Source organism: Ovis canadensis, chromosome 23 (genome assembly GCF_042477335.2).
Source record: "Ovis canadensis isolate MfBH-ARS-UI-01 breed Bighorn chromosome 23, ARS-UI_OviCan_v2, whole genome shotgun sequence".
In the NCBI taxonomy this organism is placed as follows: Eukaryota; Metazoa; Chordata; class Mammalia; order Artiodactyla; family Bovidae; genus Ovis; species Ovis canadensis.
The window spans coordinates 17,457,104-17,528,805 of NC_091267.1; the positions used below are offsets into that span (position 1 = coordinate 17,457,104).

Genomic DNA, 71,702 nt, shown 5'->3' on the forward strand with positions numbered 1-71,702 from the left:
TCAGGAGTAGAGTTGGTTTTCTAAATGTTTATTAAAATTTCTTTGCTGGAGGGAACATCAGGAAGTTTGTAAATATCTGAATTCCTTTTAATTTCTTAGATTTGTTTCTAAGTTTGCCTAAATTTACTTCACCTTGGTGGAGATGGAAATGATATCCCACTCCAGTTCTTGCCTGGAGAATCCTATGAACAGAGGAGCTGGGGATTGCAGTCCATGGGGTCGCACAGAGTTGGACACGACTGAAGTGACTTGGCACACGCTTCACCTTGGAGCACTTGCCATGTAGGATGTTTCCTTATACCATTGTTTTAAAGTAAGGAAGTCTTGTTTGATAATAGCATTTGCTAAAATCTGTTGATTGCTCTTTTTGTGCCAGACCCTGGCTAAACATTTTATAAGCAATGGCTTAGAGAGTTAACTGATTAGGTCATAGTCATGCATCTGATAGGTTACTAAACCAGGAATAGGATCCAGGTCACTGGCACCAAAGTTTTGTTTTAACCACTTCTGGAGTTATTCAGAACTGGCACTGAAATCTGAAACAGTCTTGACATTGGATTATAGAGGCAGTCGTCACTGACACACTGCTCTGCCAGAGTCATGCGGAGATTCAGCAGACCTGGGAACTGTTAGGGTAATGGTATACATAACCTGATTTACTGTTTTTAAAACATTTGGACAATTATAACACTAAATGCATGTATTTGAAAAGAAGAAAAATCCCAATTCAATAATCTAAACTCCCACCTCAAGAAACTAGGAAAAAAAAGAAACCCAAAGCAAGCAGAAGGAAAGACTCAATAAGGAGCAGAAATTAGTGACCAAAAAAAGAAAAACAGTGGAGAAAATCAGAGGCCAGAAGTGAGCTCTTTGAAACAAATCAGTAAACCAACAACATTGTAAATTAACTATACTTTTTTAAAATTTATTATTTTAAATTATTTATTTTAATTGGAGGCTAATTACTTACAATATATGGTGGGTTTTGCCATACATCGACATGAATCAACCCTGGGTGTCCATGTGTTCCACCATCCTGAACCCTCCTCCACATCCCTCCCCACCCCATCCGTCTGGGTTGTCCCAGAGCACCGGATTTGGGTGCCCTGCACCATGCGTTGAATTTGTACTGGTCATCTATTTTACATACGGTAATATACATGTCTCAATACCATTCTCTCTTATCGTCCCACCTTTGCCTTCTCCTGCATAGTCCAAAAGTCTGTTCTTTACATCTGTGTCTCTCTTGCTGTCTTGCATATAGGGTCATTATTACTGTCTTTCTAAATTCCATATATATGTGTTAATATACTGTATTGCTGTTTCTCTTTCTGACTTACTTCACTCTGTATAATAAGGCTCCAGTTTCATCCACCTCATTAGACCTGACTCAAATGCATTCTTTTTTAATAGATGAGTAATATTCCATTATGTATATGTACCACAACTTCCTTATCCATTTGTCTGCCAATGGACACCTAGGTTGCTTCTGTGTCCTAGCTATTGTAAAGTGCTGCAGTGAACACTGGGGTACATATGTCTCTTTCAATTCTGGTTTCCTTGATGTGTATGCCTAGCAGTGGTACTGCTGGGTCATATGGCAGTTCTATTGTTTTTTTTATTTAAGGAATCTCCACACTGTTCTTCATAATGGCTGTACTAGTTTGCATTCCCACCAACAGTGTAAGAGGGTCCCCTTTTCTCCACACCCTCTCCAGCATTTATTGTTTGTAGACTCTTTGATGGCAGTCATTCTGACTAGCGTGAGATGGTACCTCATTGTGGTTTTGATTTGCATTACTCTGATAACGAATGATGTTGAGCATCTTTTCATGTGTTTGTTAGCCATCTGTATGTCTTCTTTGGAGAAATGTCTGTTTAGTTCTTTGGCCCAATTTTTGATTGGGTCATTTATTTTTCCGGTATTGAGCTGCATGTGTTGCTTGTATATTTTGGAGATTAATTGTCAGTTGCTTTGCTATTATTTTCTCCCATTCTGAAGGCTGCCTTTTCACCTTGCTTGTAGTTTCCTTTGTTGTGCAAAAGCTTGTAAGTTTAATTAAGTTCCATTTATTTATTTTTGTTTTTATTTCCATTATTCTGGGAGGTGGATCATAGAGGATATTGCTGTGATTTATGTCAGAGAGTGTTCTGCCTATGTTTTCCTCTAAGTTTTATAGTTTCTGGTCTTACGTTTAGATCTTTAATCCATTTTGAGTTTATTTTTGTGTGTGGTGTTAGGAAGTGTTCTAGTTTCATTCTTTTACAGGTGGTTGACCAGTTTTCCCAGCACCAGTTGTAAACAGACTGTCTTTTCTCCATTGTATATTTCTGCCTCCTTTATAATTTAAAAAGCACATTGGGAAAAAAAAAAGAATTACATATCATAAGCAAGTAGGGCTTATTCCAGAGATGCAAGGCTGGTGCAGTATTTGAAAACCAAAGCATTCCATCATGTGAAATGGATAAAGAGTATTTGGAATGTTTGGGAACTTGTCTTCTTGGCCTTGCATTCCTACGGAGGAGGTAAGCAAGGGGGTAGGAAACCAACACTAGCAGCAGCGAGTGGAAAGAACTGTGCTGTTTCCTGGAGGATGACCTACATGTGTAATCCATTGTGTCGTTCTTTTTGGAAGTAAATACCATTGCTGAAAAAGGCCTTAGCAAAAATCAGACTACTTTTTTTTTTTTTTTACGTGCTGGAATTCTCTCCCCCGCCTTTTAAAATAGAACATTTGTAAATCTTCCTATGGATGCTCAGCTGGGGAGGTACTGCTCCAGACTCTGTTCCAAGAGCTATCAATCATTTGGAATTTACCTTAAACAATATACTGGTGAGAAAAGACAGAAGACACTAATACAAGTACTCGCCTAGTCAGGGGTGAAGAGAGAGTAACTTCAGAGCCACCGACGTCCTCAGAACCTACACTTGAGGCCGCTTTTGCTTTTTTGGAACAGTTCCCGGGTTTTGTTTTGTTTTTCTCCTGAGAGAATGGGGCAGTTCTGGGACGGGAGGGGATGGGTCAAGCAGTGCTCCGGGCAGCACACTCGTCCGGCGACGTCCACCAGGTTGCTCTGCATGTCTCAGGCCCCTACACTCGCTGCGGAAGGACTCTGTTACAAATTAACGAACGCCCAGGTCTGACCGGATTGGGAAACCGCGGCGATTTTGATGTGGGGTCGCTGCCCTGCACAAGGTGGACTCTGCGCGGGTCACCCCGCCTGGTCCACGCGATCCCGGACGCCCTGACCCCGGCGCCACCGCCTTCGGCGCAGACGCGGGGAAACCCCGCCCCCCGCGCTCTCCTAAGCTGTGATTGTGAAGGGCATCTTCTGCAGCCAATCAACACCCGCTCACTGGGCGGGGCCCACCGGGTTGGTGGAGAGTGTCGGGCGGGGGCGGGGCCCTTGAGCGACAGGAATTCTGGCCAATCGTCGGAGGCCGTACTTCGGCCACTCCCCTCCTCCGTGAGGACAGACCTCCCCAGGAGCCGAGCCCGGCAGCTGGGAATGTCGCAGGGCGAGTTCGCAGAGACGCCCGCTCTTCTCCGTCCCGCTCTTCTGCTGCTTTTAGGGCCTTAAGTTCGCTGCGTTAAGAAATGGCCGAGGAGTCCAGCAAACCCGTTAAGTACTACACCCTGGAAGAGATCCAGAAGCACAACCACAGCAAGAGCACCTGGCTGATCCTGCACTACAAAGTGTACGATTTGACCAAATTTTTGGAGGAGGTGAGTTGATGCAGGCAGGATGCCCACCGGGGCTTGAGGGGCTCCCTGCCGAGACTTACCTTGTGTGGCGGGATTGATCTGCGCACGACTCCGCGTGCACACCTGAGCGTGCTCACCCGCGCGGGAGCACCGGGCTCTGCACACCTGGGAGCACTCCCCTCATCCGCACGCCTGTGTCTCTGCCTCCCTCTGTGTGTGCGCTGCCTGAGTGCACACCTGGGAGCGGACCCCGAGTTTGTACCCCTGAGTCTGTGCGCCCGCGTTGTCACCGGAGGCTGCACCTCCGTGTGCGAACACCTGGGGGCGACCGGAGGTGCATAGGTGCTGCGGCCAGGTGAGCCAGTCTCGCAGCCCGCGGCGCGCCCTCTTGGGGCGGGAGCCGCTTCCCGGGAACCTGCGCGGGCAGGTGGGAGAGCCCCGCTTCGCACTTAGTGGGGAGCAAAGTCGCACGTGGAGTTGAGGGCGCAACTACGGGAGGACTTTTGAAGGTCCTTTTTATCTTGAGTTTGCATAGGCCAGGTCTTCATCTAAGACCAGGGTCGTGCGACTTCTTATTCCTGGAGTGGATTCCTAATTGGAGCCGGTGCCACTCCACCATCCACGCCCAGTCACCCGCTGTTCACCTAGAAGGCGCCCAGTGATATTTAAGGATGAGGCGCAGTATTGGACTCCTGCGAGGGGCTGGGGTAGGGGTCGGGGGTGGGGGTGGGGGGCGAGTGGCAGTGAACAGACAAGTGAAAAGAGCCAGTGCGACTTCACCCTTAGGCAGCTTTGGGAATTGTAAAGTAGCTGGGTAACTTGGAGGAAAACAATCCTTTGCCTTGATTATACTTTTTTGCAATAAATTCTAAGGGGTTTTTGTTTGCTACCTCTGACTGTTTGGTCACTGTGTGGGTGTGTTGGGGGGGGGGTTCAGTCATAAAAATTTTTTTTAAACAATTTTTTACTGGAGTATAATTGCTTTACAATGTTGTGTTAGTCTCTGCTGTACAACCAAGTGAATCAGCTATATGTATACATACATCCCCTCCCTCTTTTCTTAAATTTATTTTTACTTGAAGGATAATTGCTTTACAGAATTTTGTTGTTTTCCGTCAACATGTAACACTCTCCTTTATTCCCCCAGACAATAAACGGGAATGTTTAGTGATGGGAATTCTTTACTTAGTTTGTGAGAAAAATGAAGATAGAGGCTTGATCTGAGCTGGATCACAATTTGTATCAAAATACATTTGTTTGGCAGAGAATGCTTAATTTTTTTAAAGGTTGAAGTTGTCTATTAGTAACATATTTTACTGTTAAATTGTTACCAGGTGATGTACCAGAAGATAAAATAGAGTCTTGATGTGATTAAGAGTGGTTTATAGCAGAGGGTCAGATCTGTTCTATCCCTTCTGCTGAGAAACAGAGCTTATTTGCTATTAGAATTTCTTAACAGTCTTGTATCGTAACATCAGGCCTAATGGATGCCAGATGTCTACTTACAACTGTTCCTTCCCCATTCCCAGGGGATGTATAATCGTGGGATTTTAAAATCCAGTGTGTACGCACTTTATTGGTGTCTAGAAAAAAAATAGTATTTATCAAGTGAAAAAGTGAAAGTGAAGTCGCTCAGTCGTGTCTGACTCTTTGTGACCCCATGGATTGTAGCCCGCCAGGCTCCCCTGTCTATGGAATTTTCCAGGCAAGAGTACTGGAGTGGGATGCCATTTCCTTTTCCAGGGAATCTTCCCAACACAGGGACTGAACCTGGGTCTCCTGAACTGCAGGCGGACTCTTTACCGTCTGAGCCACCAGGATATTTTATTTAATGAAGTGTTTGCCATTTTTTCTTTTTTGTAGAGTCTGTCATGTTCATTACTGTCTCACTTACCAGACGTCAGTATCATCCCCACCCCCTCACCCCCTTCCCCAAGACAACCAAAAATGTCTCCAACTCTTGTCAAATGTCCCCTTGGGGATAACAAAGTCACTCCTAGTCGAGAATCACTGCCCTAAGGTATATCTTGCCTGACTTTTTTTATGGATACATTTCTCAGAAGATAAGAGATTATTAAACTGTACTATAAACCATTTACTTTTATATCATTCTTATGAGGCAGAAAAGGAATTGCACAAAGTTTCTAAACAAAACCAGAAGAGCTACAGACCAGCTTCTCAGTGGGTGAATTAGCTGACAGCAAATTCTGTTTCTTAGTCAGTTTTCAAGACTCTCTTTAAAAGGAGCTTGGGGAGAACATCTCTCAAGAAAAAAATGTGATGAATTGCATTTATCACTAATATTTGATAACTAATACTTGTAGCTAGGTAACTCAAAACTACTGTTTGTAGTGAGATAAATAAAAACAAATTTATAGCGGTTCCTGTATACCAACCTTTCTTAATTGCTACTTGGTAAATGCTCCTTCAGAGCGTATTACCTACCTGTAACACAATTTAGTCAGTTCAGTACACAGAAGAACTGTACAAAAAAGATCTTCATGACCAAGATAATCACGATGGTGTGATCACTCACCTAGAGCCAGACATCCTGGAATGTGAAGTCAAGTGGACCTTAGGAAGCATCACTACGAACAAAGCTAGTGGAGGTGATGGAATTCCAGTTGAGCTATTTCAAATCCTGAAAGATGATGCTGTGAAAGTGCTGCACTCAATATGCCAGCAAACTTGGAAAACTCAGCAGTGGCCACAGGACTGGAAAAGGTCAGTTTTCATTACAATTCCAAAGAAAGGCAATGCCAAAGAATGCTCAAACTACTGCACAATTGCACTCATCTCACACGCTAGTAAAGTAATGCTCAAAATTCTCCAAGCCAGGCTTTAGCAATACATGAACCATGAACTCCCTGATGTTCAAGCTGGTTTTAGAAAAGGCAGAGGAACCAGAGATCAAATTGCCAACATCTGCTGGATCATGGAAAAAGCAAGAGAGTTCCAGAAAAACATCTATTTCTGCTTTCTTGACTATGCCAAAGCCTTTGACTGTGTGGATCACAATCAACTGTGGAAAATTCTGAAAGAGATAGGAATACCAGACCACCTAACCTGCCTCTTGAGAAATCTGTATGCAGGTCAGGAAGCAACAGTTAGAACTGGACATGGAACAACAGACTGGTTCCAAGTAGAAAAAGGAATACGTCAAGGCTGTATATTGTCACCCTGCTTATTTAATTTCTATGCAGAGTACATCATGAGAAACGCTGGACTGGAAGAAGCACAAGCTGGAATCCAGATTGCCGGGAGAAATATCAATAACCTCAGATATGCAGATGATACCACCCTTATGGCAGAAAGTGAAGAGGAGCTAAAAAGCCTCTTGATGAAAGTGAAAGTGGAGAGTGAAAAAGTTGGCCTAAAGCTCAACATTCAGAAAACTAAGATCATGGCATCTGGTCCCATCACTTCTTGGGAAATAGATGGGGAAACAGTGGAAACAGTGTCAGACTTTATCTTTTTGGGCTCCAAAATCACTGCAGATGGTGACTGCAGCCATGAAATTAAAAGACACTCCTTGGAAGAAAAGTTTTGACCAACCTAGATAGCATGTTAAAAAGCAGAGACATTACTTTGTCAACAAAGGTCCATCTAGTCAAGGCTATGGTTTTTCCTGTGGTCATGTATGGATGTGAGAGTTGGACTGTGAAGAAAGCTGAGCACCAAAGAATTGATGCTTTTGAACTGTGGTTTTGGAGAAGACTCTTGAGAGTCCCTTGGACTGCAAGGAGATCCAACCAGTCCGTTCTGAAGGAGATCAGCCCTGAGATTCCTTTGGAAGGAATGATGCTAAAGCTGAAACTCCAGTATTTTGGCCACCTCATGCGAAGAGTTGACTCATTGGAAAAGACTCTGATGCTGGGAGGGATTGGGGGCAGGAGGAGAAGGGGACGACAGAGGATGAGATGGCTGGATGGCAGCACTGACTTGATGGACGAGAGTCTGAGTGAACTCCGGGAGTTGGTGATGGACAGGGAGGCCTGGCGTGCTGAGATTCATGGGGTCGCAAAGAGTCGGACACGACTGAGCGACTGAACTGAACTGAACTGAGTGAGGTGAATGAACCTAGAGCCTATTATACAGAGCAAAGTAAGTCAGAGAGAAAAACAGACATTGATATATTAATGCATATATACTTGATGAACGTGAGTTTGAGTGAACTCCGAGAGATGGTGATGGACAGGGAGGCCTGGTGTGCTGCAGTCGATTCATGGGGTCGCAAAGAGTCGGACGCGACTGAGCCACTGAACTGAACTGATACATGTATATATGGAATCTTGAAAAACGGTATTGATGAACCTGTTTGCAGGGGAGAATCGGAGACACAGACAACGGACTTGTGGACACTTGGGAATGGGAAAGAGTGGGACAGGCTGAGAGAGCCGCTTTGAAACATGCACATCACCATATATAAAACAGATGGCCAGTGGGCATTTGCTCTTTAACACAGGGAGCTCAAACCTGTGCTCTGTGATAACCTAGAGGATGAGGTGGGAGGTGGTAGGGAGGTTCGAGAGTGGGGGGACATATGTATACCTATGACTGATTCACATCTCTGTATGGCAGAAACCAACACAACATCAAAAAGCAGTTTCCTCCATTAAAAAAAAAAAATAGCCTACCTTGACTTGAGTTTGGAACACCACGACCCTCTGGTACTAACATCATTCCTTTTGATCAGTGGTCCAGAATCTGCTGAGTTCTTATTGTGGAGACTGTGGAACTTGAAAGAGATACCATTTCTATTCTCAAAAGCTTCCGTTTGAGGAAGCAGCAATAACACAGTAAACAATGCAGTGAGCAGGGATTTAAGCACAGAAAGCTGTGCTCTATCGGCCAGAGTCTAGTTCAGTGATGGGGAGTGGACCCAGGGTGGCTGTGTGAGGCGTCAGGCTTGGGCTCTGGTGAGTAGGGCCTAATGTCAGCGGTAACAGATGGGCTCCCAGAGCTGGTCTGGGTTAAGGTAAGAACCAGGCCAATGGCTGTGCAGCGGGACCTCTCAGAAGGGTGAAGGCGTGCGGTGAGGAGAGAGGCTCGCCAGCCCGTTGAGCTGATCATCGGCAGTGCCGACCTTCCCAGAACTTTGGAGGGGCCAGCTGTTCTATCTGCTGTTATCACTGTTTTCCCTTCTGTGTCCATCTCTGATTAATGCCGTGTCATAGTCTCTGGCTTCCTGCCCCCTAGCCCAGCCATCCTAAGATTCCCGTGACTTCCTGCATCTTAAACACACATCTCATTCAGAAACCTGCAGGGTGCCCTGCTGGTGTTTCACTTCTTCCTCCTCCTCCTGTTCCATCACTTTATTATTCCAGTGCTGTTTAATTCCATCCCTTCTGAAACAAAGAGCCCGGAAGATCTGTTTCTCCCTGCTTGCTCTGCTCCCTTTCTTTGTCATTTAAAACTCCAGAAATTCATTAAAGTTTTGCATGTTAACTAGAGAATATTCTCTGTGTGTGTGTGTTCAGTTGCTAAGTCTCTCAGTCCAACTGTTTTGTAACCCCATGGACCTTAGCCCGCCAGGCTCTTCTCTCCATGGAATTGTCTAGGCAGGAATACTGGAGTGGGTTGCCATTTCCTCTTCCAGGGGATCTTCCCAATCCAGGGATTAAAACTGCAACTCTTGCGTCTCCTGCGCTGGCAGGTGGATTCTTTACCACTTAGCTACATCAAAGAATATTTTGCTTTCCCTAATTTACCCAAATATGAAGGAAGTTTGTTTTTTGCCTTCCTACCTCTAAAGGGGACTTTCAGGCTTTATGGGCTAGATCTCCTTATATATCATAGCTTTATGTGCACGTGTGCATTCAAGTTGAGAAAGTACGTACTGCGATGCATGGAAGGGAGTCCTAGTCTGTGCCTGCGCTCTCTGTCCCTCATGTGCCTTATTTAACATAAAACAGCAGGATCGCGATGGTACCAACTTCTAAGGGTTAAGATGAGAATTAAAAAACATAATGCTGGTTAAACAAACAGCACGACGCAAGCATGTGGTCTGCACAGGAAATGCAAACCCCTGTACCCGCACAAGTCATGGATGGGCATGGCTTCTGTAGCATCGTATGTAGCTGAGTGAGAATGTGAGATTGTAGGTGAAGGTGTAAATTTGGCACGTGATGTTGAATTGAAACAAGAGAGTGTTATGAAAGTTATACCCTCTGGTCAAGAATACCAGTGAAGCTTCTAAGTTGTGCATTGAGCTCCATCTCCTGGAATAATAGTCTTATAAAGCTGTTTTGTTTTCCAGAGAAGAGGAGACGCCTGAGAGGGCGAACTGGCTCGCGTTTGCTGGCAATCTGAATAGCAGCAGGCGTTTAGTTACTATCTGATACTGGCTACCACATTATGAGCCTCGTTGCCCATGTATTTTGAAAAAGGTGGTTTGTGTTTTTTCAATTCTGATTTCTAGTTTTTGAATTTATATTTGTGAAGTTGAGTCTTGTCATTTCTGATTGTGTTGTTGGCGAGGTTAATGATTATAGAACTTTGGGGCCAAGGACAGAAATGATTTGCTTTTCCCTTTCTGCAACTGAGGCAATAGCATTTATCCAGGTTTTACCAGTACTGTAGAATAGGAGAAGAAAATATGACTTAATAGATGGCAGTAATATTGCTTTCAGTTCAAGTCATTACATGTTTCATTTATAAAACAGACATCTTGAAAAATATTAAGAAGCATAATACTTAGTGTCAAGTTGCCCCCCTTCCTTTACATGATCAAAATGGAAATGTTTCTACAGAATGTTTCCTGGTGAGCTTGGGGCTCTGGTGCTCTGTTTCTGCACCTTAGATGTTCTTTCACAGCTTTCTGCCTCACGGAGCTATCGGCCCCTGACTCACTTCTGCTTTTGGAGTCTTAGGCAGTGTTCTTTATAGCAGGTTTTGTTTTAGGGACTTACTTTCTGTGGTTTTCCTCGAATACGGCTACCCACTTTGCAGAGACAAATGGTTCCAAGCCTGGGGGTGTCCAGGAACAGAGTGTGGATGTGGGTGCTTACAATTCAGTGTCTTTAATTTTGAAAAACACAAAAGACCCTACATCTTTACCCTTGGTAGGACTGTCATATTTAATACTAAAATCCTTTGCCTTTTTTCAAGGAAGTTTGATAATACTCTGAATCTTAGACTATTAAAAAGCTGCAGTTGCAAATATGTCTTTGAGTATGAAACAGAAAGGTTATTATTATCCAACATATGTAGTTTAGTAAATAGAACTCAGAAAATGTGAAATCCGTAGGAGGGAAATATAAAGGGAGCCCTGGTGGTAAGGGTAGTGTAGGCTTCTTGGTAAACGGGCATCAGAGCCTCAGCTCACATGGTGGTGTGAGCCTGAGGGCAGGGCCTCCTGTATAGTTTCTGCTTGTGTCTGTGGAACTTTCTGGTTCCTCTGAGAAGAGGACCCAAGAGTGCTTGTGAGGCTACTTTGTTTTGAAACAGTTAAAAAAAAAAAAAAAGGAAACACTTAACATTGTTGACTTCTGGTTTTTGTTTATCTTTAAGATGGATGGAAGTTCTGACTAAGAGAGAACAGATTATGCCAGCCAGTTTAGATAAGTCAAAGAATAAATAATGCTCATTTCTACTTAGTACAGATGTCTATTAAAAGTCCTTGAAAGCCACAGAAGACAGCCAGTAAGTGCCAGTTATTATCATGGAGTCAAAACAGCCCATCGCATTAGACATTCATGGGAAGGTATTTCGAGGGGTTGCAGGTGAGGAAAGCCAGATCTAGTCCTGGTATTATTTTTGAGGTGACCTCAGGCAAGGCAGGTGAATACTTTAAATCATTTTCTGCATTCCTCCGTGGGGAATATCCTGCACCTGCCTGTACTTCAGATTTGTGAACACTGGAAGAAGAATGTGCGTGAAAACACTTGGAAAAGTATGTTAATATTTCACTTAAAGTTTTCTTATGAAATAAGTGTCATAATTACTTTTTGTTCTGCAGTAGGACCAATATTTACTTAGTAGGAACACATCTCAGAATTTACAATGATGTGCTCGCTTCAGCAGCACATATACAGAAATTACAGTGTTCGCTAATAAGTAGAAATGGTTCAAAATGCAAATATTCACTAGGAGTATGTCTTTCAGCGACTCAGTCATGTCCGACTCTTAGGGACGCCATGGACTGCAGCACACCAACCTTCCCTGTTATTCACCATCTCCCAGAGTTTTCCCAAACTCATGTCCGTTGAATCAGTGATGCCATCTAACCATCTCATCCTCTGTCGCCCCCTTTTCCTTGTGCCTTTAGTCTTCCCCAGCACCAGGGTCTTTTCCAGTGAGTCAGCTCTTCACATCAGGTGGCCAAAGTATTGGAGCAAAGTATAGGCCTGAGGTAACAGCAGACTAGCTCAGGATTTAAGAAGCAGCGGCTCAAAGCCACAGTTTTGAAGTCGGTTTTCTTGGAAACATTTGCTTCCCTGTGTTTATTTGCGGGCTGCTTGCGTCTTGCATGGAGTCGTGAGCAGGGATCAGGAGGGTGAGTTGGAGAGGTGGGGCTCAGTCCATGCTGGGCAGGGAGCAGGTGGCCTGTGCTGACGCTGGGAGGATCTGGAAGCTGTGTGGTTCAGGGAGTGGGTGGCCTAACCACCTAAGGCGTCAGGCGTCCCTGTGCCTGGTGTGCAGGCCGGCAGCCGGTGGCCCTTCTGTGGTGAAGGCCCTGGCTTGTCAGTGTCAACCTGCTTCTGCGAGGGCCTGCTCTTGCTAACCATGGGCAGGCTGTTCACTGAGCTTCATGCAACTCTATCACATGGCCAGGACACCAAACAGATCCAGCCTGCTTTCAGAAAGTGTTAAGTCATGCTAGTCCTCAGTGGGTTGATAGTGGCAGAGGGGACACTTCCAAACGTTGGCCGACCCTCAGTGTGTGCTTGATAGAACTCTAAATGCTCCTTGTGTGTACACCTCTCCTTCACACTGATACTTTTACTCCTTGAAACCTTCCTTTCAGGTTGGTGGTGGTGGTCGTGGCATTCACGTTTTTAAAGCAGGTTGGTGGTGGCGGTGGTCGTGGTATTTACCTTTTTAAAGGATAGAAAAATGTGGCTTGGAATGTTCAGTAACCTGCTCAAGACATTCCACCAGTGACGATCCAGCCAGGGTTTAAATCTGGGACTAGGACTCCAGTGATTTTGCTAATTCTGTGATTAGGGTGTGAGGACTAAGGTAACTAGTACAGCTTTAAAGGAAAGCAGCCATCCAGTTGGTACACAGCCACTGTTATTTGCTTGAGATTTCCTCCGCAGCAACTGCTATCCCAGTGTTCTCCGTAGGAAGCATGGAGAAAGTGAAGGAGAGTTGTGAAAGAATAAAAAGAAAAGCTTTGTAAGTCAAAAGGCAAAAATGTGCTTTTCTCTCCATCCCTGCTGTCATTTTACCATGTCGCCTTCTAGAAGGTGGCGAAACCAGCCATTCCAGGTTTCCTCAGAGGAGTTTTTTAGTAGATTCTGGGAGAGTCTTCAAGGATGACTCCTCGTGTTAGGATTTGCTCCTAACAGATGACTTCAGGATGATCTTAAGAAGCCGTATTATCTCAGTTAGGAAGGAGATTGTTGGGCACGGGTGCAGAGGCTTATTGTTGTTCTCTGGAGGCCCTCTTAAGTAACTGGCCTGGAAGGGCTTGTCCTGCATGGAAATCGGATGCGGCTTCTGCTCTGATAAAGCCCTTCTGTGGGTTCAGTGAACACCCTGCCCGCCCCTCCCACCCCCTTGCTGATCTTCTGCGCTCTGGGTGGTGCCGTGTTTCCTTGACCGCCAGCGCCCCCCCAACACACACGTGGCTCCTGGGGGCCTTGGGCAGGCTTCTCCCTCCTTCCTTCACCATTTCCTGTCTTCATCCTCCTTTCTTAGGACTCTATTCTTAGACTGTCTTCCCTTTCGGAGCACGTGTCCTGCGACCCTGGTGGCTCAGTCGGTAAAGAATCTGCCTGCAGTGCGGGAGACCCAGGTTCAATCCCTGGGTCAGGAAGATCCCCTGGAGGAGGGACTGGCCGCCCACGCCAGTATTCTTGCCTGCAGAATTCCATGGACCGAGGAGCCTGGCGAGCTGCAGTCCATACGGTCGCAAAGAGTCAGACACGACTGAGTGACTAACGCTTTCACACTTTCACTTTCATCACATCAGTTGTTGCTTTATGAGTTTTCAGTTCAGGTAATTATTAGGTTGTTATTATATGAAAGGATGTAATTTCTGGAAGGACATAAAGAGCTTCATTTTCTGGAAGCAGACTGCCGTTTCTCTCCCCGGTGCATGTAGAATAAGGTGCCACCCCTCTCCTGGTGCAGGGACCTCAGCTGTTGCATTACCACCGCGTCGCCCTCCGCGCCTTTCTGTGTCCCTAACAAGCGGGGCTTGTTTCTGCCCAGAGACTTTGCATGGCTTCCCTCTGCCTGGTGCGCCCTCCTTCATCACGCACTGTAGGTCGCCGCCCAGTGTCTCTTCCAGGCATGGGGATTTCCTGCCTCAGCCTGCAGCGTCAGAGAGTCCCGGGCTCTGTGTTTTCCACTTTGCCTCAGCTGACTCAGCCAGGGTCATGACTTCAGCTGTGCTGACAGCTCCTGGATTTCTACCTCCAAGTTACAGAGACCTCCCTCCCTCCTACACTCTGGATTCTTGCCTCCGAAACCCACTTCACGTCTGCACTCGGATCTCTGCCACGCTTCTCAGACCCAGCGTGTTAAAGACTGAGCTGACCTTCCGTCTCACGGTGTGCTCCGCTGCCGCCTTCAGTGATGACAGGCCCATCTGTTTGCGTCCTGTCTGATCCTTTTGTCTCTCTCACACCCACACCGTTTCCCCGGAACATTCTGTGAGCTCTGCTTTTATAATGAAGTCAGATCTCACTGGTCTGTCTTCTCCCCTGTGCTGTCTTCCTGCTCTGAGCGCCATCACCTCCTGCTTGGCGGCCTTCACCTCTGACTTTTACTGTCTTATAGTCGAGTGCTATTTAAAGACATCAGATCATGTCCCTTTCCTGTTTAAACATCTTCAGGGGCTAATTACACCACTCAGTTTACAACTTTGGATATAGCTGCAATAATCAAAAAAGTGTGGTGCTGGCCAGAGAGACATGTACACAGATGAGTGGAACAGAGTAGAGAAACCAGAAATAGATGCGCACAGATGCTTCTGACTTTTGACAGAAATGCAAAAGCAATCTGATGCAGGAAGGACAGCCTTTTTAACAAATGGTGCTGGAACAATTGGACATCAGTAGTCAAGAATATAAATCTTGACCCAAACATCACACTTTGTACAAGGTAGATCATAGATCTAAATATAAAATTTTTAAAACGTTCAAGAGACTTAACGATTAGGCAAAGAGTTCTTAGACATAACAAGGAAAGCATGATCCATAAAAGAAAAAGTGGATAAATTGGACTTCATAAAAATGAAAAACTTCTGTTCTTTAAAAGACACTGTTAAGAGAATGAAATGGCAGAGGCATTGACCAGGAGAAATCTTTTTCTAATCTCATATCTGACAGAAGATATATTTAGAATATATAAAGAATTTTCTAACTTCAACAGTAAGGAAACAAATAATCCAAATAGAAGAATGGCGAAAAAGACTTGAACAGACATTTCCTCCAATAAGACATATGAATGGCAAATGTGAACGTGAAAAGATGTCCAACATCACTGGCTGCTGTTGCTGCTGCTGCTAAGTCGCTTCAGTTGTGTCCAACTCTGTGCGACCCCATAGATGGCTGCCCACCAGGCTCTGCCATCCCTGGGATTCTCCAGGCAAGAACACTGGAGTGGGTTGCCATTTCCTTCTCCAGTGCATGAAAGTGAAAAGTGAAAGTGAAGTCATTCAGTCGTGTCCGACTCTTACGACCCCATGGACCGCAGCCTACCAGGCTCCGCCGTCCGTGGGATTTTCCAGGCAAGAGTACTGGAGTGGGGTGCCATCACCTTCTCCGTCAGTGGCTGTTAGGGAAATGCAAATTAAAACCACAGCTACTACAGCATACCTGTTGGATTGGCTACAGTAAACAAAAAAACTCCAGGTAACCCAGATGCTGGTGAGGGCGTGGAACTCCTAAACTCGTCTTGCATTGCTGGTGAGAATACAGAGTGGTACAGACACATTGGAATCAGTGTACACATTTTAAAATCTATGCCAAATGTAGACTTACTATGTGACCCAGCAGTAGCCCTCCTTGACCTTAGTCCTAGAGAAAGGAAAACTTACATCCACATAGAAGCCTATATGCAGATCCCAGCAACTAGAACAATGCTGGCACAGAAAGAGGACTCGACACTGATTAATTGAACGAATAATTAAAAGTCGATCAGTATAAATAGATGCAGAATGGCTGTTGGGCTGGCAGCTTTACTTGTAAAGCCCCAAACTGGAAACAGCTCACAGGTTCCTCATTGGATTCCTGGTTAGACTGGTAGATTGTGGAGGGAATACCCCAAACTGGAAACAGCTCACATGTTCCTCAGTGGGTTCCTGGTTAGACCGGTAGATTGTGGAGGGAATACCCCAAACTGGAAACAGCTCACGTTACTCGGTGGGTTCCTGGTTAGACTGGTTGACACGTGGAGGGAATACCACTCAGCAATAAAAAGGGAACAAAGCACCCAGTGGCTCAGTGCTGTAGAATCTACCTGCTGCTGCAGGAGACGCAAGAGATGCAGGTTCGATCCCTGGGTTGGGAGGGTCCCCTGGAGAAGGAAATGGCAATGCACTCCAGGATTCTTGCCTGGGAAATCCCATGCACAGAGGAGCCTGGTGGGGTACAGTCCACGGAGTCACGACGAGTCAGACACGACTGAGTGAATAAACCACCACCACCAAGGCGTCTCCAAGGCCCTGCGTCACTTGGCTCCCAGTTGCACCTGGTTCTGCCTCTGGCGTCTCACCTTCTCTGGCTGCCGGCCCATCCTGCATCACACATGCTGATGCCTTTGCTCTTCTGTGAACTTGTCGGCACCCCTCCCCCATACGGAAGGTTATCCCCCAGATCCCAGCAGGCTTCCTCCTTCACCTACTCCGCGAGGCCTCTCCTGATCCCCGTTTCCCACCAGCCATCTCCCCAGCCCCCTGCGTTCCTGACTCCACCACCCTGCTCTGGTTTCTCTGTTTCCCTATCACCTTCTAACATGTCTAATTTACCTATCGTGTGTGGCTTATCTGTCTCCCTCCACTGGAATGTATACTCGTGAGGGCGGGAGTTTCTTTCTGCTTTATTCCCTGGTTATATCCTAGCAACTGGAACAATGCTGGCACAATAAATATTTATTGACTGAATAAGTACAAGTTTATAAGTGTAAAATATTAGAAAATCAGTGCAGAATGGCTGTTGTTCTAGCTTGCATAATTGCCTGACAGCTTGTTTTATTTCTTTCTTACCTCGAGTTGCCTGCAGTAGCCATTTAAAAAAAATTTTTATGAAAAAAAAATTTTTTTTACGCTAGATGTAAAAGCTAAGTCCGGCCTGAGGGTCTGGAGTTGAGGAGGACTGGTTCCGCCCTCAGGCCCCCTCTCGGTCCACCTTGGGTCTCACCTGTCGCCTGTGCCGTCCTCTCATCTTCTGGCCGTGGATGGATTCCGTGGATTCCGTGGATTCCAGGTGGATCCCAGAGGAGACAGAGGAACAGCCCCTTCTAGATCGTGACCCATCTGCCGCTGGGCTCTCAGCCTCAGTGGCTTTGCTTGTTCTTACGAGGAACGCTGGGTTGAGTCAGCTCACCCAGCATGTGGTGTGTGTTTCAGTTCCTCTCCGGGTCTCAGTGTCCCCTGCTCTTGTCCCTCAGAGGCAGACGTGTCCCTGCCCCATCCTCTACTCCAAGATCATGACCTCTCCATCAGGGACTTTACGTTCCCTTCAGGGGCCAAAGGAGTTGCTGTGTCTCCAGTGAACTCACTTAAATTACCGACTGAGACATGTTTAGTGATGGTAGAGTTAAAAATATCGGTCCAGGCACACTGACTATATGCCAAGTCACCTCTGATTCATGGTAAACCTGGGGCCACACATTTGCTGTCTCAATGCTAAAAGTAACCATGAATGATTTTGCTTTCTTTTCATTTTTTCAAAGAGAGAAACTAATAGCATTATATTCCCAGCTCACAGCTGGTTGCTTATCTCTCTTCATCCTGATGACCTTTAAGAATTGTTTCATGCAGAAAATGTTCTTTGTCCTTAAGATACATAGTTTCTGTGAACTCTTGTCATTGGTTCTGTGGCTCAGTTGGATTAAGTCAGTTAATTATTCTGTGGAAATCTCTTGAAGGGCAGGATGGAAAGAAGGGGCCTCTTGGGGTTTGGGGTTTGTTGCTGGACTTGAGTTTGCAGGGTCTGGGTGCTGTGTGAGGTCTGTGCAAGGCTCTTTCTGGTAGCATTGAATGGCGTGGTGAGGAAACGGAACTAAGCTGATGTTACTGGGACGCCAGGCGTTCTGCTGGTTACGTCGTTTAATCTCTGAAGTTTAAGTGGGAGAGGCATTTCGTAATGGAGAAAAGGCAGCTCAGGAAGAGCTGGTACTTTCCTGGGTCGCTCTGCCGAGATGTGGCGGGGCTGGACCTTGAATCTGGCTTCCTCTGCTTCCAGCCCAGGCGTCCTTCCGTAGCACGTACTGCCTGCCTGGGCTTAGGGGCTGAGACAGCTAAAGACCAAACCACAGCCACAGTGCCGGGGCTTGTGGACAAACGGGACCGCGGGAGGGTCTGACTTAACGTTTTGACGAGGGACTTGGGAAAGTGTTACTTATAAAGTGATTGGCAGGTGACGTGCTTGAGTTCCTTTCTAATTGCCTGCACCCCCCCATCCAATAACAAAAACAAATGAGAAGGTTCTCATGCAGGGTGTCTTTATTCAGAATCCAGTTACTTACAGTACCTGCAGTTCCTCCAAGTGCCGCTGTGTCTCTCTCTGGGCCTTTGTGTTCTCCGTTTTCTTTGCATGGACCATCCCCCACCCATTTCCCCTTGCAAAAAACCACCAGAGAACCGTCCACTCCAGAGTGCAGGCGGCCCCCGGGGGCCCGCTTCTCGCCTCAGGGCTAGGAGCGCTCAGCCCTCCCTCCTTGTGTCCTGGCTTGGCACCTGGCGCTTATGCTGTTTAGCTCTCGCTTGTCTGCAGGTCACTGCAGTGTGACTCCCTGAGGGCAGGGGCCGTGACTTACCCACCTTGGAAACGACAGAGCCTGGCATGGCGCTTGGCAGATATTTGAGTGAGCAGGCACGTCTCATAAGCCAGCCGGGTGAATGCAAAGATGGATTTGTATTACATTTCATCTCTCATCTTCAGAGTGAAATGAGGAGAATTACTCCTTGGAAGAAAAGCTATGACCAACCTAGACAGTGTATTAAAAAGCAGAGACATTACTTTGCTAACAAAGGTCTGTCTAGTCAAGGCTATGGTTTTTCCAGTAGTCATGTATGTATGTGAGAGTTGGACCATAACGAAAGCTGAGCGCCAAAGAATTGAAGCTTTTGAACTGTGGTGTTGGAGAAGACTCTTGAGAGTACCTTGGACTGCAAGGAGGTCCAACCAGTCCATCCTAAAGGAGATCAGTCCTGAATATTCACTGGAAGGACTGATGCTGAAGTTGAAACTCCAATACTTTGGCCACCTGATGTGAAGAGCTGACTCATTTGAAAAGCCCCTGATGCTGGGAAAGATTGAAGACAGGAGGAGAAGGGGACGACAGAGGATGGCATGGTTGAATGGTATCACCGACTCGATGGACATGGGTTTGGGTAAACTCTGGGAGTTGGTGATGGACAGAGAGGCCTGGCGTGCTGCAATTCATGGGGTCACAGAGACTCAGACATGATTGAGCGACTGAACTGAACTGACTGAATTCAAATGATGTCTGTGAACCTCTGGCCTGGGGCTTTGCAGTGAGAAGCTGCACAGAGGACCGGGGCAGTGCGAACCTGAGGGCCGGCTCCCTCCCCAGTCCCCAGGGAGCAGAGCCGCACAGAGGTCTGAGGGTCCCACCAGCTTGAAGGCCATCGCCCTCTACCTTCTCAGAAAAACAACGTCTAGAATTGATAGGGAACATTCAGCTATCTTGTTATTTATTTTCTAAATCTTATATAAATTGATTGCACTCCAAATGATTGTTTTCATTTTTGGCTTAACTGTTGAAGATAATCTCTTTAAATAATTTTTTTTTTTTTTTGCCTAGTCACTGTTTATAGATGGTCTGTTTGTGCCACCTTTTCTGGCAGTGTTAAGTGTTTGGATTGAAAGGTCCTGTTTAAACTCCAGAACTGGTGGATCCACATAACATTTACATGGAAAGGGTTTTGCTGCTGTTGTGTGTGTTTGTGCTCGGTTAAGCAAGTCCTGAAATGGAAAGACTTTGACCCAACTGGTATTGCAGTGTGAGTCTACATACCCCGTGGGGCTTTTTTTTTTTTTACTGAGAAAACCTCGCAGCCAGATGGAGCCCTGAGATAGAGGCAGGTCTGTCTTTGTAGACTTCCTTAGTTGGTGAGGCCGAGGATGGTGGGTTCCCTGATGGCTCAGTGGGTAAAGAACCCACCTGCCAATGCAGGAGACACAGGAGATGTGGGTTTGATGCCTGGGTAAGGAAGAAAGAAAATAGTTACCCACTCTAGTATTCTTGCCTGGGAAATCCCATGGGGAGAGGAGCCTGATGGGCTACAGTGGGCTGTACTGCCTGTGGGCAAAGCACACACGACTGATCACATACTCGGGATAAGGCATGGAGTTCCGCAGCTAAACCAGGCCACGTGTCTTCTTGGTGAGATTCTTGGAACTTTGGTTGTGAATGAAGCTGGTCGTGTAATTTCTGTCAGTGTGGAGTTAACCCTGATAACCTTGCTATCTCTCCTAAGAGAAGCAGTCCCATGAACACTTCAGCTCCGCCTGCACTGAGTACTTTTTTCAGATCAAACAAATTCTTACCAGTGGAAGTATTTGGAAAGAGGTAGGGTGCATGGGATCATGGCTAGCCTGGCTTTGTAAGTGAAGGGTAACATGCTGGTCATCTGGTTTAAGTGTTTGGGTAACTCAGTGCTATTTACCTGAAAACACTGGTGTGGCACTGTTAATTAAAGGTGAAGTGAGACTCTAAAGTAGCACAACATTGTAAATCAACTATATTTAAATTTTTTAAAAAGTGAGAATCTGAGCTTGTTTCTGTTGGCATTGTGCAAAGGACTATAAATAAGGCTTAATTCATCATGGATATTTGGAGCCCAGTGAAGAAAAGTTTACCAAGTTTATAGTATTTTCTTCCTTTTTGAGTTCATTCTTTAGAAATCAAGGGATACCCCTTTTAGATCATTGAGTACTATACAGACTCTGCCAGGGTCATTAATTCGGGTGACCAGGTCATGGGGAAGGGTGACCTCTCCTTTCCGTTGGCCATCTGTCATATTAACATATTGAGGGTTCCTTTGTCACCTGTCCTCCAACTGGAATGAACTGTCGGTTCCTTGATATTCATTTAACACTTTGTTTTCTGCCTTATTTGCATTCCTCTCATTTTTGTACATTTGGCAAACCCTTGACTTTGATACATCCTCAAATTCAAAAGTACAGTTACAACTATATTATTAGGTAAAGTGTAACTGAAAAGCCTAAGAGACCACTTCCGACCTTTAGTGATTACAAATGGGAGGCTAAAGCCATAAAACATTTGTTAAATTAATGCAAACCAAAGTTCTGTATGAGATGGCAGTTTGTATTACACTGTCATCATAGAGATAAGAACTTCCTACTCTGACCCTGTAATGCCCAAGGTTGGTACAATGGTCAAACAGGTCATTCTTGATCCTGAAACCTGCCACAGAGAACAAGAGTGGTTTGGTCCGTGGTTGTCTTCAGCTGTTGCGGTGGCCTCTCCTTGAACGAGTCCGTTGGCAGAAGCTTTTTCTTCCAAGACAGTTTGGTTTGTGTTGAGCTCCTCCTCTATCCAGCGACCCTTAACTATGGGCCTCCCCACCTTGAAACCAGGCACTGCCATGGCTGTGGGCGCCCCTTATGCCATTGCTTCTTTTATCATCACCATGCAGAGAGGCACCCTTCTTCACAGACGGAGCTCATCTTCACTCTCTGTCACACACACACACCACACACACACACGATGAGTAAGTGCTCATGTCCTACTGCAAATGAAATCCTTTTCAGTTTCCACCTAGGCTGTCCCTGTCTCTTGAAAAATATTTGCATTGTCCGCAGCTACACTTTCTGGTATGATAGCTAATAGACAAAAAGTGTCTACTTAAGTTTGCGCTTAGTCACTCAGTCATGTCTGACTCTTTGTGACCCCATGGACTGTAGCCCACCAGGCACCTCTGTCCATGGGGTTCTCCAGGCAAGAGGACTGGAGTGGGTTGCCATGCCCCCCCCCCCCTCCAGGGGCTCTTCCTAACCCAGGGATCAAACCCTGGTCTCCCACATTGCAGGCAGATTGTTTACCGTCTGAGCCACCAGAGAAGCCCTGGTTGGTTTAGTCGCTAAGTCGTATCTGATCCTTGTGACCCCATGGACTATAGCCCGCCAGGCTCCTCTGTCCATGGGATTCTCCAGGCAAGAACACTGGAGTAGGTACCAGTTCCCCTCTCCAGAGGATCTTCCCGGCCCAGGGGTCGAACCCGGGTCCCCTGCACTGCAGGCAGATTCTTTACCACTGAGCCACCAGGGAAGCCCTGCTGTACTGTACTTCCTGATTTTTTCTTCCCCAAATGTGACTTTAAAAAGCCATCTGTCACTCACACGAAAACGGAGCTTTTACCACAGTTGTAACAAAAGACGCGGCATCAGAAGTCAGTTGAGAATTAGCATGCTGCTCTGTGACGTGAATGAAGGGAGCTGGGGGAGCGCTGGCGGTAGCGAGGTGCCCATTCACTCCCACCTCTCGGGGAAAGGGGTTAACCTCCTGCTTCAGCAGTGATGCTTGCTGCTGCGTGCTTAGGCCCTGTCGGGTCGCTCGGGTCACTCAGGAATAGTCAAAACTCTGAGGCTTTATCAGTGAAGGCCAAGGTCTTTCCTGTTTTTTTTCCTTCAGCCTCAAATTCATTGTATGCTTTTTCAGAATCCAATCATGTCGATTTTTCGTGTACTTTTGGGTGTCCCACACAATGCTTTGCACATGGTAGTCATAAATATTTTGATTAAATGGATGAACCTATTGGAAGGGCAAGAATAGAGACACAAATAAAGAGAGCAGACCTGTGGACACAGCGGGGGAAGGAGAGGGTGGACACGTTGAGAGGGTCACCTGGGTGTGTGTGAACTAGACAGCTGGTGTGAAGTTGCTGTGCAACACAGGGCTCAGCCTGCTGCCCTGGGGTGATCTGGAGGGGTGGGATGGGATGGGGCAAGGGTGGGGTGGGATGGGGCCTGGAGCGGAGGTTCGAGAGGGAGGGGACAATGTTGTTGTATGGCAGAGACCAGCACAGCATTGTAAAGCAATTATCCTCCAAATAAACATTTTAAAAGTGAATTAAACAGTAACTGAATATGAAATTACGTGTTTTCTGAGTGGTATGAACTATTGTATAGTTCAGGAAAAGGAAAGGGGTGTGAACGAGAAGAGCTGCAGTGGGAAAGCTGTCACTTAACCAAGTTGTATGTACTGGTTCTAAGACCAGTGTGTACTCAGCTGTGCATATTGCCTTCCTTTAAAATTACAGGCATTTCTGTGTATCTGTCAGGTGTCAGGCACTGAACTAGGTACGGGCAACAGTGATGAGTGAGGCAGACAAAAGCCTCCATCCTCCTGGATCCTGCAAGTGATTGATAAAATAGAACATGAGGATTATGAAGTGCTGTGCAGAAAAGTGCAGGCGGGGGCTCGGGACCACGGTGTGGGGGGGACAGGGAGGGGCTGGGGCCAGGGTGTGGGGGGACAGGGAGGGGCTGGGGCCACGTGTGGGGGGACAGGGAGCGGCTGGGGCCATGATGTCGGGGGGACAGGGAGAGGCTGGGGCCATGGTGTCGGGGGGACCGGGAGAGGCTGGGGCCACGTGTGGGGGGACAGGGAGGGGCTGGGGCCATGATGTCGGGGGACAGGGAGAGGCTGGGGCCACGTGTGGGGGGACAGGGAGAGGCTGGGGCCATGATGTCGGGGGGACAGGGAGAGGCTGGGGCCATGGTGTCGGGGGGACAGGGAGAGGCTGGGGCCACGTGTGGGGGGACAGGGAGGGGCTGGGGCCATGATGTCGGGGGGACAGGGAGAGGCTGGGGCCACGTGTGGGGGGACAGGGAGAGGCTGGGGCCATGATGTGGGGGGACAGGGAGAGGCTGGGGCCATGATGTGGGGGGACAGGGAGAGGCTGGGGCCATGATGTGGGGGGACAGGGAGGGGCTGGGGCCACGTGTGGGGGGACAGGGAGAGGCTGGGGCCATGATGTCGGGGGGACAGGGAGGGGCTGGGGCCACGTGTGGGGGGACAGGGAGAGGCTGGGGCCACGTGTGGGGGGACAGGGAGGGGCTGGGGCCATGATGTCGGGGGGACAGGGAGAGGCTGGGGCCATGGTGTCGGGGGGACAGGGAGAGGCTGGGGCCACGTGTGGGGGGACAGGGAGGGGCTGGGGCCATGTGTGGGGGGACAGGGAGAGGCTGGGGCCACGTGTGGGGGGACAGGGAGAGGCTGGGGCCATGATGTGGGGGGACAGGGAGGGGCTGGGGCCATGATGTCGGGGGGACAGGGAGAGGCTGGGGCCATGGTGTCGGGGGACAGGGAGAGGCTGGGGCCACGTGTGGGGGGACAGGGAGAGGCTGGGGCCATGATGTCGGGGGGACAGGGAGGGGCTGGGGCCACGTGTGGGGGGACAGGGAGAGGCTGGGGCCACGTGTGGGGGGACAGGGAGAGGCTGGGGCCATGATGTCGGGGGGACAGGGAGAGGCTGGGGCCATGATGTCGGGGGGACAGGGAGAGGCTGGGGCCATGATGTGGGGGGACAGGGAGAGGCTGGGGCCATGATGTCGGGGGGACAGGGAGAGGCTGGGGCCATGGTGTCGGGGGGACAGGGAGGGGCTGGGGCCACGTGTGGGGGGACAGGGAGAGGCTGGGGCCATGATGTCGGGGGGACAGGGAGAGGCTGGGGCCACGTGTGGGGGGACAGGGAGAGGCTGGGGCCACGTGTGGGGGGACAGGGAGAGGCTGGGGCCACGTGTGGGGGGACAGGGAGGGGCTGGGGCCACGTGTGGGGGGTATAGGGCAGACTCTCTGGACGGGCAGCTTGGTGAAGGTCTGTGGAAGGCTGACGTGAGCAGAGATAAAGGAATCTCATCAAAGTCTGGAAGACGAGCATTCCACAGGAGGTGGCTTTGAGTTTCTGAGACGGGGAACCGTCTTAGCAAGTCTGAGAGCCAGTCCTCAGGCCGTGCGGCTAGGACTTAGGCACGGCCCTTGGAGGGTGTGGGAAGACGTGGCTCTGTGCAGTGGTGGGGGTGTCACCCTCAGGCCGTCACTACAGTGTCTGTGTGGCTTTTCTCCTTTCCCTGTTACCTCCTGTGCTTCCACTCTGACCAGCTCCCCTGCACTTGGCTAACATCCGAGCATCCTCATGGCGTGAGGGCGTCAGGAGAGTGGACTGTGGGAAGAATCGAGGCACAGCAGCAGCGCAGGCAGGGGACGGTTGTGGTCGTCTGTGCAGGAGGTGCTGGTGCTTTGATCGGCAGTGGTAGCGGTGGAAGTAGGGAGCAGAGGTTAGATTCTCAGTATGCTTTGAAGGTGGCCAACCGAATTTGCTGACAACGGGAATGAGAAGGAAAGAGGAATGAAGTTTGATTTCTAGTTTTTGGCTGCAGCAATCAAATACAAGGGCTTCCCAAGTGGCTCAAAGATAAAGAACCCGCCTGCCGATGCAAGAGACCTGGGTTTGATCCCTGAGTCAGGAAGATCCCCTGGAGGAGGAAATGGCAACCCACGCCACTTCTTGCCTGGGAAATCCCATGGACAAAGGAGCCTGGTGGGCTACAATCCATGGGGTCGCAAAGAGTCAGACACGACTGAGAAACTGAGCTCACACACACAACTGGATGCATGGTGGTAGTGTTCACGGAGAATAAAGACGGAGAAGGAGTGTGTCTGGGGGCAAAGGACAACATTAAGCTTGGGTTATGTTATGTTCAGGGTGGTCCCTGATGTTGCGTGCATGGGCAAGTAGGCTGTTGCAGGTGGGAGGAGTCTGGGATCAGGAGCAGCCTGATGAACTGCATGTACTGGAGAACAGGTGATGTTCTGGCTGGGAGACCAGGTATGATCACCAGGGGAGCGCATCCAGATACGAAGGGAAAGCGCCAAGGACTGAGTGCTGGGGCTGAGATTCCAAGAAGGTCAGGAGTGGCCAGCAGAGTTCAAGGGGAACTGGGAGAGCCTGTTGTACTGGATGCCACGTTAAGAAAACATTTCAAGGAGCAGAGATCCCCTGTTGGCGTCCCCAGAAGTACTGATGCTGTGAGTGATAGGAAGCCGATGGTGATTTCAGTTCCGGTAGCCACCATCCTGTTTATCCCACAAGAATTCACCACGTTTTTGTGAAAGTGTCCTTAGGAATGGGTAAAGGTTGTGATAATTGATGTCTTCTGAATTATGGACTATGCCGGTCTTTCATCTTTTAAAGGCTATTTTGTATTTATTTCCCTGCAAATAACTCTTAAAGACAAAAAGGGTGCAAAAAAAACGAAGGCTGTTCTGGTTACTTTATTGATATTCCCTGGTTTGTATCTGGAGATTCTCTTGTGTTATCGGTGCATGGTGGTACCTGGTGACCTGATAATAAGTAGTGATTTTATAGAAGGAGATATGGAGTTACTGGCTCCCCAGATGTGTGGACACAGTGAGTGCGGGGCCAGGGGGAGGTGCTTCAGGAAACAGTCCACCCCCTAAACCTGGTCTCCTTCACTCACCATGATGTCTGGCACACCGTGGTGTCTGGCACATGGGGACACTCGGGATGTGTGTGTGGAGTCAGTTAACCTTGCTTGCGTGTGCTCAGTCATGTCCAACTCTTTGTGACCCCACGGACTATAGCCTGTCAGTCTCCTCTTGGGATTTCCAAGGCAAGAAAACTGAAGTGGGCTGTCATTTCCTTCTCCAGGGGATCGTCCCAACCTAGGGATTAAACCCATGTCTCTTACATTGGCAGACAGATTCTTTACCACTGCACCACCTGAATGAACTTTTGTTTGTTCAGTCATTAAGTTGTGTCCAGCTCTTTGCAGCCCCATGGACTGCAGCATGCCAGGCTTCCCTGTCCTTCACTATCTCCCAGGACTTGCTCAAACTCATGTCCATCAAGTTGGTGATGCCATCCAACTATCTCATCCTCTCTCGTCCCCTTGTCCTCCTGCCCTCAATCTTTCCCAGCATCAGGGCCTTTCCCAAAGAGTCAGCTCTTTGCATCATATGGACAAAGGATTGGAGCTTCAGCTTCAACATCAGTCCTTCCAGTGAATATTCAGGGTTTATTTCCTTTAGGATAGACTGGTTTGATTTTCTTGCTGTCCAAGGGACTCTCAAGAGTCTTCTCCAGCACCACAGTTTGAAAGCATCGATTCTTCCCATATCCTTAATAGGACCCAAAAGTTAAGGAACTCGTGAGTGAAGCCAGCCACACAGAAGAAACAGCAGTCTGTGAATTTGCATAATTTCTGGGTGTAGTCATTTTGTGTCTCCCACATCGTTGCTTCTATACCTCTCAGGCTGTTCAGTCCAGTTCAGTTCAGTCGCTCAGTCGTGTCTGACTTTTTGCGACCCCATGAATGGCAGCACGCCAGGCTTCCCTGTCCATCACTAACTCCCGGAGTTCACTCAGACTCACGTCCGTCGAGTCCGTGATGCCATCCAGCCATCTCATCCTCTGTTGTCCCCTTCTCCTCCTGCCCCCAATCACTCCCAGCATCAGAGTCTTTTCCAATGAGTCAACTCTCATGAGGTGTTGACTCGCATGAGGTGGCCAAAGTACTGGAGTTTCAGCTTTGGCATCATTCCCTCCAAAGAAATCCCAAGGCTGATCTCCTTCAGAATGGACTGGTTGGATCTCCTTGCAGTCCAAAGGGACTCTCAAGAGTCTTCTTCAACACCACAGTTCAAAACCATCCATTCTTCGGTGCTCAGCTTTCTTCACAGTCCAACTCTCATATCCATACATGACCACTGGAAAAACCATAGCAGATGGACCTTTGTTGGCAAAGTAATGTCTCTGCTTTTTAATATGCTATCTAGGTTGGTCATAACTTTCCTTCCAAGGAGTAAGTGTCTTTTAATTTCATGGCTGCAATCACTATCTGCAGTGATTTTGGAGCCCAAAAAAATAAAGTCTGACACTGTTCTACTGTTTCCCCATCTATTTCCCATGAAGTGATGGGACCAGATGCCATGATCTTAGTTTTCTGAATGTTGAGCTTTAGGCCAACTTTTTCACTCTCCACTTTCACTTTCATCAAGAGGCTTTTTAGTTCCTCTTCACTTTCTGCCATAAGGGTGGTGTCATCTGCATATCTGAGGTTATTGATATTTCTCCTGGCAATCTGGATTCCAGCCTGTGTTTCTTCCAGTCCAGCGTTTCTCATGATGTACTCTGCATAGAAATTAAATAAGCAGGGTGACAATATACACCCTTGATGTACGCCTTTTCCTATTTGGAACCGGTCTGTTGTTCCATGTCCAGTTCTAACTGTTGCTTCCTGACCTGCATATAGATTTCTCAAGAGGCAGGTCAGGTGGTCTGGTATTCCCATCTCTTTCAGAATTTTCCACAGTTGATTGTGATCCACACAGTCAGAGGCTTTGGCATAGTCAATAAAGCAGAAATAGATGTTTTTCTGGAACTTTCTTGCTTTTTCGATGATCCAGCGGATGTTGGCAATTTGATCTCTGGTTCCTCTGCCTTTTCTAAAACCAGCTTGAACATCTGGAAGTTCACGGTTCACGAGTTCACGGTTCACGTATTTTGAAGCCTGGCTTGGAGAATTTTGAGCATTACTTCACTAGCATGTGAGATGAGGGCAATTGCTGTGCCCAAGACTAAAAAGACTGTTTGCGGATGAACAAACAGTGTTTGTTACTGTCACAACCTTGGATTTGCATGAGGAAGCTTCGGGTTGGCTTTCAGACTGAACTAGCTTGTACCTCCAGGGCAGCTTCCCACATCTGAATAGATTCCTGTGTCCCAGTGGAAGACTTAAATAAGTGTGGAAATGCACACAAGATGTAATGTTGTCGTTTAAAAAGTCATATTAAGGAAAGATAGTCAATGACATTGCAAAGTATTGAACAAAAACGCTGGATAATATTTATTGGTTATATTAACACATACATTAACACTTATTTTTCAAAAATTATATGAGATAAGTACACTATTTTCCCAAGTTCACATAGTAACGCTAGGCAGTACTGTCTCTGTATATGTTATAGTCTCCTTTTTTAATCTAACAAAACTGTATGCCTTAGGTATGATCATGACCTTCTTTTAAAAATTATTCATACATATGTGTATATATCTGGAGGAGGGCATGGCCACCCACTCCAGTATCTTGCCTGGAGAATCCCATGGACAGAGGAACCTGGCGGGCTACAGTCCATGGCATTGCACAGAGTTGGACACGACTGAATCGGCTTAGCCTGTGTGCATGCACGTGTATATGTATATCCAGTCTTCTCTAGATTCTGAGAGTATGGGTGATTTAGGTGATTATTATTTTCTTTCTTGTGCTTTCCAATATTTCTATACTGTAGATGGATAGGTTTTACGAGTAGTAGAGAAAAAATTAAGTAAATTTCTTTAGCACTAGATACGTCTAAATGGTAGGAGACATAGATTTCACAGTAATTGTCCACCTTCTGCAGTCTTTGTGCTTCTGTGCCTTCCGTTAGTGGGAGAGATGAACAGCCTGTAGTCAGTCAGGTACGGGAGAACCCTCTTGTTCTGTAACTGGGCACTTGTGGGTGATTGGCTCAGGGCAGGGTGAATTTGATCTAAGTTTTTCCCCCTGCAGAAGTGTTTAGGATGATGTGAGCAAGCACCTCCTTTTCTTTGTCTGGGAGCCCTCTTCCCCAGCCCGAGAGTCTCTGGACGTCTCCAGCTGTGTCCGTGACCAGCTGCCCCTGCCAGTCCTGGGTCCCTGCATGGCGGCTGTCCTGGGTTGCACCAGTTAAAGCAGCTAGGCTGCTGAGATTCCGCAGGAGGCTCTTTCCACCCTGTGCCCTATAGAACTGGGCTCTCTCTTCTTTGCCTCTGTTGTTCCCTGTCAGTCACATGTCCCTATGGCACCTCCTTGAGTAGGTCTCTCCTACACATGTTTGCATTGCCTTTTCTTCCTTCTAGAAAATGAGTTTGTCCAGAGGCAGGGGATCTGCTTGACTGGACGTTGCTGTACTTGCCAGGCATACAGAGCACTTTTCAGAGATGAATTGTCTTGGATGTAGTAAGTCCATGATTAGATGAAATAAGTCAAAGTTGAAGGTATATGAATAAATTGAAAACAGATTGGCTAAATATTGAGAGTCTGCCTGCAATACAGGAGACCTGGGTTCGATTCCTGGGTTGGGAAGATACCCAGAAGTAGGAAATGGCTACCCACGCCAGTATTCTTGCCTGTAGAAAGCTGTGGACAGAAGAACCTGGCGGGCTACAGTCCACAGGGTCACAAAGAGTCAGACACAACTGAGCAACTAAAACGTTCACTTTTGAAGATTGAGAAGAGTTTTATGGCAAAGCAAAGGGGACATTCTCGAAGGATACAAATGTGTACATAATGCTTTGGTTGCCATATGAATAACTGCGAAATGAACATCTTACTGTTGGAGAAAGTTTTTCTGTACTTTCAAGTAGGAAATTGAATGCAAAGGAATTGTTTGATTTAGGAACAAGTTACACCCCCACACTGTCACCTATGGTGGCCAGAATAGCCTTTTTGGTTAAGTAAACCAGCCACTTCCTTTTAACTCATTTGCCTGGAGGAAAATATTCATTTTTCTCTCTCTTCTTCAAACAGCATCCTGGTGGGGAGGAAGTCTTAAGGGAACAAGCTGGAGGTGATGCTACTGAAAACTTTGAGGACGTTGGACACTCTACAGATGCTCGAGAATTGTCCAAAACATTTATCATTGGGGAGCTGCACCCGGTAAGTACCTTTTGGTGGGGGGCGGGGCTTGTTTCTCTTTCAGGCTATGGTTTGACCTTATTCAAACCTTTAGATTTGCATATTACAAAATACAACAAGGAATAAAGCAAAAAGCAATTCCTCCTGACTTTAGAACACCATTTCATCAAAAAGTAAACTGACCAGAAATTTCTTTGCACTCCCTGGTTGCATTTTTCTTGAGCACTCAGAACCCTCTCATCCAGGGTCATGTCCTGGTGACAATGCATCCCAGACTCTGAAGTCCCCTGAGTAGCAGATTTTAGAAAGTGGGGTGTTGGCCCAGAGTAGTGTCATTTTTATTTTTTTCTTTTTTGACCAAAATACCTTTCTTAAGAAGCCCGCTTCTTTTTTTCTTTCTTTATATCTATTTAAACAAAAATTTTAATAAATAAAAGTTTTAAAAATAAAATAATGAAAAATTAAAATTAAATTTTGAAAAATAAATATATAAAAAGAAACTCCTTTCTACTTTTGTTAGTTTGAGGATATTTTAATTGTAAAATGTGATTTAGAAATTTTTTAAAAGATCAGCTGTTAAATGAATAAACCCTGGCCTTCTGTAAAGCCCACACACAGTCCTCATCCTTCTCACTCTACCTGAGACCTTTGAGAACATCTCCCTTGGTGCTAGTCCATGGACTGACTTTGGGAAAACAGAGGCTTATTTCAGCTTTTCTATAAACCCAGGGGTGTAATAGAAGTTGAGGCCCTTGTGCAGCATTTTGAAAGGTGCACGTGTGACTGCGCTCATCCGTCAACCAGCGTTGCCAGGAACCTTGGAGATGTGCAGACCTGGAGTGTGGAGCAGGCAGGCGGGGACCCCACACCTCCGAGAGGGCGTGGATCTCCCCTCTGAGCCTGCCTGTCTCCTCCCCCGTCTCTGGACACGGTACCAGTGGCCCACCTGAAGGGGTGGAGATGCTGCTAGAAGTAGGCCCCAACTAGGAAATAACATAGGAAAAAGCCTCGACCCCAGTGAGCACACCAAGAAACCCTATAAAAAACACCCCGTGAGAATGTGTGTTGTGTCTGATTGCAGCTTCTCGTAATGGCCGCTGTTGAAGGAGGGTTGAAGCAGGCTCTCTGGGGAGGGCCTGGAGCTGTCTTAGAGAGGTTTCCATTGAGTGGGGAGGTGGGGTTTTGGGTGGTAGGAGATGGTGCTTTGAGAAAGGCAGCTTCATTTCCTAGGAAAGTTTATTTACCCACATGTTTTCATCTTTATCTTCATATTTTCCTGAAGTGATGTAGTTTTATGGTAATCGGAGAGGCCTGCCCTTTAAATGCTCCCTCCTGTCCTTATTCTTTCCCTTCCAAAGCTCCAGGGGTTGGAGTAGGTGAGTTTTCAGTCTCCCTTTTGGACTGCTGAAATTCTGTGGTGCTTGACGTCCCACCTGCGTGTTTGCCTCACCTGTGATCAGCCTTTGTCATTGAGTTGCTAAGTGATGTCCAACCCTTTGCGACCCTGTGGACTTGCAGCCCGCCAGGCTCCTCTGTCCATAGGATTTCCAGGCAGGAATACTGGAGCGGACTGTAATTTCCTTCCCAGGGCGTCTTCCCCACCCAGGGATCAAATCTTTGTCTCCTGCGTTGGCAGGTGGGTTCTTTACCACTGAGCCAATCACCCTTTTAATGCACTTTATTTTAGATGGAAGTCTGAGTAGATTTCGACCCTACAGTTGAGAGATCAGGAATTCACTGAGTATACCTCACAGATTGCACACCCATACACGTATATACACACACCTGGGAGGGAGTTTCAGAGGACAGAAAGGAAATGTCTAATTAAATCTCAGCTGCTCCCTGAATTACAGATCAGAATCTGAGTCTAATAAATGTATATACAGGTCAGCATATAAATATGACTACCACAAACGCTGTTTTAAATTTTGGAACTCTAGATCACAGTATGTCTCAGCACTTTAAATTGTTGCAGTAGGATGGATCAAACCTGGTATTTAATAACTTAGGTTCAACCTAAAATGCTAATTATTGAATAGCAGTTTTTAAAATGTCAGTAAAAGTGAACACTTCAGAAATGGTTTTGTAGATGTTTTTCCTTTCATAATGGGCTTTATTTTTTTATTGCAGGATGACAGATCAAAGATAACCAAGCCTTCGGTACGTGTGACCTTCTCTAATATCTCGGTGGCTACGTTATCTTCGCTGTATTTCATACCTGTCAAACTGGAGGGCAAAGGTCATTTACTTACCTGAGACCAGCACAGGTCTTTCTAAGTTAGATGAATATGTATCCTGTTGGCTCAGCAAAATTTTTGTCTGTTTAGATCCATCAGTATATTTTATTAGGATAGCTTTATGTTCTCCTCATAAGATTGTCAATACTTAAAATAACATTTCCATCATCATTATCAGCAGATGACTTTTGAAGGGCTACTTCTACTTTTTATTTACATAAGTAGCATTGTGCTTCTGAACTGAAACATTTGACAAAAGTCTTCTTTTCAGAGAACTTAAAATCTCAGTAGAGTCTTCATACTTAAACCTATAAGGTGTCTATCAATGTCTTCTTCATCTCCACATCTCTGGGACATAGTAGGTGTTCAATAAATATTTATTGGTTGAATTTAATGCTAATTAAGTAACTTTTTGATGCATTTTTCCTTAGGAAAGGAAAATAATTCCAGTAATGTTCATTTTATGCCCAGGTTCACCCGCCCTTCTCTCTGAGCTGATCAGCTCATTTGTATGACTTAGTACCTTCTTTGAGGCTCCCTTTTGGACTGCTGAAGTTCTGTGGTGCCTGAAGTCTTTTGCTTTTTCTTCAAAGTCTGGCAGGGAAGAAGTGTAATTTCTCCTGTTAGGTGTTCAGTATATTATCTTGGCACATATTATTCAGCTATAGTAAAATGAGGATTTGGTAATGCTCATCACCTGAACTTGAACTGATATAGATCCAGCCATATCCTGAACCACGATTCCTGCCAGCAGAAAGCACCAGTCCGAGCTAAGGTCTCCCACGCGATTGCTTTACTCCCGAGAGACACGCTCTTTGCTCCTCTCGAACAGACATGGCTTTGCTTACTGCAGAGCAGACCTGGGGGAGTGCGGGGCTGGAACCTGCTGGTTTTCGAGGCCAGAAGCAAACACATGGACACTTTCCTAGATTGACCCTTCTTGTGCTTATAGCTTACTGGAAGAAGAGAGCTCTTTGTTGTGTCTGTATAACTATCCATCTGTTTCCAGGTTGATAAACATACACTGTGGTCTGAGTTTTTGTAATGCTGCCTGCTTAAACTGTTTGAATTGTGAAATAAGATGCACCAAAGAGTATTAGCTTGAACCCACGAGAGGGAAACCGATTGAGTTGCCAAGTTAAGGTATTTGTGTTAATAAATACAGAGACAATGCAGTTTTAAGTGAGCAAATCCAGATCTATCAATTTGACATGGAGGATATCAGTAATGGCAATACCTACTGATAGGTTTCTGTGGTTGCCATCTTAAAAGCTTTGCTACATAACTGAGTTGATTGATTCTCAGGGTATCACAGGGGAGCTCCTGGACCTACCAGAGAAAGTGTAAATAATGAAACTCAACCTTGTTCCAAGCTTTGACTTTGTTCAAGGTCACACACTGTGGAACCACTGCTAGCACCCGTTTAAGGCGTGGTGCTTGTGAGTCTCTCAAGCCTCTGTAGGCTCCGATCTTTGCATAAAAGGCATCATTCCATCAGCAGTATTTTTAGGGGAGCCTTCCAATGAAGGAATGGGTTTAGTCAAATGAACTTATAAATGATTTACATGAGCTTTGCATGAGAGCTTATCACGTGTTGATTTCATTGCTCACCTTTTCCTACCTGAAGCTGAACCCCTCAAGTTCACTGTGGGGACAGGAGGAACAGCCTGTAATAAAGACTGCAGTCTTTCCCCCGTCTTCTGACACATCTGTCAGTTCAATACCAAAACCCAACTGGGGCCCAATGCTAAGTGGTGATTCAAACTTGTCAACGCTGAAGCATCCCTGGGTTATTATCTAACAGATAATAAGCAATCAAAAAATGCGTATTGTCTTTTACAGTGCAGCTCTTTAGAGGATCTTCGTTGTTGCTGGTGGTGACCACACCCTAGTAGTGCATTCCACCCGTGGTAGCAATGAAGGTGGAGGAAGGCAGGCCAGCGAGTTTCCATGCAGGGTTGTTAGCACGTTTGGTGCAATGCATGTGCTGGGCGTGACAAAATAACCTCTGTTCACTGTTTCAGGCTTAGCTTTCTAGTGTGCCAATAACACTTCACCTTAAATGGACTATTGCATTTGTTTCAGGACTGGTTATGTCTTTGTACGTCTCTAATAGCTAAATATTTTCACATTGTCCAGTTACCTCTTGTAATCCTTGTTCATTTTATTTCCCTATACAAAATGTGAAAACTAATCTTGCAGTAGTTATGAATACTTTTGTAGTGTCTGAGATTTAATGTTGCTTCAAAAGATAATGACTGTGAAGTTTTCTATTTGAATGACTGTGTTTTTCCCTCCTCCTGTGTCAGGAATCTTAAAGGCCATGTCTCCAGGTTGGTGGGTGTCATAACTGCTTTGCCTGATTTTCCCCTGAAAGGTTTCTGCCTTTTTACTGGAATGTCTTTAATGCGCTTTGCTGTATATAGCATTGCCTTGCTGCAGATCACTGAACATTTGCTAATGCTTTTTTATCTTGTGCCTTGGGAAACTACAGCTGCATAATTTCCGTCTACCTTCCTGTGAGGCACTAATGCTTTGCTGGTGTGGAGCTTCAAGAGTGCTTCTTAACAACTTTTCAAGCCCGATAAAGCTTGCATCCTACTTGGCCTTGGTTACCCCATTGTTTGGGGCAGACTGTGTCTTCCCAGAGCCATCTGCAGCTCATTTTCATGGTATTGATAAGAAGAACCTCTCTCAGAAGGTGTTGGAAGGTAAACCAGGAGGCAGCTGTGAATGCCCCTGGCGTCTGAGGATTTCTTGGTGGGTGACGGTGTGATGTCAGCCTGCGAGGCCGCCAGTTTTTGGTTTTTTCTAAAAAAAAAAAAAAAAAACCTGCCAGAGTTAAAGAAGACTAGGAAAGGTGGTCCAGACTATTACAATTTAAATGCCACTTCTTTTGTTTTTGTTTTTTTTTTTTTTGGTTGACACTTTTTAAAATAAAATCTGGGTACACTTACTTCTATGAGATTTGATGAAATAACTGATGTTTTATTGAACATTTCATTACTGCTTTTGAAGGATGAAGCTGGTCTCCTTAAAGATGATGATACATTTTTTGTATGTATAAATGATACCTGTGTTCAGTTTCTACATTAAGCATTTAAATGTCTGTCACGTACCGAATTAGGTAGCCTATTAATTTTTAACATTTTCTTGCAAATTTTCGAGGTTATATTCGTAAGTAATTTAAATAGAGACCCCTTCTTAAAATTTTTTTCTTCGGAAAAAATGGTGAGTTTGGGTATATTAGTGAAGATTATGATGTCATTTTCCCTTCAGACTTTTTTTTGGAAGAATGCATTGAATAAGACTAATGAATTGAATAAACTGTTGTGATCTTGTTTTAAAGCAGGTTATAGTTAATTGAATGAATGTTCAGATGTTCCCTTTAACTTACCTTTTCTTGTGTTTCAGGAAAGTATTATTACTACCATTGATTCTAATTCCAGGTATGTGGTAGTTTTCTTTAAAAGTATGACTGATCAGAAGGCTCCTAGAATCAGAGCTGGGCTAGAGGGTCTCTCCCCACACCCAAGGCATCTCTGTTGCTCGAGCTCCCGCCATGCTCCTCTCTGTGGACAGGTCGGGGTCCTCTCCACTTAGCATCCAGACTACCCAGGGCCTTCCTTCCTAAACTGTCAGATGGCTCAGACATTTCAGACAACCCCGCATCTCACCCTGCTGACGCATCTACCTGGAGGAACAGAGCAAACGGTTCTCCCCACTGTGAGCTGGACAACCTTTCTCTCTTGAGGCAAACATTCCATTTCCTTCCTCACTTGATATGTGGCCAGTTTCTTAAATTGTCGTGATTGCATCTCCCTAAGCATGGTTCGGTTTTCCCCTTGTCCCTTTTCTAGTCTGTCCTGAAGTTGAACCCAGTGATCCAAGTATAGCTTGAGTCACTTGTTCTAGGCACTTGATTTCTTCATATAGTTTAAGATCGTATTGATAGCTCCCAGGTGGCTCAGTGGTAAAGAATCTGCCTCCCAGAGCAGGAGATTCAGGTTCGATCCCTGGGTCGGTAAGATCCCCTGGAGGAGGAAATGGTAACCCACTGCAGTATTCTTGCCTGGGAAATCCCATGGACACAGGAGTCTGGTGGGCTGCAGTCCACGGGGTTGCAGAGTCAGATGCGACCTAGCACGCACAAGATCATCCTGACGTTTTTGGCAGTTCTACCACCCTGACTGATGGACTGCCATCAGATACACTTTTTTGGACCCAAGCTCGAAGCCACACACTTCTGCCTGTTATATTCTGCCCTAAGTTTGCTGCCCCCAGGCTGCTCATATTCTGGTACATTACCCGCAGTACTTCCTCTTGCTTTACCTTGAAATGTCCGTCTCTGCCTAAATGGAAACTGAAAACCTACCAAATTACACTCGTAATCCTTTTGCAATTTAAATCTTGATTTCGAACTTGCTGTTTGTGAAGAGTATTAAAGGACAGGAAGTTTATGACAGAAACCGTCACGTGTGTGTCAGCTGTTACCTGCTCTTTCTCCGGATTCTAAAACCCGTACATTGATTTCTGTTTTCTAAGAAATTATAAGTTCACATCTGTATTAATGATCTTTCCAGCCCTGCCCCTGATTAATCTGTCGTTTATAGTCGATCAGTGTATTGGGACTGAACAGTATATAAATTAGGGATTTTTGTGAATTCACAGCTATGGACTGCAGATGCAGTCATTTGGGTATGCTGTTTCTTAACACGTTAAACCTCCTGCGCACAAGTAGCGATTAGATTTTCTAACCAGAATCACAGAATGTTGAGCTGTGGTGCTGGTAGCAACCTTAGTAACCCTGTGCTTCACATCCCTCAGCTTTGCAGCTCGGGGCACGTGATTTGCCCTTGGCTGTGGGGCCTGCTGATGGCTTTCTTCAAATGAGAAACCTGCTCTTCTGCTTGACAGTTCAGTGCCATTGTTAACTTACGGACGTGCCTAGATCAATACCTGTTTCCTTTTCTGAGCTTGTGATATGAAACCCAGAACTGATGTCCTTTGATAAGTCACTAGTCCTTGGTGGCATCTGTTGAGGGAGTGATTGATAGCTGTTTGTATAAATTCATAGAAATAGATCTAAGTGGGACTGGGAGGGCATTCCGTTTCTTATAAGGCTGGAAGGGTGGAGCAGTTGTCCTGGTATACCAGGACATGTGTTATACCAGGACTGTGTCGGACTCACTTCCCTTTTAGCGATTTAGAGTGAGCTTTTCATCCAGAAAGGTTAGAGGGGTAACAGAACACTCCACGGTGACTGTCATGGTAAGGAGACGGAGCAGAGTTTCGAGTCTCCTGCGTGGAATATCACGCAAGCGTCATTGTTCTTTCTTTCCAGCTGGTGGACCAACTGGCTGATCCCAGCCATCTCAGCGCTGGTTGTAGCCCTGATGTATCACCTCTACACTTCGGAAAACTAAATACATTCTCAGAAGCCAATGGAAGAAAAGACTGCGTTGGTCCAGGGAGAAAGAAGCCACCACTCTTAACTTCGACTGACAAACCCTTCACCTGAAAATAATCTGAATACACCTATTTTCCTTTCCTCCTACATCCGACACAAAACAAACCAAAACTGTTCCATTCTTTCGACTACTGAACTTCTAGAGTGTGCCTTCTTATTCACCAACTTTGTTTTGCTGTTCCGTCACTACATCATTTGCTTATTGTGGACATGATCTTTTAAAACATACCACCATGCTGAGCTGTCTGTTGGGTATATAATTGTCTTTAGTGTTTAGAATCTGATTACTTGGCGGTTGTTTAATGCGCTCATCTTTCAGACCCAAGTTGTCCGAGGTAAGGAGGGGTGTCCTTGGCTCGTTTCTTGTGCTGCTTCATCTAATTGAATGATCAGATTTTGCATGTTTCTAGTGTAGGGTTTTTTTTTTTTTAGGAAGGCCCGGAAATAGTAGCTTAAAGATTTCTAATAACTGTTCTACAAAAAAACAATCAAATAGATGATAAAAAGAGAAAGTGGCCTACAAGACCTAGAAAAGATAATCTATCTCGTCTTTGATTAAAAACACCAGCAATGCCAACAAGAAGCCTAAGAACCATGAGAGAACATTGCCCCGCTGTCCCATCTCTGAGCTTAAACAGTTTGCACAAAGATTCTGATTGCACAGAGATTCTCAGCTAAGTTTCTCAGGTTTTACAGACTCTCCTTCAGAAGTGAAAACTGCTTTTCTGCCCCCATAAGGAAATCTTGATTCCCTAATCTGGGGTTTTTTTTGGGGGGTGGGGGGCGGAATCTAATCAGCATTTATAGAATATTTTCTTCTACTACATCAAAATACACATTTTTAAGCTCAGACGGAAGTTTGAGGTAGACAACATTGTGGGTCACAATTCAAAGAGAAGAAATCCTACAAAGCATTTTCTCAGACTGCAAATCAATGAAGCTAGGCAGTAATGAGAAAAAAAAAAGCTGGAAATATTTGCAGGTGGAACAACACACTGCCAAATAACATGTGGGTCAAAGAGGGCCCAGATAATTTTTAAAATGTCTTAAACTAGTGATTCACTAATTTGTACAAACACACACTTGAGATTATGGGACATTCGGAGTCTTGATTTTTGAAGAAATTTAGCTCTAGTGACAGGCCCCGGGGAACTCTGGTGTGACTCTGACTCAACCATCCCATTCTCGTTTATTCTCTACCCTGTGCTTTTTTTTCCCCCTCTCAAAAAACTTGAGAGATGAATTTATAGACTCGAAGTATATCATAGTTAGCGATGATTGTCCATTGGCATGCTAGCTGACTGACGAGCCATGGCACTCATCAGAAATATCTCAAGCACATTACAGCAGTTGTTTAAATTTCAGAGCATACACAGATTTTTATAATCAATGACATGTACCACCCTCTGCCTCTTTTGTGATTGAAAGTTAGAGTGAATGTTGGAGGGCGGTGGGCGAGGTGTCTGTATCACGTGGGAAAATGCCTGGCAGAGGACTCCTTTGTTCAGATTTTAATAAACATATTCCTGGAACAAAACTCATGCCTCTCGTGATGGACTTGAAGCGCCCGCCATCCCTCTGCGTGTTGGTACATCCACAGACAAGTCAGCAGGCTCTGCTGTAACGTGCCATCCTGACTGTCACGAATAGGTCAGCCAAGTGAAAATAACCATGGACCTTCACCCTGCTTTTTGATGCTACCTATCAAGGGTTTCCACGTCGAGTTCCCCAGTTCTTCCTCTGGGGTAGCGGAGCAGTTGGTTCACAGCTCTGGATGTGGTTTTGAGCATCATCATGAACGGTGTGTGTGGAAATAAACAGTATAACCAAAGCGATTGAGGCAGGACCCTCACCCTCACCCCCAGCCCCATAGCTGGTTCCTGTGAAGCTTGAAATGACCACCAAACTCACACTCCAGTGAATTATTTGTATGTCCTTCATCTGGATCTCTTAGAGAGAAGCTTGTTTTAAATTAGGATGAGGATGAAATGCTTGGCATGGGAAATTTGGGCAGAGTGACTGTGATTGCAGTATTTACAGTTAAAAGCTGTGTCCTGTCCATGTGCAGAATCTGAAGCTGGGTTGCCCCTGCCTCCCGACGCCTCTTTCTGCTCTGCCCTGGCTGCTGGGTCTTTACTGTCACCGTATCTGGAAGCACAGTTTGGTTTGGCTCCGTATCCGGGTGGGGAGCTCTGGGACTGGGGGTAGTCCACAGTCGCCCTTAGAGATCAGGGTCCACTCCTGTGCCACCAGCGTTAGCAAAGACAAGCTTTCATATCACCTCTGCCCTCTGTGAGCCTGATCACAGCCCTGGGAGGCATGGGCATGGAAGAGCAGATGTGATGGCAGGCATCGGGCTGGACTTAGCCGTCTGCTGTGTCCAGCTGCTGGAAGGGTGGGCAGACTCGGGGGAGGGCAACCGGAGAGAAAGCTGTTTTATGCAAAAATCCTGGCCTCAATCTCTAGAAATGAAAGCGATTCAAGGGATTCCCATGGTGACTGGAGGAGGGGCAGGGGGCTCACCTGGAGGCATGGTTTGTAATCAACAGTTGTTTGAGAATCTGAAAGATCTTGCGGTCATTCTCTAAATTCTAAAACATAAATCAGAGTCTTAATTTGTCTTTTTGAAAGTCAAACATGAACCTCCATCAAGACAGAAAATGAATCCCAAGTTGTGGGTGGGAATGATGCATCTCTCAAGGAAAGTCCTAAAAAGTGGAGAAATAGGTAACCTTGCATTTTGCTTCTGTCCGCTGTTGCCTCATGCCAAGTATCTTCCTAGTTATTCCACTTTCCTAGTGAGGTTGATGATGCAAAGAACCCTTAAGTCATGATAATCACCCCTGTGAACTTTGGAGGCAGAATTTCTTAAATAGAGGTTAGCTGTTAAGGAGGGTGAATGGGCAGCAGGTCTTTCCGATCCCATGGTCAGTCTCTGCACCTGGTGGTATTTGGCTTTTCCAACTAAATTTGGCTCAAGTTTTCAGGTTGTCGGTGAAACAGGTATACTTCTGGGGTAGGGCTGTGAGTGGACTGCACCATTCCCTTAAAGAAGAAAGAAGTGAGACAAAAAAAAAATTTTTTTTTACAGTTTCATTTGTTTTTTATTTCTATTACTACAAAAATGCTAAAATTAATGGTGAATGCATGCTTGCATTTATCTATAGGTTCAATATGTAGACAATAAAAATTTTCAGTCAAGGGGAAGTACAATTAATTTTTTTTTTAACTTTACAATATTGTATTGGTTTTGCCATACATCAACATGAATCTGCCACGGGTGTACACGTGTTCCCCATCCTGAACCCACCTCCCACCTCCCTCCCCATACCGTCCCTCTGGGTCATCCCAGTGCACCAACCCCAAGGATGCTTGGAGACAAAATTTTAAAACACTTATTTATATTTATTTATTTGGCTACAACACATCTTAGTTGGAGTTTGTGGGATATAGTTCCCTGACCAGGGATTAAACCCAGGCCCCCTGTACTGGGAGCTCAGGGTCCTAGCCAGTGGACCGCCAGAGAAGTCCCAAGTGAAACAAACTTGCTTATATCTGCAGCTAACATCCTCCAAAAAGAGGATACAAAAGGCACAACTGCAAAAATTGTTTACCTTCAATCCAAATAATTTAAGAAACCATTAAAATGACATTTTAGATAAGAAAATTCTATTTGTTTTGATACTCTTAGAGCCATGGAGGAATTCTGATAATAACAATTAGAAAAGTTCTGGTAGAAAGAATTTAAAATTCACATGATATGTCTAAGTAACATTGATCCTGTGGCGAACATTCAGTCACTTTGTAAACTCTTGTTTCATTGTCCTTATATTTTATTCCTAACAATTTATTTCACCTTTATGATTATGCTTGTCAAGTGATAGCTCTTCACGAAGAAGTCATCTGAGAATTGTCAGATGGACATATTTAAAACAAGTCATAGCATTGCTCTCACATTCACTTTCTCAGTTAGCCAGTTCAACAACACAGTAGAAGCTTCATAATCACCTTGGAAGAAAACACGGGCATAGTTCTTGATGATGTTGGAGTAGGTGATCATTTCTTAGATAGTGATGCCAAAAGCACAAACTACAAAAGAAGAAATAAACTGGATCTCTTCAGGATTAACAACTCTGTGTTTTAAAGGACCCCATCAAGCAAGTGAAAAGACTACACACAGAATGGGGGAGAATATTTGCATATCATATATTTAATAAGGGACTTCTAAAGAATTCTTACAATGCAATAAAAGATAATAACTCAGTTGAAAAATAAGCAAAGGATCTGACTATACATTTCTCCAGAGAAGATGTACAAAGCCATGAGCACATAAATGAGTTGATTTCAACCAGCATTAGTCATTAGGAAATGGGAGTCAAAGCCGCAATGAGATACCACTTCACACTCACTAGGAAGGCCATAATAAAAAAAAAATCTGATGGTGGCAAGTGTTGACAAAGATATGGAGAGATTGGAACCCTTGTGCATTGCTGGTGGGAATGTAAAATGGTGCGGCCACTGATGAAAACAAGACGGCAGTTCCTTAAAAAGTTAAAACAGTCCTATGATAATTGGAAAAGAATATTAAAAAGGGAATTATATATAACTGAGTCACTTTGCTATACAATAGAAATTAACACATCGTAAATCAATTATGTGGGTGTGTGCTCAGTCATGCCTGACTCTTTGGGACTCCATGGATTGTGGCCCGCCAGGCTCCTCTGTCCAGGGAATTTTCCAGGCAAGAATAGGGGGTGGGTTGCCATTTGCTACTCCAGAGGATCTTCCTGACTGAGGGACTGAAGATATATCTCCTGCATCTCTTACACTGGCAGGCAAACTCTTTACCACTGTACCACCCTATACTTCAGTTTAAAAGAAATTAAACATAGAATTACCTGTGACCCCAAAATTCAATATGTTCAATAAAATTGAAAACAGGTACTCATACAAAGGGACTTTCCAAGTGGCACCGTGGTAAGGAATCCACCTACTAAACAGGAGACATGAGTTTGATCTCTAGGTCAGGAAGATTCCCTGGAGAAGGAAATGGCATCCCACTCCAGTACTCTTGCCTGGAAAATCCCATGGACAGAGGAGCCTGGTGGGCTACAGTCCACGGGGACACAAGAGAGTTGGACACAGCTTAGCGACTAAAACAACAGAAGACTCATACAAAAGCTTGTACATAAATGTTCATAGCAGCGTTATTCATAATAGCCAAAAAGTTGAAACAACCCAAGTATTTGTTCATCAACAGATGAATGGATAAAAGAGGTTTTATATCCATGCAATGGAGGATTATTGGATGATAAAAAGTGCTATGTGTGTTACAACATGGCTGAATCCTGGAAACAGCACGCCGAGTGAAAGTGGTCACAAAAGGCCATACTGTGTATGACTCCATTTCTATGAAGTGCTCAGAACAGGCACATCTATAGAGACAGAAGGGGGTTGCTTAGGGTTGTGAAGTAGGGAGTGACTGATAATGCACATGGGGTTTCTTTTGGGGCTGATGAAAATGTTCTAAAATTGATTAGAGTGATAGCTACACATATCTGTGAATGTATCAGTACTAAAAAACATTGAATTATGCAGTTTATAGTGGGTGAATTGTATGGTGTGGGATTATAATATAGGTCAATAAAGCAGTTATAGAAAATTCAGCGCGGGGCCTCCCTGGTGGCTCCATGGGAAGGAATCCCATGGACATGGGTAATGCAGGAGACATGGATTTGATCCCTGATTCGGGAAGATCCCACATGCCGTGGAGCAACTAAGACCGTGAGCCACACCTGTTGAGCCCGTGCTGCGCAAGAAAAGCCACTGCGACGGGAAGTCCGTGTGCCGCAACTAGAGAAGGCCCGCACAGCAGCGAAGACCCCGGACAGCCACAAATAAAAAAAATTATATAAAAAAATTCAGCACAAACAGCCCTTGTTGCTCAGTCACTAAGTCCTGTCCAACTCTTTACTAACTCAGGGACTGCAGCCCACCAGGCTCCTCTGTCCATGGGATTCTCCAGGCAAGAACACTGGAGTGGAGTACCACTTCCTCCTCCAGAGACTCTTCTCCACCCAGGGATCGAACCCACATCTACCTGCATCTCCTACAGTGGCAGGTGGATTCATTACTGCTGGGCCACCAGGGAAGCTCAACCACCTTCTGCCTCCAAGACATTGGTCCCTTCACGTGTCTGTCGTCTTGGAAGCATCCATCTGCTCATGCCAGCTTTGGGAGTCACTCGCGTTGCGCTCACACACTGCATCACTTCCTGAAATCAGCACTCTGGAAGAAGTGGCCTCTTGAAAGATGTGGGGTGTGAAGACAGAGAAAGGACTCTTTCTTTTTACTTACTATTTTGTTCTCTTATGTTTTTTGAATGAAAATGTTTAACTTGTGCAGTTAAAAATAAGAAACAGCTCTATTGGTCTGTCTGTTCTCTACTCAAAGCCACCTCCCTTCTCTTCCTGCAGCGTCCCCACCTTAGTGTAGACCTTCAGCTCTGCTCTTCTGAATGTCTGCTGCAAAAGCTCCCTGTCTTTTCCCGCTACTAGTTCTGTTCCATGGTGTATCCTTTAAGCCTTGTCCAATTCATGGGACACAGGAGGTATTTGTTTAACTAAACTGATTAACTGACTGACTGATTAACTAAACTAATAAATGACTGAAGTCCCTTAGCTGGTCTCCACCTCACATCTCTGTTTCTAATCTTTTGTTTGCTTTATTATGTTATTCTAAAATACCACTTTGATGTCACTCTTGCACGAAAGCTTTAGTGATGGCGCTAAGTCTAAGGCAGTGCTGAAGGCACCTGGTAGGGCTGCTCCTCAGCCTGTAAGGATGTTAACTTTAAGAACTGCAGCCAGAAGGCTCCCAGTTTTGTATACTGGAGCCCAGGTGCGTTTTTGCTCAGATGTGCAGTCGTGACTCCAGGGACCTGTAGCCTGCCAGGCTCCTCTGTCCAAGGGATTTCCCAGGCAAGAATACTGGTATGGGTTGCCATTTCCTCCTCCAGGGCATCTTCCTGACCCAGGGATTGAACCTGCATCTCCTGCGTTGGTAGGCAGATTCTTTACCACTGAGCCACCAGGGAAGCCCGGGTATGTTCAGGCCCTAGCAATTTTTCAGCAATGACAAGATGTGGAGAAAGGTGTTATCTGACAAAGCACTGATATTCTTAGCATGTCGGAACCAGTTGGTCAGTGAGGCTAGGTTAGTACCTAGCCCTGGAGCCTGTCCCAAAGATGGAGGGTGAGGGAGGCTGGGAGGTTATCAGGTGCAAACAGGAGGGCAAGGCTGCTTACACACCCAGAGGTCAGGGAAGTTCTGTGCTCTTGGAGCTGAGTTTGATTAACTTCTGCTAGTTACTCTTTATCTATGCCGAGCTGCAGTATCTCATGACTTCAGCAAAGTCACCCCAGACCTAAGCCTGTAGACTCTTCCAAGCTGGTAAAGTTTACTTGGCAGTAAGCCCTCCCTAAAAGCCTCCCTTTTAACATAAAGCTGTAGGTTTTAAGGGCCCCGAGTGACACTCTCCTTCTGGGAAAACCGTGATTATTTCAGTATTCAAGACTTACCACTGAGGTAACTAGAGAAAGCATATTTCTCTTTCCTCTTGGTGTGAGATTGGTCACTCATCTACCCCTAGACACTGAAACACTGGCTATCTCATAGGAGAATTCCCAACAGATACAACTGGGAACAGCTCAATGTTTTTGGCTAAAGTCTCTGGCGGTTCAGACAGTAAAGAATCTGCCTGCAATGCAGGAGACCCAGGTTTGATCCCTGGGTCAGGAAGATCCCCTGGAGAGGGGGAGAAGGGAATGTCTACCTACTCCAGTATTCTTGCCTGGAGAATCCCATAGACAGAGGAGCCTGGTGGGTTACAGTCCATGAGGTCACAAAGATTTGGACGCAACTAACACTTTCACTTTTCACAAATTAGAACAAAACGCTTTAAGGGAAATCATTGCCTTTATCTCCAATGCTGTGACTGCTTATTATGTTTCAGAATAATCTCTCTGCTCATTATGCCCATTCTTGATTGCTTCTTTACTTTTCAAGTTCAAACTGGATTCCATAACACTTTCATCTCTCTCCTCATGAACCTGCTCCCACCAGAGTCAGTGTGTGCAGCCCTCTTCACTTACATCCCTCTTCTTTTTAAAGCTGAGTCGTGTCCGACTCTCTGTGACCCCATGGACTGTGGCACCGTCTCCCAGAGTTTGCTCAGACTCACGTCCATTGAGTTGGTGATGCCATCCAACCATCTTATCCTCTGTCATCCCCTTCTCCTCCTGCCCTCAGTCTTTCTCAGCATCAGGGTCTTTTCCAGTGAGTTGGTTCTTCGCATCAGGTGGCCAAAGGACTGGAGTTTCAGCTCCAGCATCAGTGCTTCCAGTGAATATTCAGGACCGATTTCCTTTAGGATTGAGTGGTTTGATCTCCTTGCTGTCCAGGGGACTCTCAAGAGTCTTCTCCAGCACCACAGTTAGAAAGCATAATTTCTTGGACATTCAGCCTTCTTGATGGTCCAACTCTCACATTTGTACATGACGGCTGGAAAAACCATAGCTTTGACTATTCAGACCTTTGTCGCAAAGTGACATCTCTGCTTTTTAATACACTGCCTAGGTTTGTCATAGCTTTTCTTCCAAGAAGCAAGTGTCTTTTAATAGGCTTTTAACTATAGCCCCGGGAAACACAATTCAAGTGCTTCCAGTAACACAACCCAGATCTGTCTCTTAGGAGACCAGCCTCATCCTTCTCCACAATGTGATACGGGTAGGATTGACACAATTCCTAAATCCAGGATGATTAATTTTCTTGAGCTAAAACAAACAAACAAAAAATCCCATCTCTTGGCCACAGTGGGAGAATATTTTGCACTATCAGAACCAAAGAGGCAGGAGAGCTGTTTGCCAGTGATAATGGGAAAGGGAAACTCCTTCCCTCCTCTGTGTGTGTTGTCAGAAGAGACTATTTCTCTTCTCCTGAATGACGGATGCAAAAGTAGATGTCATGGGCTGCTGTAGCCATTTTGGCATCGTGAGGTATCTTGGGTCCTACTAGGGTGGAGACTCATGAGGTCTGGAGCTGAGCCTGTCGCCATGGAAGAGAGATTTAAAGGACTGAGAAAATCTGCATTCTTAGAGACACTGGCTGAGCTGCTGGATCGTGCCTCTCTTTCAGATCTATCATGGGCCTTTTCTTGAGGTCGGAAGCCTATGATACTGCTGATAAATTGATAGATGTTGACCTATAAGAATGGCAGTTTCTTTTGGTTCATCCTGAGAGTTGACATTCATAAATCCCTTTGAATGTCTAAGTCAGTCTGAGGTGAGCTGTAGCTAAGACAGGCTGGAACTTAGAGCCTCACACCGAGGAGAAGCCGGGCGCTGACCACCCCAGGACGCCTCTGTGGCGCTGTTGCTGCTACTGGGCCCCCTGCTGCTGACACCCAGGTGACACAGAGGTGCACCAGTTAGCTCTGTAGCAGCGATGGCCACAGGCTGCTTGGCGCACGCCCAGGTGGGCAGACGAGGGGCAGGCTCGGATTAACCGACCCCAGGTTTCTGAGAGTCCCTGCCCAGGAGAATTTGATTCAGAGCAGATCTCAGCCCAGCTCAGCGACTTGGAGCAAATTCACTGGCAGGAGTCCTCCTCCATTTGGGGAACGTCCTCAGACTCAGAGGGAGAGGGGGACGACAGCTATCTTTGAGGAGAGTCGTGTCTGCCATGAATGTTACCTCCTCTTAAGCACCTACGTGGCTAAAAACAAGCATGCATGCGTGCTAAGTCACTTCAGTCGTGTCCAACTCTATGACCCCATGGACTGTAGCCCACCAGGCTCCTCTGTCCATGAGATTCTCTAGGCAAGAACACTGGAGTGGGGAGCCATGACCGCCTCCAGGGGATCTTCCTGACCCAGGGATCGAACTTGCGTCTCCTGCGTTGGCAGGCTGGTTCTTTACCATTAACACCACCTGGGAAGCCCAGTTGAAAACAAGTGCCTTCTGGAAATGTATTAGGATGGATGGCTGGGCTTCCAGGTGCCCGCAGCCGTTTGAATTTTTCGACTCTAAGTGAATATTTGGGAAAAGCCAGATGGGATTTGGGTGCAGTGAGGTAAGTCAGACCAACGCCAAGCTTGCTGGCTGAAGGAAGATTTTGTGGGTTAGACCGTGCAAGCTTCAGACAGCTGATCATTCCTCCTCATATTGCTCAATAACATGAGACCATAGTTAATTAGTATTATTAGCCCATGGTGTTTCCTCGGGGAACAAGCATTTGCTCAAGTGGGGGAAGAGGAACTGGTAAGTCAGTCTGCACACCTGCTGCTCTCCCTTCTCGTGTGTCTGTTTCACTCATTCCTCCTGACAGCGCCTCCTCCATTCCTGGCCAAGCTGTAGGGGCCCCGGGCAGGTGGGGTACCCTGCGGGGCGCGGCACTCTGGGCCTCTTCCCCCTGCCCTCGCTGGGGTAGGAGCTGATGTCCAGGCGGGACGACGCCTGCTCCATAAGCCAAAGAAGCGAAGTCCTGTGCTTTTCTTGGTCCAGCCGAGGTCTGTGGAGGCTCTAGTGCTTCTTGCTCGTCCAGTCTTCAGAGGGTGGCTTGAACCCAGCCACAGGGTGAAACGCATTGTTGACAAAGCCTCCGAGCCCAGACGTTTCATATCAAGGGTTCTTTGGATTCGCAATTTCATGGTTCTTTCCCTCAAGGCAGGGAGATTGAATTAAACTCGCGTATTAGTCGAAGATGGTCCCCTTGCCCTCAGTGACCTCAGGCTGTCTGTTTCTACACGCTGTCTCAAAAAAAAAATTGCCTATGCTCCTTACTGAGACAAAGCACACAGGAGACAGCCCAGCTTGCTGGTGCACTTCCTGCTAGGCAATCTCTTCATTGCCAGGGCTGACGACCAGGGGGCTATTAAAGTCTTTAACTACCTTATTCCTGTGCATCGTACTAAGTCGCTCAGTCGTGTCTGACTCTTTGTGACCCCATGGACTGTAGCCTGCCAGGCTCCTCTGTCCATGGGATTCGCCAGGCAAGAGTACTTGAATGGGTTGCCATTTCCTTCTCCAGGGGATCTTCATAACGCAAGGATCGAACCTGTGTCTCCTATGTCTCCTGCACTGGCAAGCAAGGTTTTTTGTTTTGTTTTGTTTTTTACCACTAGCGCCACCTGGAAAACCCAGTTTATTCCTAAGGAGTCAAAACAAAGAATCACACAGAATTATACTATTTAAGTGAGAGTCAGATTCCAAGCATCTCTCAGTGTTCCCCTTCCCGAAGCAGAGACAGGTTCCCAGAATTCAGCAGTGTTTGATAGTCATATGAGATGAGTCTTCTCATTGTAACTTTTTCTCCTTAAAGGCGGAACCAGCTCCTTCCCTTGCATGGCTTAAACTGCCTTTGATTCTTGTGTGGGCAGAAGAGAAGAAAATGATGTATTTAATACCCAGTGCGCCTGATTTAACAGTTGGCCTTAATTATAACTAAATGAGAAAATAATAAAGCGACCCTGCAAACTGTAGCCCGCCAGGATCCTCTGTCCACAGAATTCTCCAGGCAAGAGTACTTGGGTGGGTTGCCATTTCCATCTCCATGGGATCTCCCCGATCCAGGGATCAAACCCAGGTCTCTTGCATTGCAGGCAGATTCTTTACCAACTAAGCCACCAGGAAAGATCCCATATATATATATATGTAGATAAACATATATTAATGTTATGTATGTACGTGTGTGTGCGTGTGTGTGTGTGCGCGTGTGTGTGCGTGTCTTTCTCCCAGCTGCCGGGGGCTCGCTGGCTCTGACGGCCTTGGTCCGCAGAATCATCACCCGTCTCTGCCCCCATCTTCACACTGCTTTCCATGGGTGTGTCCTCCCAGGCCATCTGGAGAGGACACCAGCCACACTGGATGCGGGGCCAGCCTGCTCCAGCTTGACCTTGCCTTGACTAGTTGCTTCATTTCCAAACAAGTTCACACTGGGGGTTAGGGCTTCAATATATGCAGCTGGGGAGAAATTACCGCACCCCGAGCCGCTGGTAAAGTTAACATTGGGCCAGAATTTCAGGGAAAATGTGACCCACGGCCCACGTTTTTAACTTTTTAGAGCAGAAAAGTAATGTCCCAGAAATTGGTTTTACCTCTCGTTGGTGGAAGAAAAGCAATGAAAATGAAATGGCTACTGGATCCAGACGGGCTCGTCTGTCCTGGGAAAGCGGCACCGGGGCAGCGTCCAGAACCAGCTTGTGCAGGGACACGGCCGGAGGCAGCCGGTCCGGACATCATCTGGAGAGGGGGCTTTATAAAGCTCTTTAATGTGGGGAGTTAGGAGGTCATCCGACTCCTTGGGCTCTGTCTGCTCCTACATGTCCTCATGAAAGGCAGGGGAGTGGAGAGCAAGGCCAGGAGAAGCACAGGACCCTGACGTGAGCTGCAATGGAGAAACGGCTCCCAGGCAAGCAGGGGCACTGTGTGTTTTGCACGTGGTGAAGCACAAGGACCCGGCAGTGATGACAAAGTGAAATTATACCACAGTTATCGCAGCTCAAGCATGCAAAAATGGAGTCAGACTGCCCCTGAGTATCTGGACTCAGACACATCTCTGCACCACTGAAAGCCTCAGCCGTCTTCTATGAACTGTACCAAGGACACCACCAGTCACACCTGCCGGCTGCAATCTGACAGTCTCCAAGTCCCCTCTTGTAACTCTGCAGCCATTGCAGCCCCCCACAAACCCTGGCTTAACAAGCACCCTCACTTCTTGCCAGATCCTATGATAATTCTTGGTAAATAACTCTTGTAACTGAAATCTTGTGGGTTTTGCCTTTATAGACTTTCCCTGCTTTTTTTATTCTGGCAGAATGCGATCCAGGTGCTTCTTGAACTTGTGTGTCCATGGCTGCAGTCCTAACAAACTCTGAAAGCAAACACCTTTTCATTTCAATCAGGTCTCAGTTTCTGAAATGTTGGTTAACAGTAGATGGGAGCCCAGAACGAAGCCCTGTGACCATCATGGATAGTTTGGGCCTCGCGTGGTTTCATCAGGGTCTGCTGTTCCTTCTCAGTTGAAAACCTCTTCCCTGCTTGGCAGTGCCCTTCCTTGCCTTCCCAGGGCACATGACTCAGCACCTTCTGGAAGGAGAGCTTGGCCAAAGGTGCTGCGAGGCTTGTGGGCAGAGCCAGGCAGGGCTGTGGGCACACCCGCTCTGTGCAAGCGTGGTACAGGTTTGTGTCAGCTCCAATCCCAAGGTCACTAGTCAAGTGATCTAATTTTCAGTCTTTACCTGGGAAGAAGGGGCATTTGCAATGGATGCGACGCTGTATAAATAGAGCCTCAAGCTCTCTGCTGAGTCTGTGATGAACAAAGATTTAGAAGTCACACTTCCTCACAGCTGGAGCTCCCCTGGCACTGTCGCTGCCAGCACTGGAGCAGACTCAAACAATCAGGCCTCATCCAAACTTCCTTTCCACTCCAGGCTGACTCTGCAGGGCAGGAGCTGAGTCAGGGCGTGTCAAAGAGAAGGCGGGGGAGTGAGTGCATGCGATGGGACAGGGGCTGAGAGCCTGGGGCAGGATCAGAGATGACTCTAGGGGACCGTGGCTCCCTGTTTATTTCTGACCATTGCCTCCTTTTGTGCTGTTATTTGCCCAGTGAGTTTGTCCCCAGCCCTTGTCTTGACTTCTGGACGGTCTGCTTTACGTTCCCCACTACAGATGCTGGGAGGACCTGTGTGCCTCTGCTAACTGTCGGCTACCGACTCTGCAGATCATGGATGCGCCCTCCCGGGTCGGGGATCTCTGTGTCCAAACTGTGGTCCTGGTTGCAGAGCATAGCCCTAGTGCTTCTTGGCAGCAGTACACTGCCGCCTTGGGGGTACTTTGGACATGTGCGTGGGCCCTTTCTGTCTTCTGGCAAAACTGTCCTCAAGCATTTAATGTATTGAAATAAATGTTACTATTTAATTATGAACTGCTTCCATTTTATTTTCCCTTCATATTAGATTGAGGTTGTTATGAGAGTGTGTTAAGTGCTATCATCTAGGAATTACTTCAGACTAAGATAGCATCACAAAATCTTAGTTTTAAAAGGGTACATATGGGGTCTGATTGGAGAGGGAAATAGTGACCCACTCCAGTATCCTTGCCTGGGAAATCCCATGGACAGAGGAGCCTGGCGGCTACAGTCTGTGGAGTTGCAAAGAGTTGGACACGATGTAGCAAAGAAAACAACAACTTGGGGTCTGATAGCATTGAGAAACTGTAACTCCCGTGTCTCCTAACATATAAATATAAATCATTTCATTCCAAAGAACGATTGCATCTTTCCTCACATTTCCGATGTTGACCCTAACTTTGAGACGCCTGTCAGGTTTTGGGGAGACTCTCCCACCAGAATTGACATGGAAGTGGTGAGCCCGTGTTCATGCACAGTGGATGCAGATGAAAGGTGCAGGTGTGGGATGTGAGACGAGCTCCTTGCAGCCACTCTGCTGAGCTCAAGTGGGGAAGAGTGCACCCGGGGAGCCGGGTGAGCCAAGAGCCTTTGGCAGAGACTGCATGCCCGTTTGATTTTATCTTATCAGCCAGGTGTTTATTTGCTCTGGATTTCTGCTCCGTCATCTAGACCTTGGATAGAACCCTTGGTCACGCATTATCATGACCTCTGGTTCAGAGTGGGTGTGATTTGCTGGACTGGGGAAGAGCCGTGGACAGATCTGGTGCAGAGCTCCGTCCCTCTGCTACACGGCATTCTCACATTTGCATTCCCAGAGCCTTCTTGCTCGTTTCTGCGTGTTTGGGGCAGTGATTCTGTGGAGCAGCATGTGTCAGTCCCTGAACTGAGCGCCCCCTCCCCTTTGTGACGATCCCGTCCGTGCGTCCCCGTGGACACCTACACCCCCGGTTCTCAGCCGCTTGAGGACAGTGCTTGCTTCCTCCCCTCCTTGCCCCAGCGACAAGACTCTTGGCTGGCAGGAATATCACTGCTGGTCATCTCGCCTCCCCGGGAATGCCACAGGCGCACCCTTGGGTCACCTTTCCTTTCTCCACATCTCTCCACAGAGCAGAGTTTGTGTCAAAGTTTACCGCGTGCACACGAGGTCGAGGTGCTGCTTCCGTGAACCACAAGCTTCCTTCCTGTTGGTCTGAGGTTCAAACCACCCATGACGGTTCTCTTAGCCCCAGGCGTCCCTGATGGGGCAGCCCTGCGGGGTGGCCCCTCTACCGCCGCCGCAGAGCCTGCCTCTGAAGTGCACGATTCACCCTGACAAGCCTGTGAGGAGGCGGGAGCCCAGGCAGTCCCCGGGTGGGCGTGCAAGTCCTTGGGGTGGGTTCCAGCATTTCCTCCGTGCCGTCTGCGCCTGGCGGAAGCAGGTGGCCATACCTGCCGTTTCCTGACCACTGCCTGCTGAGCATCACGCCTCCGTCTTTTCACTCCAGCCTCACAGCAACCCTGCCAGCCCACTTAGCATCTCACCAAGAAGGAAACGGAGACTCAGCAAAGCTCAGGGACTTGCAGGAGGTCGCTCAGCTCGGAGGACCCACGCATGTGTGTCTGACGCCGTCGCTCTGGCTGCGCGCAGGCTTCCGGGCCCGGCTCTGCTCTCGGCATCCTGCCCCCTCCGGTTCCCAGCATCTCTGTGCTCCTTCCACCCTAGCCTGGCTCATAGGAGCGCGTACATTTATCCTTTACTGGTAAAGGAACCGTGATGAGCTGCTTTCTAGAATAGTGGCACCGTAATGACCGCCAGATCTACAGTCCAAGGAGACACGAAAGAGTCGGACATGGCTTAGCGACTAAACGACAACAAAAGACCTCCAGACACTGGCGGCCTGGAGAATTTCATACGTCGGTCTGGATGGGGCAGATGTATGATTTTAAGTTGTGGGGGGCTTGATAATCTGTACTTTGTTGTAGCGACACCTGTGTGCTTATTTATATTGCAATTATATGTGAGAGAAGAATGTGATGGGTTAAAAGCTATGTCCTCCAGAAAAGACATGTTGGAGCCCAAAGCCCCAGCACCTGAGGATGTGACTTTATTTAGAAATAGGATGGTTGCAGATGCCGTTGCTGAGATGTGGTCTACTGGAGCAGGGTGGGCCCTAATCCAGTACGATCAGTGTCCCTCTAAGATGCTCTCAGGGAAACAGACCGAGGGAGAACGCCTTGTGCTGGTGAAGGGAGAGAGAAAGCGATGCAACCGTAAACCAAGGAAGACAAACGCTGCCGCAGTCTCCCGGGCTGGGAGCGGGCCCCTGCCCTGCAGGGCTCCGACGGGGCACAGCCCTGCCCACACCTCAGGTTTGGACTTTCGGCCCCCAGTGCTGCCCCGCAGTCCGTGTCTGTTGTTTTCAGCCCCCTTGGCGTGTGGCCTCTTGTGACGAACATCTCCAGGAAACTAGATCATGGGAGAAGTGGGGCGGTGCCCGTTGTGAGACGCCGGGTTAAGAGAGGCCGACCTGCCCTGGTTCTCCCACAGGGTAACCGGTCATGTGTGTCTGTGTGCCCGCGGACCTTGGCCTCATAGCATACCCAGATATTTAAACAGTAAGAAAGATTCAAGTAAGCCTGTTAATTAAATAAGAATGCACATTGAAAGGCAGTCGAAAGAGCATTCGGGTTTGTTTGAAAGGCTGTAAAATGAACTGAGGTGTGTTTTTGTTTGTTGGCGATAAGAATGGTGGTAATGTGATGCTTTCTGTAATATGAACCAGCAGAGAGAGGGCAGAGGATCAGAAATGCAGGCTGGCAGCCACATGGTGGACGCCCATGGAAAGGCCCTCCCTGCATAGCTTTGGAAAAGAGGACTTGGGCTTTCCTGTGACCAGTGTGCACCAGTTCCTTGGTGCCCACCTGTCAACTACCCGCGGGGACTGCCTTCTCTCAGCTGAACCCACGTCAAATTCCTAGAGGCATTTTCCTGAGTTAGGAATGCCTCCTTCTTCCTGCTCTTTGTCTAGGCTTTTCTCACCTGCTGAATGGCCCCCACAGGCCCTTTCGATCATATTGCTTATCACCATGTCACCCACTGGGTTAACCACGCACCGGGTTGCTGGGTAATTTCTCCTGGACTAAATGTTTCTCGTATATTGAGTTAATTTGGCAATCGGCCATATCTAAGACATGGGAATTTCTATATGAACCCAGTTTCTTCAACAAGTAAATGGGATTAAAAAGGAAGGAGAACTATTATGGGTTAAAATACTTTTAAGAGATAGACCCGTCATGTTCGCTTAGATTTTAATTTAGATCAAGTGTGAAAAGACACTTTTGAGATAACTGGAGAAGATTAAGCATAGACGGGGTGTGTGTGCTGTGTTCTGTCGCTTCAGTCACGTCAAACCTCCGTGGACTGTAGCCCACCAGGCTCCTGTGTCCATTAGGGTGGGTTGGCATGCCCTCCTCCAAGGGAGCTTCCCATCAGCTGGGTACTATTAGATAATTAGATTATTGCTTTTTTTGTTGTTGGAGATGATAATGGCGTTGTCCTTAATTTTGGAGATGCATGTGAAAATATGTCTAGAGTATGCTTTAAAATTTTCTTGCCAGAACGTATGGGGGACCAAGTGGTGTGGACAAACTAAGAACAGTGGGTGAGGCCACACAGGTTCTTGCGTGGTTGTGTGTGCTTGAAATTTTTCAAAAGACAGTGGTTTAAAAAGCACACGTGAACCATGTGATTTTTTTTTAAGGTTTTCAAAATAACATTGATTTCTTAGAAGTTAACGCGTGCACAATAGGAAACCAAACAACACAAGAAGCAAAAACCAAACTCATTCATAAGCACAAGCAGTTTACCATTTGCTGTGTCCCTCTAGGTCTCACTTGTGTATTTTCACAGCTAAGCATCCATTTTTATGTAATTAAGACCATACAGTTATGGATCCTGCTGCTTCACATATCATGAATATTTACCACCTCAAAGCCCCAAAGCTGTGAGTATCCTGATAACTAAGAGTACTCTTGGAGCTAGATGTAGTCCAGTCCTTAATCTGTGAAATGCTGGAGGAGGGGTAAGAGGAAGACGAGGGGAAGGGCTCTTGGCTAATATTCCCACATCTAGAAGACAGTTTAAGGCTGCAACCATAGGCCTGTGTGTGCATTTTTGTAAAGTACCTATGTTTATTGCAGGCAAGGGCCACATGCTCTTTGGTACCAGGCTGCCGCAGATCGTGCGTGGGCATCCTTGAATTCATCTCATCGACATGATGGCAGAGCGCTCCCCGTGGTTTCCATGAAGGTCCCAGAAAGTTCACTGCTCTGTTTTTTAGTTAAAGTATGCTGGTGGCTTGCTGTCCAGGGTCACGGGAAAGATTCAAACCCTAGTGACCCGTATGGGGGTTCAGATGTTGACAGCCCCATCCTGGAGGGACGTTTGATCCTGGCGACACCTGCGCAGAGGTGCAACCTTTGCACCGGAAACCCAGTTTTTTATCACAGTGTCTGTATCGATTTTCTCCTCTTCATCTGAACTCTAGGACTCTTTGTTCTTGGTAGAGAACTGTGTTTTATGACGCCAGTTCTGATGAAAGCTGACCCTTGGAAAGGACTTCCCTAAGATAGGGATGCACGAATTTGTCCAGTCATGCAAGACACTGTCGAGCACTGTGTCCACTGAAAGACCTAGAACCAAGTACGCCTCGGAGCAATGGGCACACCAGACCTACACCCAGACCTTGGTGTCGAGTGCTATTTTCCACCAAAAGGAGCCAGCCGGACACCTTGTAGAAATGGCTGATGTCAGAGCTAGGACGGCGTAGATTGCATGAGTGTGGGGTACCATATGCCACAAAATAAGGAGCATTAAAAATCAAGATGGGGCGTGTTGAAAGGACATGGGAGCCGACTTGATGGGATTTCATTGGCCAAATCTAGCTCAATTTCAGCAGCCAATTAAGCACAGTGTGGCTTATTAACCATTTAAAAAATAGCAACCTTCAGGCCATAATGATAATTAAAGGATAAATAAATGGGAGAGAAAGGAGGGTTACAGGAATGCCCAGTGCTGGCTGGTGATGTCTGAGGAGTGTCAGCCATGGGCCATTGTGTGCAGCCATCAAGGTAAAGATGGACTCAGGCAAGAATTCCTGCTGGATGCTGAGTCTCAGGGGAGGTTTGTGAGGATCAGCACACGTGCACCCACTGCAGGGGAACCAGTGGGGCCATGTGTGTGTGCTAAGTCACTCAGTCGTGTCCGACTCTCTGTGATCCCATGGACCAAAGCCCCCAGGCTCCTCTGTCTGTGGGATTCTCCAGACAAGAATACTGGAGTGGGCTGCCATTCTCTCCTTCAGGGGATCTCCCTGACCCAGGGATCAAACCTGGGTCTCCTGTGTCTCCTGCACTGGCAGGCATGTTCTTTACCACTAGCACCACCTGGGAAGCCCGAAGAGGAACCATGCTATAGGAGAACTGGGTGACTCCTGACGGGCATTGTCAGAGAGGGGCCAGAGGCCACCGCATGTCTGCGGTGAACACAGCATTGCTTATGTGGCTCACCGGCCAGAAAGGTATCCAGCCCTAAATGAGAGCAATTCTATTCAAAAGGGAGGAGGAAATTATTCTTCAGAAACGCAATACCTTAAAAGATTTTTTTTTTTAAGCTGCTGGAATGTTCCAGGGTAAAGGTGACTAAGGACACACGGCAGATGGATGAAGTACCAGATCCTGGGTGGTCGCTGTGCTGGAGGGTAAAGTGCCATAAAGGGTGTCGGGGGTCTGTTGGCAAAATCAGAACCCGAATGGCGCCCTGGCAGGCGAGGTGGTGGCAGAGAGTGTGTCTTCCGGTGGCTGCGGGATGTCACGGTGGGCCTGGGTCTGCTGTGTGCTTGCCGGAGCTGCCGCCAGGAGCCAGGACAGCCCTGCCCAGTGCAGGTCTGCACCCCACGCCCCCCTCCTCTGACCCCCCTCCTCGTGTCTCTGTCCTTCCCAGCCAAGCCCCAGCCAGGCCGCTCTTCTTCTCCAGGACTCCCTGAGCCGCCAAAAGGTGCAAGCTGCTCACTCTTACCTAGCAGATCGGCCACCGGTTGGTGAGCTAAAGGATATTTTCTTCTAGCACATTTGACATTTCTTTAGTGAGTAGTTAATGACTTGCTTCCCTGGCTTTGTTTTTCATGAGGGAGTCTCTTCTTTCGGGGTCCTGGGTTCTCAACATATTTGTTTCTGAAATGGCATTTCTGATGCAGAAAGTGTATATAATCGGAGTGTGTGGTTTTCGTTAATAAAAGGTGTCTTTCAGCAATGTTGCCATCACTGGACCAGGCTGCAGCACCCCTCTCTTAGGGAAGCCAGGGAAGCTGGCACCCATCCAGGGAAGCGGGGGCCTGTGCTTTCTGGAGAAGGGCTGGGCATCACAGCAGATATTCACCAGTGAGGAGGCCTCCGTGATACCCAGGTCTTTGTAGAGGCCTGGGGCTCCCAAGCCTAGGAAGAGCAGAGGGCAGAGGGCAAGTATCTGGCCATATCCTCCCAGCCTCCCTGGCCGCTTCTCCTTGGAGCTGTCGGCTCCCTGCGTTCTCTGCCTCTGGGATGTTCTCTGGCTCTGCTTTGGACCGTGGCTGGCCAGCTGGTGGGCAGGCTCGAGCGCCTGGGAGGCGATCTCCTAGGAGTGGCTCCGTCAGTGAGGGCTGGAGTGGGTCCAGCACCTCCCCTTCCTCCTCGCGGCAGGGGGTGGTGCTGAAGTGTGCCCCATGCCTCGCTGAGCCCTGATGCCCGCGCCCTTCCCTGCTCCACTGGCACAGCCTCGGCTGCCTGTCTGCCCTTGCCTGGCTCACCCCCCACATGCGCTGCTTGTTCTCGTGGGCTTGTCCCAGGACCGACCTCCTGGGACCTCCTAGCCCAGTTTCAGATTACAGGCTTCGATGGCAAAAACCCAAGCTCACAAACTCAAGCTCCATCCAATCTGTGTCTGTGCCAATGTTCACTGAGTTGATCTTTTCATTTTCCTTTTTAGAAATAATCTTCTAGATAAACCACTCAATAAAATCTTAATTCATATTTTAAAAGATACCCTAGGGCATATTAACCTACTTAAGAAACATTTCTGAGTTAAAAGCAAGGATGAGAGCTTCCCTGGTGGCTCAGGAGTGAAGAAATCACCTGCCAACGCAGGAGACATGAGTTCGATCCCTAGTCTGGGAAGATTCCACATGCCTCAGGGCACCTGGGAGTCACCACCACTGAGCCTGAGCTCTAGAGCCCAGGAGCCACCACCACTGAGCCCATGTGCACAAGTGTGCCCTCGAGCCCACGCCCAGCAACAGGGGAAGCCAGCTCAGTGAGAAGCCCGCTCACTGCAGCTAGAGAGCAGCCCCAACTCCCTGCAGCTAGAGAAAAGCCTGCAGAGCAACCAAGACCCAGCACAGCCAAAAGAAATAAGTAAAGCCAGAATGTTCATATTAGCCTTTTATACAGTGCTAAGGCATAATGCTGTGTAATATTTTATGACGACAAGCCGTCTATAAATATTCTTCCAACAAATATTTTAGGAGTTATACTTCTCAGCTGTGGGGCTATTAGAAATCGATTTCAAGGACTATGAATTTGTCACATATATTGCCTGGTGGGTGGAAGATGTCAGCAGAATTTGACCACGTGACACATCGCCCTTGGAGCTACAGGAATCGTCAGTCTCTAGAAAGCGTGATGACTGACCAGCACCTTCCGCTCACTGGTGCTTTCATCTATTGAGCATGTATTTTTTCAAGTGCTGCTACCTGTTGGAACCACTCGTTTCTAGAGACCCGGAGCTGTGAACACCTAGCACAGGTGCAGGCAGGGAGGGCGTGGGACCCCTGCGGTCACAGACACTTGCCCCGTGTTCCGACAGAGCCCAGGACGAGAGCCAGACAAGAGATAAATACATGTGCGTGACACGTAGGATTCAAAGTACTGTGTGCTTTCTTCCCAAATGAGAGCCTGGGTTGTCCCAAGTCTGGTTTCTTCTCAAGTTTTTCATTTGAAGTCCCATATGTCACAGTTGGGATTGATATTTCAAGCCCTCTTGCGACACAGCTTGGGCTGGCGTAATCGATCATTCGCAGGGGGGCCTGGTCTCGCGGGCCATCGGGCCGGGCTAGAGGTCTGTTGCCTCATCGTAATCTCCTGGGCTTCAAATGAGAGCACACATCTTTTTCTTGGCAACTGGCACTGGTTGAAACAGGAAGGAGCGCTGGGCTTAGGAGCAAGGAGAGGCGGGTCTTCAATGTGCTTGACTGTGCGACCTTGGGCAGCAAGCTACGCCCCTCTGTGGGTGCAGATTTCTTCAGTGGCAGAGCCCGGGGTGGTGATGAGCGCACCTTATTGCAGAAGAGCCTGTGTAGGAAAACATGGCTGACAGGCCTCCTCTGCAAAAGGGAAGAAATGCCCACTTAAAATCAGGAATCAGCGCTGCGTCAGCCTTTGAATGTAACATTCAAGACTTCTTTCTCCTAAGATAGACAGTATGTCACTTGTAGGTGGCTCCTTATTAGACGAGGTCACTCTAAGACCTCTTGCAGCTTGAAAAGTTTGATTTCCCCCACCCCTAGCCCCCTGTCTAACCTCTGGTAGTAGCGATAGTTTTGACTTCTTGGAGATACTTGGTATGTCTTGAAAAGATATGTAGAGGGTTTCAAAAGAGGTGCTTGAAATCTGTTTGCCAGGGCAGAGTTCTGGATGCACCTGTGAACTGGAAGGTGTGCGGGCGAGGGGGCCAGCTCGTTCCAGCTCTGCCCGGAGCAAGTCCAGCACTCCCCTCCTAGGTGGACTACAGGGATCCACCAGACCCAGAACCTCACATCGGGAGTGGTGACCTCCTTATCTGACATGGGTATTTGCTTGTTCGATCTTACCTTTGTTGTGTTTTCTTTGCCCTTGACATTTATTCACATTCAGTGGTTCTATTTACAAGTCCAAGAGTTCGTTCAGATGCATCACGGCGAGTCCTTGGGGTTGTTGCCCATCAGAGCCCATTTTGTGAGCACGACCTGCTTTGCGTACCTGGGTTCTACTCACCCTAAGCCTGCCGTGCAGGGTACTGGTCCTTGGCAGTTTGCGCTCTCAGATTTCTTCCTCATATGTCCCCTGTTCGGCTCTGTGTCACTTGAGGCTGACCCCGACTCCATTTCCCAGACTCTCAAACTAGTCAGTCAATCCAAATCAACACTAAATACTCGTTGGAAGGACTGATGCTGAAGCTGAAGCTCCAATACTTTGGCCACCTGATGTGAAGAGCCAACTCATTTGAAAAGACCCTGATGCTGGGAAAGATTGAAGGCAGGAAGAGAAAGGCACAACAGAGGATGAGATGGTTGGATGGCATCACCAATGCAATGGACATGAGTTTGAACAAGCTCCAGGAGATGGTGAAGAACAGGGAAACCTGGCGTGCTGCAGTCCATGGGGTCTCAAAGAGTCAGACACAGCTAAGCAACTGAACAAAAAGAGCAGAAAGGTGATTCAGTCAGTAGGGACCAGGGTTGGGGGACTGAGCAGGAGGAAGGGACAAGCTACAGGGGCTTTTCTCCCCGTGTTTCCTTGGGTCTCAGGCAGTGGCTGCACTCTTTCTGGCACTGGCTTTCTCTTGGACAGGCCTGCCCTGGCTCCCACCTCTCTGGGCTAAACCGTCACCTGTTGTTTGAGTCGGGATGCTGGTTGAGTTCAAGGGTTTGGGATACAAACTAGAGGCTACGTTCCACTGACGTGCAGTAATAATGGTCACGCAGATGGTGCTGGAAAGCTTCTGAAATGACTATCCAGTTCTGAGCTGGAAGTCTTGGGTTAGGCACAAATCCAAGAGGTCACTCAGAGGTCAGCATCAAAACAACAGTTCATTTCTTGTAGCCACAAGGCGGGCCTGGCTGCGGATCAGGCCCGGTATCTAATTGTGTGGGCAGCAGAAATGACAACCAAGACTTCCCTGGGGGGTTGGTTAGTGGTTAAGAATCTGCCTGCCAGCGCAGGGAACACGGGTCAGATCCCTGGTCGGGGAAGATTCCACATGTTGGGGGTCAGCTAAGACAGTGAGCCGTAACTTACTGAGCCTGAGCTCCAGAGCCCCCGCCCAACAACAAGAGAAGGTGCTGCGACGAGAAGCCCTCCAGTCTCAGCTCGAGAGCAGCCCCCACTCGCTGCAAGCAGAGAAAGCCCGTGAGCAGCAATGAAGAGCCAGCTCAGTCAGAAATAAGTGAATAATATTATATTTAAAAAAGAAAACCAAATGACAACCACAGTAAATCCCTTATGTTAAATTCGTGGCATTAGTGGGGAAGAGGAGGGCCCCTGGGATTTGGGAGGGAGACAGCTAAGTGGACTCAGCTAAGAATCCGGACAACCCCTTCTCTGATTCCTCCAGCCTGTCTCACTAGATTTCTCCCTGTCCGAGGAAAGCAGTCCTGTATAAGGACTGTGTGCTGAGGTCTGTTCTCACCACCTGCCTTTGCCCCCAGACCTATAACCCCAGTGTGTCCCAGGATCTTTGTTCCCTGTAAATGCTTGTCAAAGTATCTCTACTGCAGAGAAGACTCAGTAATCAGTGAGCGAGATGGTCTGTGCTGTGGACCAGCCTCCTCCTCCAGCTCTGAGGAGGCTCAATGGGCCAAGGGAACAGAGATGGAGGTTTTCGACTGCTCAGCACAGACATCCTCTTTCTCAAGGCAACCTGGGTACCACCACCGCCAAAGGCCCAGTCTGCCAACAGGACAGCCATAAATGGATGCCATTGCCTGGTAACTGGAGGGCAGGGATGAGAGGCATTGCCGGAAACCCAGCAGTGAGTTAGTGATGTTGTGCTCCTCTCATCATGACTGGTCCTTCATGAACGGAAAGGCATCCTTTCTGGGTATGGGTCTGTCCTCTTTGAATGAAATGCTTGTGTGAACTTCAGACACCCCTTGCCCACGGTCCTGGAGCCCTGCATTGGGACCATCCTCCTTCCTGGTGAAGACATGTAGCCCTGGGCTCCTCTCTTCTCACCCTCCAGCCGACCATCAGTGGCCCTGAAAGAACAGAGCAGCCTGGCAGGCAGCCCCTTGGGAAGCTGGGTACCATCCCAAAGGACATGGCGGATGTCTTAAGCCAGTGGATGGGTTGATGATGCTCTATGGCCCTCCGTCTGGGAACCACAGGGTGGGACGTAATAACCCACAGAAGAGTTCTTGCTTTCTGTTCTCACAGCTTTGAAATCTGCTGGTTTAGATGGTTCAGTTCGCATTTCAAGAGGGAAAACGTCCAACAAGTGATAAACTGGGATAAACCATAATGGAAAAGACTATGAAAAAGGGATTTCTGTGTGTTAACTTTATATCCTGCAACTTTACTATATTCATTGATTAGCTCTAGTAATTTTCTGGTGGAGTCTTTAGGGTTTTCTATGTAGAAGATCGTGTCATCTGCAAACAGTGAGAGTTTTACTTCTTCTTTTCCAATCTGGATTCCTTTTATTTCTTTTTCTTCTCTGATTGCTGTGGCCAGAACTTCCAAAACTATGTTGAATAGTAGTGGTGAGAGTGGGCACCCTTGTCTGTTCCTGACTTTAGGGAAATGCTTTCAATTTTTCACCATTGAGGATAATGTTTGCTGTGGGTTTAGCATAACATTCTAATCAACTAGACGTCAATACAATTTTTTTAAAAAAGGAAGGTGGGCTGCGTGAAATTGGACATTACCTCGATCGCCACCCAACTGTCTTGAATTCCTTGTGCCACTCAGGGCTGTAGGTCACATCTCCCCTGCATCTGGCCTTACAGGAGAGATTCCAGATAAACTTCCTTTATCTGCCCATTCATCAGCTGAGAAGGTTTGAAGGTGGATTAACACTATGGTTCCGTCACCTGGGGAGGAGGGTTGAAATTAGGAAACTATTAATAAGTCTTAACATGAAAATACTTGAATGCAAAAGAGAAAGCAGGTCAACGAGTAATTAGCAGCAGCCGGTGTTTAGAGCAGAAATGGGGAGAAGGCAGGCACTTCTATTGGTTCATGCTTCTGTTAGGGTTGGAGGGAGGCAATCTGCCTGCAGATCGGGAGACCCGAGTTTGATCCCTGCGTCGGGAAGAACCCCTAGAGAAGAGAATGGCAACCCACTCCAGTATCCTTCCCCTCGAAATCCCATGGAGGGAGGAGCCTGGTGAGGTTTAGTCCATGGGGTCGCAAAGAGTCAAACACAGCTTAACAACTAAATAACTTGGAGCCAGACTGCCTGAGCTCAGAAGTTGGCCCTGTCTCTCAGCAGGCGAGCTTAGGCAATTTGTACAGACTCTGTGTCTGAGTGTCCTATCTCATAGAACGGAGGTGGTAACGGCTCCTACTTCCTAATGTCACTGTGAGAATTCGGTGAGTGAGTTCATGTAATGTGTCTGGAGCATCTTATTGTATTTAGTGGGGATTCAACAAATGTTAGCTCTTACCTGGGTTTTGGTAGTAAGGTAATGTTCACATAGGCACAGATTCTGGGCTAGAATTGTAACATGTTCAGATTGATGAACTCTAAATAATGAACCATAGTTTAGAAAATAGTCCTTGAGAGTATACATGAGTTACCTGTGATTTTTGTTTGTGTGTGTTCTGAACGTGGTACATGCCCTGTTTTAACAGCTTTGTCGAGGTATAGTTCACATGCCAATAGATGCTCTATTGAGAGTGGAGAATATTCTAAATCTGGAGTCCTGGCTAAGATCGCAATGATAATACCATTATTGGACATGCACATCTAAATACAGAATTTCTTTTATATATCATTTCCCACAGTTAGAACTATGCCTGGTTATTTTGATATATAATGGCATTTTCAAAGGTAATATGAATGACACTGCAAGCCCTAGTTCAATTACACATTTGGTAGTAATTCACCTTTATATCTCTCCTATGAAGATCTTTTATTTCTGAGTGCTTGCAGCATAATCGGGCTTCCCAGGTGATGCTAGTGATAAATAACCTGCCTGCCAATACAGGAGACATAAGAGATGCTAGTTCGATCCCTGGGTCAGGAAGATCCCCTGGAGAAGGAAATGGCAACCCACTCCAATATTCTTGCTTGGAAAACCCCATGGACAGAGGAGCCTGGGGGGCTGTATGAGAGTCAGACACGACTGAAGCAACTTGGCACGCACATAGCGTAACACAATTATATCACCTTCCCGATGAATGTTTATAAGAAACTAAGTAAAATAATTATTAAACGTTCAGCATTTTTATGATCAAATGTGGGTATTCATTTTCTTAAGCTACTTTTGCTTCTAGCACTGGGTGGAATTGAGCAGACATGAATAGGGATGATTTCACTGTTCACTGAACCAAACGAATGGGTCTCATCTTTCCCACTTTTTAATTTCTGCCATTTCAATGACATGCTTCCATCTTTTGATTATATGTCATGGACTTGGAAATAATATTCCCATATCACACAAATGGTATAGTTTTTCTGATAGATGCCATTTCTCACTCTTCCATACCGATTTATTTTTGGTTGACAATACTCAAGATCTTAAGACAATTGCTCTTTGGAAAAGCAAAACTAAATGTCTCACAAGTCAGCTCCTGCTGATAACACCCTGGTGTCAATGAACCTGCTACTGTCCTCTGCCTCCTCCTCCCATTCCCCCAACCCTGCTGCCCTTTGCCTGGAAGGACTTTATAGAATGGATTCCCAGCTACTCAGTCATAGCCAGTGAAAGATAAGTTTTTTACTAGTCTCACGACTCTGAGAAAAAGTGAGTTGCTCACTCACTTAAGCATGTGAGCTTTTAATCTCCAGGAAACTTAAAAGTGCTCTTAAAACTTAAAACCATGACCAACTACTGCTTAGTAAGTTTTGTCTAAAAAATAACATATCAATAAGGTCACACCCTACCTCACTGCACCTCACTGTCACTCTAATGAGTGACATTACTCATATTAAAAAACTGGAAAATATTTAAAATATGATTTAAAAACTCTCTTTAATTTCACTTACAAAGTCTTAGACCTTCCCTGATGGGAAGAAGAATCTGCCTGCAACGCAGGAGACGCAGGAGACCCGGGTTTGATCCTACAATCAGGAAGATCCCCTGGAGAAGGGAATGGCTGACCCACTGCAGTATTCTTGCCTGGAGAATGCCGTGGACAGAGAGAGAGGAGCCTAGCGGGCTATGGTACATAGGATCACAAAGAGTCAGACACAGCTGAGCGACTGAAACACTCTTCCACAATACATGTTTAATAGCACCAGCTGATAGAACATAACCGATCTTGGATGTTTTAGAGTATGGGTATTATGCCTTTGTCTCCTTCTTACAAAGGAGAAGCTGGGTGTCAACTGTCTCAGTCACTCGGAGGAAGAAACTGAAGTTCTGAGAGGCAAAGTCACCTAATGGCAGTGTAAGGAGGCTCCCAGGAAGGGCCAGTTCTCCTGAGCAATGGATCCTCAGCCCTGATCATAAGCCCTGAAATACTCTAGGTATGCCTTAAATGCCTGGTAAAGGAAAGGTATTTTTGAATCCCCAGTCTCAACATAGAACACTCTTGAGTAAAAGGTACAAAAAACTGAGTTATGTATGATCTGACCCCCAGAAGTTGTCTTAAAAAAACAGTCCCCCAAATCAGCTTACTTACTTGTCACTTGGATACCCATGTGATGGATGTCTGTGCCTTGCAGGTGAGAACCATCCCCACCCTCACTAAACAACTTGCCACTCACTTGGGGGTGGTCCCCCTCCCCCTGCCATTCCCATTCCAACCAACTGTCTCTGGAAGAATTGCTGGGCTCCCATTAAGGCTACACATGGCTGTTGTTGTTGTTATTGCTGTTCAATCACTAAGTAATGTCTGACTCTACAACCCCTGCAGCACACCAGGCTCCCCTGCCCTTTACCTCCCGGAGTTTGCCCCACTTCGTGTCCACTGAGCAGAAGACGCTATCTCACCATCTCATCCTCCATCATCCCCTTCTCCTGCCTTCAATTTTCCCCAGCATCACAGTCTTTTCCAAGGAGTCAGTTCTTCACATCAGGTGGCCAAAGTATTCGAGCTTCAGCTTCAGCATCAGTCCTTCCAATAAATATTCAGGACTGATTTCCTTTAGGATTGACTGGTTTGAACAGTCTTCTCCAGCACCACAATTTGAAAGCATCAATTCTTCACTGCTCAGCCTTCTTTATGGTCGAACTCTCACATCTGTATGTGACTACTGGAAAAACCATAGCTCTGACTATACGGACCTTTGTTGGCAAAGTGATGTCTCTGGTTTTTAATACACCAACTAGTTTGTCATAGCTTTCTTTCCAAGGAGCAAGCGTCTTTTAACTTCATGGCTGCAGTCACCATCCACAGTGATTCTGGAGCCCAAGAAAGGAAAATCTGTCACTGCTTCCAATTTTTCCCCTGATGGGACCAGATGTCATGATCTTGGTTTTCTGAATGTCGAGCTAAGCCCAGGCCATCTCCTAGGACGTTCTGCTGAGGAGGAGCCGGTCACCTGTGGGAGGGGTCGTGACCTCCCTACCATTTGTCTGTTCAAGCCTGGATTCCAGGGCTTTTTCAGTTTCTTTTGTCCCTAAGCTTGCTGATCTGGTTCCAGACATTCGAAGCTAAAGCCTGACTTGCACAAGATTAATTACACACAGTGTCAGTTTATTCCTGAACAGCACCTACGCATGCATCCAGACACTCCAGAAATGAGTTAGCACTTGGGAGGTGAGCTGATACTGGGGGGTGGGCGGGGGTCTGTGCTGTGCGGCACCCTGGCTGCAGGGCCTCTGATAACCCTGGTTCCCAGGCCTGCATCGCTTCTCACCTTCCCGTGAGCCCTTCTCTAGAATCTGTGCTGCTCACCATCCTCCTAAACACGTTTCCTAGTGCAACCACAGCCTTCTTAATTTAGACGTATTTTTCAAACATACTTTAAATTGTTTTCAGCTTTATGGCAGTGCAGTTGATGAGCAGAACTGTTAGATATTTAAGTGTACACAGTACTGACTTGATATCCATATACACTGTGAAAGGCGTCCCTCATCTAGTTAATCCACCACCACCTCATGTGTTTATCTTTTGTGTGTATGAGACCATTCAAGCCCTACTCTTTCAGCACATTTCAATTATACAACAGTGTCGTTTAGTGTGGTCAGCATGTTGTACATTTGATCTTCAGAGCTCATTCATCTTATTAGCTGAAAATTTGTACCTTTTTAAAACCAACCTCTTCTTATTTCCCCCAACCCCTGGCCCCTGACAACCACTTTTCTGCTGTTTCTGTAAGTTTGACTTTTTTGTTTTTGATTCCACATATACATGACACCATGCAGTATTAGGCTTAGACTTTACTTAACGCCCTCAAAATCCATCCATGTCGTCACCAACAAGTACATGAAAAGGTGCTCAGCATCACTAACCGTCAGGGAAATGCAATCCAAACCCCAGTGAGATATCACCTTACACCTGTGTGGATGAATACTATCAGAGAGAAAAGAGGTAGCAAGTGACAGTGTGAATGTAGCGAACAGGGAATTCTCGTGCGCTGCTGCGAGAATGTAGATTGGTGCGGCGACTATGGAAACAGTGTGGAGTTTCCTCAAAAACAAGGATAGATCTGCCGTGCCAACCCTGGGTGTATATATATACCCACAGGAAATGAAAACAGGGTACGGAAGAACTGTCTGCACCCCGTGTTCATGCCGTGTGAGGCACAACAGGCCAGAAATGGAAACCTATTTTTCAGGGGATGAATGGATAAAGAAAACGTGGCATGTATATACATACAATATTCTGTTACTGTCCAAGGAGTTGCAATGGGTTGGACACAACTCAGTAACTAAGCACACAGCACACAGGTGCACACACGATATACACACACATAACATAGAACAGATACATAATATATAACACATGGCGTAACATATATAATATGTAACATGAAAAGGGAAGTGAAAATGTTAGTTGCTCAGTCTTGAACGACTCTTTGTGTCCGCATCGACTGTAGCCCACCAGGCTCCTCTGTCCATAGGATTCTCCAGGCAAGAATACTGGAGTGGGTTGCCATTCCCTTCTCCAGGGCATCTTCTTGGCCCAGGGATCAAACCCAGGTCTTGTGCACTGCAGACAGATTCTTTACCATCTGACCCATGGTGGGTATAATAACACATATTATATATAATGTATACATAACACATATACATGATATATAATAAATATAGTATACATATATAATATACATTATATACATATATAATGGAATATTATTCAAGCATGAGAAAGAAGGAAGTCCTGCAATTTGTGAAAATATACATTTTTATATTCAACTATTTAAATTGCATTTTAAGTGAGATGATCGCTTCCTAAAGATATATAAGGACATGTTAAACTTATCTTTCTTAGATAGTTTTCTTTCAGAAATATTCTCAGAAGGTACTTGATCTTTTTCCTGATACGTAGATACTTGCTAACTTTCTTCTCAGATTGGTTCGTGGTTAAACCATTTCCAAACTCAAAGGGATCTAAAACTCCAACTTATTTGGATGTATTCTTTAATAGAAACTCGATATAAGGACTCTTGCCTCATCAGTGCATGAGAGCCACAAAGCTAAGCTGCCCCATTTAGAGATTCGCCTGTGGCCTGAATTTCAGTAACCTCACAGTCGTGGCTTTTTGCCTCATGACTTTTGTTCATAACAGAACTTTTCTTTGGGGGAAACTTTCACAATTATAAACTGTTTAACTGCCATCAGCTTGCCGGGGCGGTGGTGATCTGTGGCTTCTGTGTGAAAGTGTTAATCTCTCAGTTGTGTCTGCCTCTTCATGACCCGGTAGACTGTAGCCCGACAAGTTCCTCTGTCCATGGGATTTTCCAGGCGTGAATACAGGAGTGGGTTGCCATTCCATTCTCCAGGGGATCTTCCCGACCCAGGGATTGAACCTGGGTCTCTTGCCCTGCAGGCAGATTCTTTACCATCTGAGCCACCAGGGAAGCCCCAAGTCTTGGACCCCTGCTGCCCTGGAAGCCAGCACTTGAAGAGATCATCGGGCCAGCATCCTTCGTCTTACAGACCTGTCACTGGAAGCTGGGAGGGGATGAGCCCCAGGTCCCTCTGCCATCACAGGAGAGGACATTCAGCTCAGTAGCTTCCTTCTGCTCATCTCCAAACTCCCCACCAAGCTGGCCAGGATTTGGGCCAATAGAAACATCTGGCCACCAGCTCCAACCTGGACTCTCTCCTGTAGGGAAAGCGGCAGGGGAGAAGCAGCCGGCAGCTGTATGTAACTTGTGCATTTTGAATGAGATTGCTCCAAGCCTAGAGCTCTCGCCTTTGAGTTCTCAAGGCTATCAAAGTCCTTCCTGAAAGCATTTAGAGGCCCGATCCCTGGGGAACAGGCAAGAAAAGGAAGTTGACACTCAGTAAACATTTAATTACGCAATCGCTGTTAATCCTCACACCCAGCCTGTGAATCAGGTCACTGCATGAATTTCTCACGGCTGCCATAACGAAGTGCCCTAGGGAGGCTCACTCTCAGCTCTGGAGGCCTGAGTCCTGAATCAGGGTGTCTCAGGGCCAGGCTCCCCCAGAGGCTCTGGGGAGGTTGCTTTCTGACTCCGCTTCTGGTGGCAAATCCTGGGTGACCCTTGGCTTGCAGACACATCACCCTGGTCTCGGCCTCCTCCTCCCCGTGTCTCTCCATCTTCTCTTGTCATAAGGACACCGGTCGTTGGATTCAGGGCCCTCCCTGATCCAGCCTGACCTATCTTAATTTACATGTTAATTACATCTGCAGAGACTCCATTTCTATATAAAGCTATATCCTTTTGGGAGACACAACTAACCTCAACAGGTGAGTAAGCCTCTGAGGGCTCCCCTGCTGACTCACTGGTAAAGAATCCACCTGCAATCCAGGAGATCCACATTCAGTCCCTGGATTGGAAACATCCCCGGAAGAGGCGAATGGCTACTCACTCCAGTATCCTTGCCTGGAGAATTCCATGGGCAGACAAGCCTGGCAGGCTACAGTCCACAGTGTACAAAGAGTCAGACACGACTGAGCGACTAATGCTTTCACCTCACTTACATTAGACACTTAGGAAGAAAATCAGGATATCTATGCATTTGAGTTTTGTGGACAAAGATAGAAGTGGCACCTTCGGCCTCCCCCCAGACCCCCGGCCGCAGGAAGACCTGCCCGTATCCTGCTTCCCAATGGCCCAGAGCGGAAGGCGGAGCTCCGTCCCATCCACCCAGCCTCTGCTGTTGTATGGAGGACCCCG

General features: G+C 46.9%; 1 protein-coding gene across 1 annotated transcript; it reads left to right on the forward strand.

The window, feature by feature from the left end:
- Window positions 1-2,579: 2,579 nt before the first annotated feature.
- Window positions 2,580-40,019, forward strand: CYB5A (cytochrome b5 type A). Its single transcript, XM_069568820.1, has 5 exons — window positions 2,580-3,728; window positions 30,668-30,796; window positions 32,906-32,935; window positions 36,427-36,461; window positions 38,357-40,019. Exons 1-5 carry the CDS (start codon window positions 3,600-3,602, stop codon window positions 38,436-38,438), a joined length of 405 nt encoding a protein of 134 aa, XP_069424921.1. The 5' UTR covers window positions 2,580-3,599; the 3' UTR covers window positions 38,439-40,019.
- The last annotated feature ends 31,683 nt before the right edge of the window (window positions 40,020-71,702 follow it).

Bases quoted from the DNA above. Each gene is read 5' to 3' on its own strand.
- CYB5A (XM_069568820.1), top strand. From the start codon at position 3,600: ATGGCCGAGGAGTCCAGCAAACCCGTTAAGTACTACACCCTGGAAGAG. The intron at 30,797-32,905 runs GTAAGTACCTTT...TTTTTATTGCAG, and splicing joins TCATTGGGGAGCTGCACCCG to GATGACAGATCAAAGATAAC. The intron at 32,936-36,426 runs GTACGTGTGACC...CTTGTGTTTCAG, and splicing joins CAAAGATAACCAAGCCTTCG to GAAAGTATTATTACTACCAT.